The sequence below is a fragment of the Pholis gunnellus genome (assembly GCF_910591455.1).
Source record: "Pholis gunnellus genome assembly, chromosome: 12".
Classification (NCBI taxonomy): Eukaryota; Metazoa; Chordata; class Actinopteri; order Perciformes; family Pholidae; genus Pholis; species Pholis gunnellus.
Window position 1 is genome coordinate 1124865 of NC_136539.1, and position 72089 is coordinate 1196953.

The 72089-nt window shown below is 43.0% G+C and overlaps 2 protein-coding genes across 2 annotated transcripts in view; both read left to right on the forward strand.

Annotated features, from left to right (window-relative positions):
* Positions 1-6698, forward strand: part of arglu1a (arginine and glutamate rich 1a) — a 10120-nt gene extending 3422 nt beyond the window's left edge. The window contains exons 2-4 of the mRNA XM_079170056.1: positions 1296-1521; positions 4333-4416; positions 5101-6698. Coding sequence (XP_079026182.1) covers positions 1296-1521; positions 4333-4416; positions 5101-5265 — 475 coding nt within the window. The 3' untranslated portion in view covers positions 5266-6698. The remainder of the gene's footprint in view (positions 1-1295; positions 1522-4332; positions 4417-5100) is intronic.
* A 6648-nt stretch (positions 6699-13346) lies between these two features.
* efnb2a (ephrin-B2a) lies at positions 13347-40671 on the forward strand. Its single transcript, XM_079169570.1, has 5 exons — positions 13347-14152; positions 24085-24368; positions 33627-33719; positions 34729-34842; positions 36763-40671. Exons 1-5 carry the CDS (start codon positions 14040-14042, stop codon positions 37167-37169), a joined length of 1011 nt encoding a protein of 336 aa, XP_079025696.1. The 5' UTR covers positions 13347-14039; the 3' UTR covers positions 37170-40671.
* The last annotated feature ends 31418 nt before the right edge of the window (positions 40672-72089 follow it).

Below are 72089 nucleotides of genomic sequence, written 5' to 3' on the forward strand. Positions count from 1 at the left end.
GGAGGTTGGTGACTGTTGAGCCTACATGTTCACAGAGACCTGGCTCCATCGTTGCGTACCGCTGGACAGAGCGCAGGTCTCTGCGTATACATCAATGATGCTCGGGCCTCAAACAAAGTTAATGTTGATGGACAATGTGTCCCCTATTTCACTACAGTTGCATTTAGTTGCGTAGCACTGTGTTGCACAATGCCACTTCATTCATTCCTGCAGGGGAGTTGGGTGGTATTGTAAGTCAATTTTCCACACATTGTGAATACCTGGACGTAGCTGTTCTGTATGTAGTCGATCTGTGATTTGACCCTAACATTGGTGGTTTTACATACAACGTAAAAGGTGCTGTGTACTTATGACATGCTTTTCCCAATATGCAATAAGCACCTCTTCATTTCATATCCAGTTCGCTGGCTGCATCTTCTTATACCATATCTCCTTTTTAACATTTATACTCAGAACAAATTCCAATTCCTTTAATGTATACTATGTATTATTAGCTTATTAATTCTTTTCACATAGGGTTTTCCAGGAACAATATCATCTTGCACTAATGAGTATCAATAGTAATTACTATTTGTTTTTGGAGCTCACCACCATTTACTATTTATTTTATTGTACAATAATCAACAGCAGAATCAAAGCATCCAGACTTTTCCAGTTGAACACTATACACTCTAAACCTGCCTCGGGTTAGAGTTTTTCACAACTTTTTTTTCCACAACTGCTGCTGTGGTAGTCAACCTTTTCCACCCAGAATAGTCAGGTTGCTGTTTGCCACCTCCCAGTTGGGTTTAGTTAGAACAGGAAGCACATCGGCATTGGCGAACGTGCTCCAGGCTCTGTGGAGACAAATCTGGCCCGGGCCCTTCTCCTGCATCTTAACCTTGAGCTCTTGCATTCAATGAGTGACCACAGTAAGCCGCAATGTTACTGTGGTCGTCCCTGCTGTGACAGCACAGTGGAAAAGCAGAAGACAACACTGTTTCAGCATGCTATACCCAGCCAGTGGAAAGACTGCACTAGACTCACTGTAAACCGTGTGTGACTGTGACAGAGGTCACTGATGGAGCTACATCAGGAAGACATAATGCTGCAGATAAAGTTTTACTGTATTGTCTATTTGTGGTGTTAACTCATCTACCTGTTGAGTTCCTTGACTAGTGTTGTGCAGTATGTGGCTTTGGCATGAGAATAGATCAGCTTTATGAGAAATCGGTTTCATTTCCTATAAACCGTCCATCTCTATGTCGCCTCTCATTGCTCCTCCCATTCATTTTTCTTTTTTTCCTGTCCTCAAGCCGGCAGCAAGAGATCGAGGAGAAGCTGATCGAGGAGGAGACGGCACGGCGAGTGGAGGAGCTGGTGGCCAAGAGGGTGGAGGAGGAGCTGGAGAAGCGGAAGGACGAGATCGAGCGGGAGGTGCTGCGGCGCGTCGAGGAGGCAAAGCGCATCATGGAGCGGCAGCTGCTGGAGGAGCTGGAGAGACAACGGCAGGCAGAGTTGGCAACGCAGAAGGCCAGAGAGGTAACGCTCGGTCGTTTGGAACGCAACCCCTCCTTGTCCTACAGCCTCCCAAACCCTTTAACCCCTGACCCCACCTGCTCTCAGTGGTGCCTCTCAAAGGGACACATGGGGACAATGGAGGTGGAGGCACATTCCACCCCTCCCAATTTACTTTTTACAACGTAATCTGGCCATGGTACAGTTTTCACAGCAGGGAGGGTATATACAGAGCCTGGAAGTGGCTGTCCTGCAGGGGAATAAAGTACTTAATGGTAACAAAGCATTACCATGTATTCAATTCAGTGTAAGGGTTTATATGGTAATGTCTTACTATTTGAAATATGTGAGATGAGAAACTCTGTGCATGAACTGTAGTGCATGTTACTCACTGGGGATCAATGCTACAAATTCATCAAAAAAATGGGACTTTGTACAACATGTGCACAGTCACATCTCCTACTTCTGAAATCATGGCTCCACAATATCTGTCCTTTATTTTCATGCAGGCTCCAAACAGGTTTTGCACTAAGGGAATTTGGGTTTCTTACAGCAGGAATCATGCTGGAACTGAAGTGGCAGTTTAGGCTTTAAGGATGACCGTTGCCTGTTACACACTTAAAGGTGGAATGTGAATACCGCCACAATTCATTTTGCCGTCCCAGGGGGATTTTCTAACTTGCCAGTGAGAGTTTTGCCATGGCAGAGTTACATAAATTGACTGACGTCATTGTTTTTCATAATTTCTTTCCCTGGTTCAGCTTGATCATTTACTTTTCATATTTGCTAGCATCTTTGTTAATATGTAATAAACAGCTCTTTTTTTAAGCACTTCTGTTTTACAGTCACTCTGTACATCAATGGCCTTTTTCCCAACTTGCCAAATGGCTAAAACTGAGAACTATCTTTCTAAAGCTAACTTTTGGTCAGCCAGGCTTTAGTTTAAGTTAGAATAAGAAGCTCAGTCCTGTCAGTCTTTCTGCACTTCTTAAAGGACCCTTCCCAGGCTTCTTTAAGTTAGTACAAGGCCCTTTGTTTCTTTGTCTCCTTTTGTTTTAGAGCGTAAAGGTAGACAACTGTCTGACAAACCCTGTGCCCCCCCAAGCTTCATATTGAAGAGGGGGTTTGTTTATACTCCAGTAATAATGTATTGTGTGCGAGAGGACCCTGTCCTGCACAGAGACCAGCCAGTGGCTTGGTACTAATAGGGTGAGCAATGCCCCCTTTACCGTTGTGGACTTATTGGGCCACCCCTCTCCAGCCAAAGGCTCTGTCTGTACTACTCCTCTCTTTCCAAGTCTCCTACTCTCAGTCCGACGGGTCTGACGGAACCGGTAGAATAGCCAGGCCCATCTCTAAGTATCCAGCTAGAAGCCTAGAATCTCAGAACTCTTATATGGGCTTTTGAAACATGAGTGGAGCTTTCTTGTCTCCGTTGCTCTGACATTTTAAATCGATTTTGATGTGTAGAAATGTTTGACATATTTTTTAATTGACAGACAGTTTGTCCTGTACAGGTTTTCTTTACCTTTTTAACAATCCTTGTTTTGACAATCTTCTGTTAGACGGCATCTGCTGTTGGATACATAATGACGGACCACTACATTTCCTGTTTCCTGTTTGACAAGGTTAACTATCTCTGGTCTAACCTTTTTATCTCTTAATATCTATTTTTTCTAGTATTCCTTATTTTACACCGTTAAAGAGACCTTTTCTCCATAGAAAATAAATGTTCTGTGTTTTGTACTCATGACTTGCTTCTCCCATAGGGTTGCTGCTAAGTTTGATATTGTTATTAGTAAATACATTTTTGTGTTTTTATTTTTTTGGAAACACAACTCACCAACTTCCTAACTATCACTTGACCTGAGCTGGCCTGCAGCCTTTCGGCTCACCGTGACTTGTGTCCTGTACTGTAAGTGTTCCGTGGGCCGGCCCTCCTCGAGCACACAGATGCCACTTTGTACTGTATTCGCCTTCACCCTGCTATCGTCTCAGTGGGGACTGAGCCACTGTAAAGAAAGGAAAGAAACCCGATAAAAAAAAGAGTGTGAGCTGTGGCTGCAGGCGCAGGCTAAGCAGTACAGAGATCAGTTATAAAGAGGAATGCTGCAGGCGCGGTATGGCAGAACCCCCCCACCCCAGGAGCGCTTCTGTCTCTGCAGGGGCCACACAGTCCGGACGAGACAGTAAATATTCAACCGTTTAATGCCGAATGCTTTCACCAGTTGTGTAGGTACACAGGCAAGGAAAATGCGTAGGTATACATGCATTGGTGAGCCAAAACTATTCCCTCCTTTATTTGTATCCTTTTTTTCTCTTGCTTATGATATTATAAAAATCAGCAATTGTATTTTCTTCTAGATTGAATTCTGTCATCTATATCTGTCTTCTATTTATGAGTGTGATGAGTGGGTTTCCCCCTTTTTTGAATACTTATGTTTAAATTTGAATGTCTTTTACATTCATTCAGTGAGTGCCCTAGAAGTGGCTTAACTTTAAATAGTTTCTAGGAGGGTATTAACAGCAGTAAAGGGAGGGAAACATATGAGTGGGTCCATTTTCCCCCACAGTTTCCTTATGCTTTGTTTATTCTTTTTGCCCCCGTTTGTCTTTTTAAAACTATTCAGCATGACTGCAAAGAATGCCACACAGTGGGTCATGTGCGAGAGGCTGAACAAACTCCTCTGTGGTGTAATGCGTTAGGTGTGTGTGTGTGCTGGTGGCGAGTGTTAGTGTGACAATTAGAGGGCAAGTGTGTGTACGTATGTACATAAAGTGCTTTGTGGCTGTAGCCTGTTCGTGCGCTAACATGGAACCGTGTCATCCGTCTAGGAAGAAGAAAAATCGAAGCGGGAGGAGCTGGAGAAAATCCTAGAGGAGAATAACCGCAAGATCGCCGACGCTCAGGCCAAGCTGGTACGAACTTTGCTGCTTTCTGCCCGTTTTTGTGATGCATTTCCCCCTCTCTTATGTCAAATTCATACGCCTCTATTTCATTGTTTTTACACACTGCCTTCATCACATACAACTAATTCGCACTATTTATCCTCTTGTAATGCTTCAGCACTTAAATGTTGTCAAAGACCCTGAAAACCAGTTCAGTTTGTATAACACCACAAATATGGGTTTGTTCTTCCTAGAGTCACTTAACTGTTACATCATATTGACATCCACAAATATGTTTTAGTTGAAACATAAGGGTTCTGATCACATCCACTGATAAGATCATTTCACTTCTAAGTGCAGTAAGAGAAGCCAACACGCGTCATGTCTGGTTTATGTGCTTTTAATGTCGCATAGATTCCACTGATTGAGGCTTTCACCACAACATGACTGAATAACTTAATAGTCCTTTGGCAACAACCACTTCTATTGAGTGGCTTTGAATTGATGCTTATCAATCCAGTGGCTTTTCTTTCCTGTTGGCTGTATAAGTTAAAGTCTGACTAATTTGTAGAGCAGTGTTTATTTGATTCAGGGGCCTGTAGTAAACAGCTGCACACACAAGAGACACTGATGCTGGATCTTACCGGGTGTAAACACGTTGAGAGATGTTCTGACCTTATTGTTTCTGCTGCATGTTGGCTTTGCTTTTGACAGGCTGAGGAGCAGTTGCGTATTGTAGAGGAGCAGAGAAAGATTCACGAGGAGCGCATGAAGCTGGAGCAGGACCGTCAAAAGCAGCAGAAAGAGGAGCAGAAAATCATCCTCGGCAAGGGCAAGTCCAGGCCCAAGCTGTCCTTCTCCCTGAAGGCCACCGAATGAGACTGCTCCCCCTGGTCCACATGTCATCCCCCCAGCTCTCCTCCTCCATCAATCACCCCACTCCTCCTCTGAGGAACGCTCGCTTCGTTTTGGAAGTGCTGAAGGAAGGCCGGGGAACGGGGTGCAGACCGGTGTGTGAACTTGCTCCCCCCCCCCCCCCCCCCGGCCTTGAAGAGGAGGCAGCTCATCGCCCTTGAAGGACCCGACTCTCCTTCCATCCTCCCTCATCCGTTTGTGCTTCTTTTTTTTTCTCCTCATTTTAATTTTAATTTTTAGGGAACTCAAACTTTTGATGTAGAATGCTTTAACATGTCCCTTTCCTCGAAAGTCTTAACTCTGGTGTAACATTGAGCAACTGTGCGCCTGCGCTCTTCTTACATGTCTTCACAGCCAGCAGACTACAATAGAACACCAGTCCCTGATATAGAAGAGTATGTGTGACTTTGTCTAGTTCAGTCTACTGTAAAAGCTCATGTGTGGCTTGGGAGTTGGCCTGTGGTTTTCCTGTTGTCATTTTTTTTATTTTTAAAGGTTATTAAAGTGGCTGCCGCAGTGGTGACAAATCCCAGCACAGCCTATAAAAGCACAGTTAACTTCCCGTCCAGCTGACAGGTTTGTGTCTTCCACCTCCATTACTTTCTTTCACCGTGTAAATCCACAGCTACTTTTCTTTCTGCTTCAGCTCTGTCTGCCATGTATATATTTTTTTTTTCTAAATGACAGCAGCATGTCTAGCTGAGAGGAAATGTAAAGCTTGTGTTAGATTTGAAGTCGCTGCAGTGCAGGTGAACTCGGCCTGGACTCCCAAGCTGCCCATGACTGAACCACCAACCTACAACAGGATGTGTGTCTCGTCTACTATAAGGGGGCCTGTGGGGTGGTGGAGGAGAGAGAACATTTCCTGTATGATGTAATTTTATTAGCCTTGCTGTGATGTGCTGATTCCCACTCCTCCCCAAGTTAACAAAAAGTCACAGTAATGGTAAACACTTGAGTTTTGTTTTATCAGACTCTTTGGGAAAACAGTGAACTGTGGGAAAACACCCGGCCACACAGTCAGTGTTCTGTCCCAGTTTTGTTGTAGTAAATGAACTTGGCAAGGCGCCACACTTGGTAAGTCTTGATTCGTATAGGATGGACAAGTTCAGGTAAGCTAAGGTTTGAGGTCAGCGTGTGTGTGTGTGTGTGTGTGTGTGTGTGTGTGTGTGTGTGTGTGTGTGTGTGTGTGTGTGTGTGTGTGTGTGTGTGTGTGTGTGTGTGTGTGTGTGTGTGTGTGTGTGTGTGTGTGTGTGTGTGTGTGTGTGAGAGAGTGAGACAGGCTGACCTCAGGTGGGTATTATGACTTTTTGTTATGTTGTGGGATTTTGAATTTGTCATGTAATTTCCTCCCTATTGTCAAGGGATTGAACAGTTCAATAAATCCATTGAATGCCTCCACTTGTGTGTGTGTGAGAGAGAGAGAGAGTCAAGAGGAAACCCTCCTGAACTACTATGTTCACTAGGCTAGACTTAAAATGACACTAATAACTTCAAGTGCTACGTGCGTGGCGTTAATTCAAACGCTTCACACAATCATTGTAAATGAGTAGTCGTCAGACCTGGTCCATTTTCACTTTCATCATATGGTCAAGATCACAAAACTCCTGTTTTAACGATTTCCAGTTTGAGAGTTGTGCAGCTGCTGGTTTGTTTCAAGCAAGTGAAGTCTGGTGAGGAAAAGAGTTTGATAGATGCAAACTGACCGTGAGTTCAGCGGGCACAGCCTCGTTCTCCTTTTCACTGCATTAAAGTCACTCCGATGGAGACCATCCAGGTCATTTCATCACAATTTCATACTCTGAAGTCAAACTATTTTACCGTCTTGCCCCACTGACCAACTTTCATAGGAGCTAACGAGGCCCCGCCAGACAATATGTAATCAATCCATCCATGCCGTAAATAGTAGTGATAGCAAAATAATATAAACTATAAAAATTATTACATTAAAAGAATATCTTATTTTGGACCCAGTGCACACTGGGCCCATCGTAACATACCTTGAATCCAGTGTTTTAATCATTGCTCTGAATCTTTCTCGACTGTCTGTAGTGGGACCATGTCCTTGCAGAGGTGGATCGTTATTGCGTTCGTAATGTCGCTCTGCCGCTTGCTTTTCTTGTCATATGCGGTGCCTCGAGCAAATGCCTCTTCAAGCGATGTCTGACCCTTTGGTTTCAATATATTTCACTCGTGCTAACGTTACTGGTTGACGGCCTTCAATCCGACGGCCGTCATCACACTCTTTGTATTCAAACTCATGTTTTCTGCTGAGGTGATGAAGTAAGTTGCTTGTGTTACCACCAGCGGCAACAGCAGTAGCTCGAGAAACTCAAAACATCGGATTTCTTAAAACCAAAACACTTCCAAACAGCAGACACAACTCCTCTCTTGGGCACAGACTCTATCGGTGCATCTCCGGTCTGTCTTTGTTCATCCTGCATCGCTCTGTTCTGTTCTTTAATGTAACGTTACTGTAGCGACGGAGCCTCTCCCAGCTGTTAACAGACTGTTATGCTAGCGGGCTATCGAGCAAGCTGTACCCAGCATGCCGTTCGGCAGTGTGATTTTATAAATGTACAAATTGTTTATTTGTCACAAACGGTTGTTGTGGTGTTTTGCCCTGTTAAAGAGCGTTAGTTGTGGGTTATTAATTGTTGTGTTAATCTGCTACCGACCGAGGACCATTTGGTCCTCCAGCGAGACAGTTTAGCGAAGTGTCGTAGAATGCACTTTTCAGAAATGAATATAAAGAATGCTACACACATGCTATATAACAGATTAATCAGCAACATCTGGGCAACACTACCATGCAAGTCATTTTTTACACACTCCAAACACAATTATACACAACTAATACAAGCAACTAGAAGATGTACCACAATATCACGTATTTGTCGCCATGACTCGGCAAACTACCACTCCTGAGAAAGCTACCAACAAAAAAGCTAACTGCTACACGGCCGAGCAGCTAACTGCTACACGGCCGAGCAATACATCGCAGAGCATGAGAATTCGATACAGAATCCAGAGATTTCTTCATCATTTCTCTCCATAAAACCAGTACAGAGCTGTGAGCAAACAAACGGCAGAACAACAAACCGCTTCACCGGAAAATAATTCCAAGCAGGACCTTACCTTTACGTTGAATCGCGAAAAGACCGCCATAATTCCCTGTTTGCCGGCTAAACACTGTTCCTACGCACGTCCTGTGTCTCTCTCCTCTGTTTCCTGGTGAAAGAGGAGTCAACCTAACTTGTGGGACCCGGGGGGAAGGGGTCAGACTTTTGGCGAATGGTATTTTAGGCTCGGGGGTGCGCGGCGTTTTTCCAATTTGTATTGGCTAAAGACTGTCAATCAACACCAGGCTTTCACTACCGCATTCATAAGACTCTGACGCGTGTAAAATGGTGTCATTTTCTAAAATTGACCAATCATAAGGCTTGCTAAGGTTCCAACACACACATGAAGACTGGAGCTCAGACGAGAATCATCCATGGTTTACAGCCTTAGAGAGGATTCTGGCTCTCAAGATGATGCCAAACTGCTGTATTAGGTTAGATTGAACACTATTAGTGATAACACAAGTGAAATATATAGTTATACAGTATATAAAAGTACAATGGAACAGCTGCAACAGCTGGTTCCAAAATGAGAATTTGGCTTGACCTCGCGTGACCCTTCGTACTGAAAACCACATTTTTTTTGGAACGTGCGGTCAGGGGAGGCAGAGCCTCACCTGTCATCATAAAAAATAAAAAACAAATAATGATACAATAAAATAAATATTTATATACTGATCTGTGCTATAAATGTAATTTCTGTATGATTTTAAGCATTTTTATAATAGAAATCACTGAATTTGCACGTCTTCAAACAGAGAGGAGACACGCGAGGTGAGGCAGCGACGAGCTGTGCCTCATCTCAGATTGCGCAATCCCTAACAAACTGGGTTGAGCGCGTGCCTTTTGCTTTCTCATTGTTTGTCACCACTGTAATATTTGTTGACACTTGTATTATACGTCCTTTCTTTCCATAGAATAGGTCATGTATTTCACGTATGTGTAGAACATATTTAGTCTTGCTGATCTGACAGAAACCGCAGTGAAAAAGCACAGAGGGGAGGCACTTCTCTTCTTCTTCTTATATTTTGCTTTGACCGCAAACATTGAAGATTAAATATCTAAGCTTTAACAATTCTCAAAAAACAGGGAAATATGACCAAATCAACAGCAATCCAACGTCGGACAGGTAAAGTAACCTTTTATGTGATTGTTCTCTTTATAAATCCGTGGTTCTTACACAGATTATCGCGGGATCTCGCGATTTTCGCGGGAGGCGCCCACGAGCGCTCCGCTTCTGAAACGCTCCCGGTGGGGCAGGTCGCAGATGCGCCCGGTGGAATCAAATATGTACCTTACCTATGTGTGTGTAAAGAATGCTGATATGAAACAACAACCAGTAGTCAATGTGTAAGCTGCCAATTGAATGGTGATTTAAGCTACTCTATATTGGGTTCATATATTTGTAAATCAGTGCCTCACCAGCCACGAACCTCACCGCACGTCACTGTTTTGGAGACTACTGACATGACTACTGTTATGATTTGGGAGAGTTTTTAGGCTAGCCAGGCCCTCATTTCAAGAACAAAATATCAATAAAAGTGCTTTTTTTTCAGGCGAACCTGAACATTTTCAAATTTAGCTGTGTGCCATCTTCATTTAGTATTAACCAGTAACATATACACTGATATTTACACATCTGATCAAATCTCATAAGTATTTCTGTTATTAGAACATCAAAATTATTAGAACCTTGTAGTTACAGAACTAGTCTTTTTGGTATGGGTATGAAATTTTCGAGCAGAGGCCTAAAAAGAGGGCTAGCGTTTAAAAGGTTATAAAGTCATAACCATGACTAGGGGTCCCTGTCGATACACTTAAGGCAACTAGCTCTGACCGCGGCGCCCTTAACGGCGAACAATATATTTAGCTGCCTGTTGAAGAGTTCCAGCTTTTGTTTCGGCTATGCAACAGTATGACGGTGTGTGAAAAATTCATATCGTACAGGAAATTAAAACCGTTGAACCGGTATTCCGCCCTGGAACTAACAGCATGCACTGGGTCCATCGTAACTGCGCACACTGGGCCCATCTTAACAGCGCGCACTGGGTCCATCGTAAACTGCGCGCACTGGGTCCATCGTAAACTGCGCGCACTGGGTCCATCGTAACAGCACGCACTGGGTCCATCGTAACAGCACGCACTGGGTCCATCGTAACAGCGCGCATATAACCAACTTACAACACTGTCGATAACAGATGACCTCAGCAAATACACAGATTTCACTTTATTTGGAAACACTTTGATGTAAACTACTGAATCCAATTGTGACCGTAGACTAGCAGGTGCAAGTGAAGCCATGGTGGATGAATATTGTTTTTGGAATAATGTAATGAATTATTAAACTTGGGTCACAGACTAATGTGCACGACACTGGTCTCATTATTTTGGATTATTTTCTTCTCTCTCTTATCAAGTTATGACTCTGTCAACAGTGACCCGTCCGTGAAGCTGTCTGTAGTTGAGAGCGTGCATCGCCACAGTCCAACACCATACATAAGATCCCCCTCCTCTCCCGGACAGCCCAGCCGCTCTGCTCCGCTCCGCTATGCGGCTGAATACACAAGGTTTGCGGCCTGTGTAGGATACTGTGCCTCTGTCCCAGCGAGGACTATAACCTGAATGAGTAGTGCAAATTAAAAAGAACCGTTTACCTTTGCTTGATAAAACACAGACATAAAAGAAATAAAAATAAAGTATCAAATGGCTAATTTGATACTTTTTAAATCATTATTTTTGCTCAAGTTAATTTGAATTTATTTTCAATAAAAACGTTGAGCTTCGCAAACGTTTTGCGTTGATTTGGAATAAATTAGCAGGTTTAACAATAGTTAACGTGTATCCAAACTGCTTTCCTATATTTGCAAGTGTCGCTCAAAGATTCAGTTAAATGTGTGTGTGTGTGTGTGTGTGTGTGTGTGTGTGTGTGTGTGTGTGTGTGTGTGTGTGTGTGTGTGTGTGTGTGTGTGTTCGTGATTCCTTTGTCAGCCGGGCTGATCTTCAGGAAAGACGCTCTGCAGCTATTTTAGCCCGACGGGTTGAGTGACTTGTTTTAGAGGCAGGAAGGCAGAGATTTAAAAATAATAGAACTCCAAACTTCCTCTGCGCTGCCGTCGACATTTCTCACTCAAACTATATTCGAAGACGAAACAATTACAAGAAAATAAAAATAAATGGTGCGTAACACAACATATAGCTGAGTGACTGACTACAAGAACAGACATGTTTTAGAAATATTTTATGGTGAGAAAGAGACAATTAAAAATACATTGTGGGCTTTTTTCAGCCATTTTTAATTTATTGTTATCATTAGTTATTTTTTTTTACAAATGAACAAATGTGGAGAAAACACAAACTCAAGTTGTAACTTCGAACACCACAATAAACGACCTTTACACCTTTCTAGAAACACATATTCCAAGTCACTAGACATATTTTAATATTTTCTTTCCTTTCTCTCCAGCGTGAAAACAGGGAAATAATTAGAGAACAATCAGCAAAGAGCCGTGTGTCAATCCTGTTAATCTAATTCGCACATGAGTTGGCTTTTTCCTTTTTCCACGTCAAATGAATCGAATGGCGCTGCTGCAATACACATGCCGTCTGTGGTGAACGCCTGGGCTCCTATGTGTTTATTCCAGGGCAGGAAAGGAGAGAAGTGGGATCGGACTCCTTAATTATCTGCCCGATGTTCTATCAGCCTGATTATCAGCGAAGCAAACGGCCGCAATCCACTGCGGCCGCTTTCAAGATGAGAAAAAGCCGCCCTGATCGAATTAAGTCGTTAAAAAGTGTGAAACCTTCACACGTGATATTCGGGCCGCTGTAATCTACAGCTGCCAGAGGTGTGTGAGTGTTTACTTGTCAAATTAGAGGCAATTAACGAAAAACATTCAGTGTCTGCAGAAAGTGTGAATGTGAGCCATTTCAATTAGGCTTTGAATGAACTTTAACGTGTGTTGAAATAATGTTTTAATAGTTCAGGAAGCAATTACAGCACAACAATTTTAATAATAATAACAGAATAATTGTGTTGGTCAGAGACGGTGTCTAGTAAAAAAAAAAAATGCAAACTTCTTAAAAGTTCCAAAACATTTGAACAGTTTCCCTTTCAAACAACCTCTATGTTAGGAAACGATAGCTGTTTTTGAATATGACAATGTTCTATTTTATTTGTTATAAGTAAACACGCTCTGTTCTGTGATTTTTTTTGTAAAGTTCCGTTTAGATAGGATGAGACATAATTCGATTGTTTCTGACATTCTTCCGCTGGCTCTGGAGCGGATTTTCCGCTAGTGGGCGCTCTTGTCTTTCCAAAAACCTTGGGAGTGCAGCACATCAGCGCCGTGGCACAGTACAGCCGTGTGTATATGAGCCTTATGGGAGCCAATGTTTCTCGTTGTTTTTCATTATGGGGCTATCCACAGAAACTATAACACACGAGCAGTGCGCGCTATTCGTTGTTTGAGAGCTATAACAACACGATTCATTTACACGAAGTCTGCGCAGTAATTCTGCTTTCATCTTTTAGAGGTAGCAGGCTGGTGTTATCACCGATGTTTTAACTAGTGGCATTCACCTTTATTATCATTGGATGTAGTATTGAACTAATTAGATTGATCTATATCGTGTATGACACTTGTATTATGTCCGAATTAGACAAAGGACATTTACTCAGCTTCAGGTCTGATTCATCTACCTGCTGCCTTTCGACAAAAGCAGGATTCAACTGTAATTCTCCCCAGTTTGCTCACCACTAGTCACCGTGCTGAACCAGTTGCCCCCGTTGACTGACAGTAGAGCTCCCTGCCGAAGGACCAATCAGCAGCGGCGGGGGCGGGGACTGGGCAAAACCAGCTCTACCAAATTCCCAGTCGCGGTCCCTTGCAGTTACTTTCCATCCAGGTTTCGGAGCAGCACTGAGGCACCATCGCTACGCGGTCTGCGGGCGTTTCGGTACGGATCTGCAGCATACAGCCGCAGCACTTGTTGGGGACCTCTAGTATGAGAACTTCCATTCCAGCTCCTTTGATTTCGTTCATTCTCATATTTAATCATTTTCTTCATTTTGACCATCCGACCTCATTGTTTCGTGCGTCTCATTTCTCTGCTGCTGTTACCCACAGTTTGTTGCTCACCAGCAGCAGCAGCTCTGTCTGAAAGGAGACTATCTCACCATTCCACCACCAGCCATCACGGTCCTCTCTGCTGCTGCTCTGGATTTTGGCGTGCATTGCTGGACTATAACGCAGAGGGATTTATATTTGTGCGCGGCCCACAGCGGACACCGCCACTTTTGTTTCTCTCTGAGGGATGTATTAAAGCGAGGTGAAGTCTGCGCTCTGAACAGGGGAGAATACAAAGCCACTGTCCGCTGAATGAACTACTGTCGTGCGCCTTTGGTTTTTTGGAGCAGGTCTCTCTTCTGGAGATGCTCTAGTACGTCTGAACAGGGTTTGTGGTCCGTGCGCATCCCCACTGGATCGGGATATAAGGTGAAGAAATCGCCGCGGTCAGCCTTTTCTGGAGCGCTTGTCCTCTGATCTATTTTTTGTGAACATATTTAAGGTTATTTTGAGAAGGATTGTGCACTAACCGGAGGTGCGCAGGCTAACCATGGGGGACTCGATGTGGAGATATTATTTCGGAGTTTTGTTTATTGCCTTCAAAGTGGACTTGTGCCGGGCGCTCATCCTGGAGTCCATCTACTGGAACACAACAAATACCAAGTAAGTGGAACACAAGCCGCGCTGATAACCGGCCCGCGTATCAACGATTTCATGCCAAACTCCGTTAAAAAATCCGGTAATTTAATGTTGGTTTGCTTGCCGCCCGTGACTTTGGCTATGAGCGTAAAATAGCACAAGTTAACATTAGGTATTTCTGTAAAAAGAATCAACTTTTCATTTCAGAATATATTGAGTGGAACAAAGAGCACTCAGAACAGCGTGATTTAAAATTTGAATTCATATTCGTTGTCCTCACAGTCCTTTTCCACGACAACACAATGTTAGAATCGCGTCGCGAAAATAATGTTTTTTCAAAATATAAATAGGCTACAGTTTATAGTTGATCATCTGTATGCCAAGTTTCTCAGAAAACCTTAATGATCCGTAAACATCCTAAATAGATCTCTCCCCGCTCTGCAGCTTAACTGCCAACATTTCTGAACTGAGTTTGGGTTGATATTACTGAGAAGTATCGGGGTTAACCACAATAATAATGTGTCTAAAACGATAAAACCAGCATCCACAACACCTGTCTGTGTGGAAGAGGCTGTAGGCTATTTAGCTCCGCTCGTTGCTTTACTGCTTAACTGATTTACTGTTTGTGTGTTGTTGTCGCCGTTGGGGAATATTTACGCGCAGAGTGCAGCGAGGGCCCGTTCGGCCGTGCGTATGGTGGCGCTCAACAGCGCACAAACCCGCCTCAGTTTGTGTGCTTCATTTTAGGGTATGTGGCTCTGGCTTTGGTGGTTTGAAGTCAATTCAATTTCAATGTAACTTCACAGCTCCGGTTCCTCGGTCAGTAGGCGTATTTTAATTAATATCTGACTGTAACAGGTCCGAATCAATTAAGAAGGGCAGACCTTTGAAACTGCATTGAGTTTATTAGCAGGCCTGTTTATTCCCTCGCAATTTGTGTGTCCATAGAATGTATTATTGGACGTTATTTCTATCCGCCGTAATGAAGATACCATTTATAAGAGATTGGAGAGATCAGTCCTGTGCTCGACATGACGAGGCTTCATGGAGCTGTTGGAACCCACCACCGGGCCTCTGACGCTCGGGTGCGGGTTTCCAATACGTTGTGTGGAAATAATGAAATAATGAATCGAGCAACGAGCCAAATTCGAGGACGGATTATACTGGAAATATGGTTGATGAGACGAAAACTTTTAATAGAGCGTCGTGCGCCTCCAACCCGCCATTTGCTCCGGACAGAAGCCTGACTGTAGGAGCGGCACAGCGGAGGGTGCGTTCGGGTGTATGATTTCAGGATGCCCACACTTTACACTTGTGTGTACGTGTTGTTTTTTGAAATAGTGCATTATGACCACCGGTGGGTGATTATTAGGAAATGAGGTGGACACACACTGGCCTCAATACTCTATATATTCTCATTTACAATCTAAAAAAATCTAGACTGGTCATTTCCAAATATTCACATACAGACCAAGAAAGGCGGTTATTTTTCTGCAAGTAAAAAGGTGTCCTCCTCTCCACCCCTGGTCTCAGCCCTGCGGGGGGCGCCCTCTTTGTGGCCGTTTCGTCACGGCCAAACTCCCAAGTCGCTCGATAATGCAGCTTTTGGCTCCGCTGCAGCCACCCCCCCCCCCCCCCCCCCCCAACACACACACACACACATCCTGCTATACCTTAGCGAAATACACACAATGCAGACGTTATGGTTGTCTAACAGGTGTGTATTGTTGCATGGCAAAGAGCTGCTGGATACGAGGGTTAACTTGTGGTGAGCGCCGCGCACTCGGTTCTTATTTGTCCGTTGTGCCTCGTATGTCAGTGTATGAGGAGACACTCAAACCTGACGACGCACTCATTTGTACTTTTACCTCGTGCGAAGACTGAGGGGCAGAAAAAAACCCGGTTAATATCGGTTGAGGTTGCACTTTGCACATCTATATTCCAGCCCGAACCGCACTGTGCTGCTGTGTCCGATATAATGCCGCGATGTAATGTAATGACATGTTTTGTGTAGGCTATTGCGTGTGTAGTGCCATTTAATGACCGTGTGGCTTTATTAGAGCGATGGAGACGAAAAACACCACAAAATGATTTAAGCAGGTAACGCTTGGACCTCATGTGTAGAGAGATTTTAATGTGAAGCAAATGCAAAGTGGCAGATCACTGTGTGTGTGTATGTATATATATATATGTGTATAAAGAATTGTATGAAATAAAATATGCTAAATATAAACTTCAGTTTGCTGTCTCTGTATTGGGGTCACCCAACAAGTATTTTGTGCTTTCAAAATACCTTTGTCATTGAGAGAACATGGAACATTCTCCATCCTTGAGCTGAAGCTCTTGCAAGTTAGAATGCCATTTCACTTTTGATTTTTCGAAAGGAGGACAGAACCAAAAAAAGAAAAATGCGTCCCGCTTCAGAGCAAGTATAGGCCTTGCAGCGGGCATTCCGCAGAATTAGTGTGTGCATGTGCGCATTCTTTGCGTTCTGTCTGGGTGAAGAGTTCAGAGGTAAAAGGCCAGAGAGTGATATCATTGTGTGACCGGTCACCTCTGTCTTTTTTAGGGTTAATACCCCCTCTGTGAGGTGCCTCTTTTGTTTTAGAGCAGAGCAAGAACAAGAACTTTGGTTTGTGGTTCAAGTTCTCCGACCGAAACAAATCTCTTTCATACAAGCTGAACACGTTTGGGACGTTTCACATGAAGACTTCTTTCTTTCTTACTGATTCTCCTGATTATTCTGTACCAAGAACGAGCAGACAAGTCACAGTTTGAGATCAGGGTGGAAACCGTTCTTCTCCTTTTCCATACAGCCAACGTCTGATAAATAACTTTTCCGTGAGTGTGTTATTCCTTTTCACAGCTTGTTGAAGTCCTCATGCCTGTGTGTCACTTATTCCTCGTCGGTAACAGTGAAACCCCAAAGTGTGAATATCTTTATATTCAGCAGGTCAGCAATATGCTCAACAGCCCAAGTTGTCCCTGCCTCTGCGTCTCTCTTTCAGTTAGTGTTAGTCCTCCTCTTTGACTATTCAAGGAAGGATGAATGTTAGAAATGTGCAGGCTGTGGGCCAGTCTTTGTGTGTGTAGGCCGGGGGAGAGGATAAAGAAGCAGCTCGCCTCTCTCTCCCTCTGTCTCTCTGTCTGTGCTGTGTGTGTGTGTGTGTGTGTGTGTGTGCAGCTATAAAAAAAACAACAACCTTTCACAGGGCCCACGGTTGTGTCGATTAAACTTCATTGTTGTTTGCGCTCTACTACTTTACTGCCCTTATGCATGAACCTACGAAAAAAAACAACAAGAGAATGACCCCAGCACCTCCTCCCCCCTCCTGCCCCCCAATCTCCCCATCACATCACACACACCTCCTTCTTGTGGTAATCCATTTTGTAGTTGGGAGAGAGAAACAAAAGAGAGGCCTGCTTTACATGGTTTATGTAAAAGGAGCGCTCCCTCTCCTCCACTGCAGTTCATTAAGAGATTACATAGAAGCCCAAAGGCCCCTTGTGACCGGGCAGTGACGGGGGCACCTCTGTGGGTCCTCTTTTGTGAATGTAGGGGGGGTTCCATCATGAATGACTGACGAGGCCTTGTGCTGAATGTTGCGACGAAACCCTCCCTCTTCCTCCGACTAGCCCTCCTTCCATAACCCCCGCAGTGCCTCTAATTTTGTCCTTTCTCTCTGGAGCCGAGCGAGAGGAAGATCAGTTGCTTTAATTTCGCTACATCGATCGGCATGGACGGCGAGGGGAAAAAGAGGAGAAAGTTAAATCCTGCCGTGTTCGACACAGAGTTCACACTGCCGGGGTTATGGAGGTTGACGCAGCTTTTTAATGATTACTGCCAAGAGAAAAGTTGATGATTAAGATTTTGTAATAAAAGAACAGGGAGTGAAAGGAGTGAAATAGAGAGTGAGAAGATAGCGCCGGGGCCCCTCGGGGCGTGGAGGGTAATTATGTCTAGGCCTGCTCAGAACTCATAGGCCTGGATTACTGGATGAAAGGTAGGCCGAGGGCTCGGAGCAGAGACAGAACGATGAGGGGGTGGGGGGCAGGGTAACGGGCGGCGTAAAGACCCCTGTCCCCTCGGCCGACAGAGGGCGAAAGCCGGGGCGCCGTGAAGAGCTGCGGCTAGATTAACCCTCACTATGCCCCGGCTTGGCCTCTTTTGTCTGCCGCCTTAATGAATCCTTGCACCGCAGCTGCAGATTCAGAGTCAAACAGTTGCTCTTGATCGGCAGTAAATATTGACCTTCCCCTCCTTCCACTTTGTTTTCTCATAACTTGGGGACCACAGGAAGAGAACGGAGGCAAGGTTGAGACTGGGGTTCACACCCGGTGCTCCGTTGTGTCACACATTAAAACAGCAATCCAGTGGAAAACAGAGAGAGAGAGGAAAAGACAAGTTCACTGATGAGAGATCTAACTTTTGTTGTTTTAATGTTTTTCACTGGGGACAGATGCAGCAGTCATAACGTCTGAAAGTAGATCTACAGTCCTCCCCGTCCTCCTTTTTTTCCTTTTGCCCAATCCCCCCCCCCCCCCCCCCCCCCCCCCCCCCCACACACACACACACACACACACAGACATTAAAAAAGACACCAAACTTAAAGGTGGTTAGAAGATAATTGAGAAAACAGATGTCACACGGCAAATTTACTTTCAGGTCTCCAGGAATCACCAGAGCGTCTGCAGGCTTTGTCACACATGAGGAAGAGACCGACACTTGGTTTGAAAAGTGCCCAGAACCTAAAATGTCCAGCTCCATATCAATATGTTCATATTCATTTTTTCTAAAGATAATTGCATCGATGTGTTGTGTTTTTCATGTTCCAGCCATCACAAAGCACAAGTCATTGCTTTAAAACCTTTTCACAAGAAAAGCTACGAGGACTTTTTGTTATTCGAAAATGGCAGCTGTCTGATTTTCGCCGTTTCATTATGAATACCTTCACAGTTTTCATAAAAGCCTTTATTTCTAGCTCTGACAGAGACGTGGAGATTGTGAGGAGAGAGTTCAGGCACCTGTGGCTGTTATCACCTTCCCACCAAATGGCCTGACGGTTGGGTTAGAGATGAGAGAAAGGAGGCGGGCTGATAGAGCCGACAGCTTCTCTCCGGCTGGCTTTGTCAGAGCAGTGTGTGTGTTTGTAGGGGAAGTGGAGGAGGGCAGATCGTCAGATAAACACTGATGAAAGAAGGGAGAAGAAGAGTGCCACTGTACGTCTCTCCGTTGTTTCCTTTCCTTCTCTCTCCCTCCCTGTGATTATAAGTTCTGTGAGAGTGGACATATACATAGATTTAAAGGAACTGACTTGTTATTCATTCATTATTAAAAATATAAATCGTCACCAGCAACTTTGATGAGAAATCTTCAAAGTTGTACGAAGTTACAAGTCAACTGTAAACCTTTTCAATGCAGCGACAAATTGATCAAAACTTACAATAAAAATCCGGTATATAATATAATATATATTGTATATAAACATAGAACTGAATTGAAGAGACAGTTATTTCAGTCAACATCTGTCCGATATGGGTATCTGTTTTTTACCCCTTCATCATTGCTTTAAGTAATCGACTACTTGTTTGGTCTGTAAAATAGTAAAATAATTCCAAGTTGAAAATGGCCTCAAAGGCGTGCAGAAGCCATGGACAGGTCGAAACAAAATCAGCAAATCCTCACAACCAGCCATCTTTGTCATCTGCTTCACCTCTATGCTACAGGGCAACTAACAGAACATCTTCTTGCTCTGAAATATTATAACCATTTGTCATTGTTATGTTTTTATTATTTTGAGTTAGAAGGAATCAACTGTCGTTACTTTCTTTTGGTACATTTTGTGTTTTCTTCACGCACTAAATACTTTGTCTGTACGGTTACACACATTATGTAGAGGCGCTTCAGGTACCAACATTAGTCCAGTCTAGAAAACACAGCAGGTGTTTCTCTTTTAGTGATCTCTCCAGCAAAATGACCATTTTTGATTGTGATGAATTTAGACAAAGAATTGATGGGACTGCTGGACAGTGAGCTAAAGAGAAGAGTTATTCTATCAATATGTGCATTACAGTTTCATATTTATGTCACTTTTCCAGTTCTGCATACTGCTGGTGTCCCACAGGATGAACAGCGGCCATTAAAAGGTTAACTGTATTTAACGAACAACCAACTCAGCGAAGATGACTAAATCTAAAATGAGTAAATGAATGTCTTTACATTACATCACAATAGTTTACATTCTGATTTAACAGCCTTTGATGCGTCTCAGGCCTCATCTCTGTGATAAAGAGCTCTCAGCTCTATTAAACAGGAATATTTATGGTAGGGGGGGGGGGGGGGTGCCTTTAAGCAAGGTGGGGGTCAAATGCATTTACAATCATGAGATGATGGGACTAGCTTTTGTTTGCCCCCCCCCTGTATTCATCTTTGGTATCTATTCAGTAGCTGCATCAGGCTCCTCAGCCTGTCTGCGTGACCTTGTGTACCTGGTGTTTGGTTCTAATGGCTGCCATTGGTCCAGGTGTCTGGTATCAGACAAACACACACACACACTCGCTTATCTCAAAAAGCACGCGCGTCGGGGGGTTACGGAGCACAGGAGGAAGGCGTAGAACTGATGAATGAGTGTCCAACGAGACACTGTCCCCGTCTTCATCTCTTCTCTCTTTCCCTCCCTTTGTGTTTTCTCTGAAGAGTCGATCCAGACCAGCTCATGTTTGCCCTCAATCAGCCTCTTGGCAGCTTATCTTTAAACACACATCCAAACTGTTTTACTCTTCTTTGTCAGCATTTATTCAATGCTTTTATTATACTGCACTTTGCTGTGAATCAGCTGGCTAAAATACAAGAGGGTAATAGAGAGGATGGTGTGTGTTGGTCTGGTTTCTTTTTTGCCCCTGGCCGAGGCAGATCTCAATTTTGAATTGTAAAGGCAGTGAAAGAACAGGATACAGCCTTTGTGATAGCATATCTCATATTCAGTCAGGAAAAACACACAGTGTGTGTATGTGAGAGGAACAGGGACAGAAAGAGATATTTTCTTTAGCTCTTGCATGTGTGTGTGTGTGTCATGCAGCTCTCCCTGTTTGTTAGTTTCGTGTAGGTTTAGTCATGTTTGATCTCCTGCAAGTCGCCCAATTCCCGTGGTGATAGCATTCATGCCAGCAGAGCAGGAGGTCCCATACCCTGGTTGATAGTATTGTCAGAAAGGTGTTGGTGAAATTTCTCATCAGAAATGATTTACCTGTTCACCATGTATACATGTGTACAGTAGGCGTGGGCCTGTGACTGTATGTGTGTGTGAGTTTACAGTCTCTTGATGTCTCTTGATGTCTCATTTCACCATGAGCTGTTGGAATAAATTGTTTCAGGGGTGGGGGAGCTAAACCATGCAGTATCTTGTAAAGTATTGGTCATACACAAAAATAAATAAATTCAAAGCTCAACAAGTTGTATTTTTCGATGATATTGCAATAGTGGAATGAGTCTTTTATTGTCCAGTGCATTCTGAGCTTGTATATAGGCCTGACCAGGCCAAGCATCCTGCACAATGAAACATACAGACGTTACATACTGCATACTGCGTTCGTCAGTCGTATGTAGGAGACGGTTTTGAACACAGCCTCACTCTCACTCATATATCTGCGCAGAGGACTGTGGGTGAGCAAACTGCAAAATGTGATGTATGTGATGTGATGTATGTGATGTGATGTATTGGGACATTCTAAATATTTTCTGGCACACTGAATAGTATGGTAGTATGGGAATTGGAACACACAGTGTTAGTTGGCCTGCTCTCTCTATGGGCCCCCCACCTTATGGGCCCCCAGGCAGTCTATATTTACGCCCCTGACTGAAGCACTTCTAGATTAATCTCTGTAGTTAAATAAAGGCCACCACAAGCTAAGCTACACACACACACACACGCACGCACACACTAACCTGCGCATAACGCCGAAAGATAAAATAAGCACATGCATGCATGCTTTCATCCCTGTACCAACACACATGCCCGCTTGCATGCATGACTGAATGCTTGCAACCACGCACACAAAGTTAATGCATACACCTACAGCTCCACAGTGTTTGTGTAGAAGCCCCCCACTCATTTCTAAGGACCTTTCCTCCATTTCTCTCTCTCTCTCTCTCTGTGCCCCCCCCCCTCCAGACACACTCACAGATGATAATATGATGCCAGATGGCGCTGCGATGCACAGACATGCATACCCTTCCTCTCTCTCTCCCTGTGTCCATCACTGGGCACACTGTACCACTGCTGAGTGTGTCCCCAGGGGGCAGAAAAGATATTCGCTCGGCCTAGTTAGCCGCTGCGTGTGCATGTGTGAGCGTGTGCATGTGTGCATCCGAATGCCCAAGCTCATGCCGGAAGCGAAGAAGATGATGCATGCTGTCGGAGGAGGAAGGAGAAATAATGCATGTGTCTGTGTCCGTACGTTTGAGAGACAAAGAGTGAGTGTGTGACAGAGAGAGAGAGAGGAAGGAACATGTTTCTGTGAGAGCAAGCAGCATGTTCATATGTATATAAAACTGATATGCGTTGAATTTCCCCTCCGCTATTTCATTTAGTGCTCTTTGTTAATTATAAATGGACTGTGCTTTGCCACCCGTCCCCTGTGTGTTGGCTCCCCTGCCGCCCTGCGGTGGCTGTCTTTGTAGTCGGGGTAAAAGCCGTATACTCTGGTGCTCAGTCCTCACTGGGAGAGCAGAGGCGTGTGCTGGTTTCGCTCTTATTGCTTTTGTAATGAGCCGATCTGAGGCTCTCCTGTGCTTTCTTCCAAGAAAAGAAGTCAAAGTTCACGTGGAGACATGATGTCAGTAAATTGTTTACTTTTTAAGATGCCACAAAGTGCAGCAAATCCACACAAAGAAGGGAAACTAGGGAATGTTCGGTATTTGGGCTTGAAAAATAACTTTGAACAATTAGTCGATTATGGAAATAGATCCCATCTAATTTTCTGCTTAACTCACCTATTGTTCCAACACTAGACCATAGGGGCAAAGAAAGAAATGCCCTCCACTGTTTTTGCTCACCCACCAGAAACATGCACAGAACCACAAGTACATAATGATCTACATGTTAACCCTAAACGTTCCCACTAGATATTCCCCTCATTTTCAGTAGTCAGTATTTGCATCACATTCCTGTCTATTTACTTGCACCATATTATCAGTATGCCATTAAATGCCTCCAGGGAATCCATGGTTAACATTTCAAATTGTATCCAAGCGTGGGGCAAATTGGTTTAGCAGATAAATACAAGGTTTCACCTCCAACTCAAGCTCCAACTGTGAATGTGTGTGTGTGTGTAAAAGAGAGAGAACGTGTGCAATCACAGGAATGCTGCAGGGGCTCTCAGTACTCAGAGACTAAATGGCAACATTATTTTACTTTTGGGAAGAATTTAGGGAAATTTAACTGCACTCCCAGACAAACCCCTCCAGGCTCTCTGTCTGTCTGTGTGCGCGTTTCTGACGCAGCTCTGTTGTGATTTCGCCTCAACAAGCTGGGCTTTTATTGTTTTTTAATTTTCTGTTTTGTATGCCAACGCTGTTCTGCCATTTCCCTGGCACCAAGGAAGCACGTCGTCTTTTCCTCATTTATCCGGTTCATTATTCTTCTCTCACTGCCACAGTGCGGAGGAAAAGCTATGTGTTCATCTTCAGATAGAGGGTCACTTTGCACCACATGCACACACATGTAGACATATGTACACACATCACGCATTCGATTATCCTTCATCATCTAAAATGAATGGACTCAATCAGTAATTACCACATCAATAATTAAGCCGACTTGTCTCTTTTTGAAAGATATGGAGAGGCTCAATGGCAAACACTCCAATGCATAATGAATGACTTATCATCCGTTTTTTCTGCAGATAACTAATATCCTAATATCTTCTGTTCCCCACCTCCCTGCATCTCCTTTCAGATTTGTGCCAGGCCAAGGCGTGGTATTGTACCCCCAGATCGGGGATAAGTTGGACATTGTGTGCCCCCGCGTGGACGGAGGGATGAGCGATGCCGTGGAGTATTACAAGGTATACATGGTGCCTCGGGAGCAGCTGGAGAGCTGCACCATCACCAAAGCTGACACGCCGCTGCTCAACTGCGTCAAACCCGACCAGGACGTCAAGTTCACCCTCAAGTTTCAGGAGTTCAGCCCCAATCTATGGGGCCTGGAGTTCTTCAGGGGGAAAGACTACTACATCATCTGTAAGTACCCGTCCCTCCCTCAAGGGATCATAAATTAGGCCATACATTATTTAAGGAAACAGCCTCCTTATCAGTTCAGCAAGGAGAACCAGCTGTTGGTGACATACCTTCAATTGTTGTCTCATTCTCATTCTAGTCAATCACTGGTCAAACAGAGGTGGTGAATTGCTTTGCTGGTATTTGTTTTTCAATTTTGAGTAACATCCTTACAAGACTCACAATTTTGTATTGGCCAATTACAATTATTTCTTCCTCTCCACCTCAATGCAAGTTGATGTTGTTGATGGACATGTTGAGATATATAGGGAATACACTGAGGTGGAGGTTGAGGGAAGTCACAACACTTCATTGGCAGAATGAATGGAACATCACAGATTAACGCTATCCAAAGGATTAGGGATGCACTGGTACAGATATCGGGTCTGATACTGTGCTCATATACTTATAAAGCGACTCCGATGCAACGCGACGTTAACCTCTCGTCAGTGGAGCCTAATAAGCTGCTCAGCACAAACAGTTTATTTTTCAGTCCCCACTTCACTTGTCCGGGACAGTTAGCAGCCCGCAATGTTGCGTGCACTGTCGTGGACAGATGCAGTGATTCAGTCCCCACCGCATCAATTAGTATAGCTGTGGGGTTCTCTATCTGCCTGGGATGCTCTGTCAGGGTTTCCGCCAGTGCATTGCAAGACCGGCGTAACGTTAGCAAGTGTCCGGTCGAGAAAGAGAGAGAGAGAGCGCGTGTGTGATGATGAGTATGAAGTCAGCAGTAACATTACAGCTGACCTAGCAGTGCAGTGTGTGTACAGATTATTTATTGGTGAATAAATGAGACAAATCCTCAAGACCTGTGAAGACACCCAAGCTACGTTCCCGTGTCTTGCTTGTCAGCCAGCTGATGGATAAAGTAAAACATCATCATTGACGTTAGCGACAGCTCAGGCGCACTTAAGGTGAATTAACCTTTAAGGTGGACCAGATATTTCCCTGTATGTGACAAGCCACTCCTCTGGGTTTTGCTCAATTTGAGTTTCTTTTTCTTTTTATCATTTATTTTAACTGTTTAACTGATAGCACAGTTAAACAGGTAATTAGGCTATTAACATCTCTTCTGCAGTGTTGAAATGCCAGCAAAAGCATCACGTTGTTTGTTACACTCTGATGATGAAACATCTGATGAAAATTAAACAAGATTTCAAAGTAATTGTTAGAACTGTAATTGTATTTGTAATTGTATTAGTACACATAGTGGTACTCAATATCGGCAAGAGCTTAAATGTAAGTACTTGTACTTGGTCTGAGGATTATGCTACTTTTCTTCTTCAAAACATAAAGTAAATATTGAAGGTCCATTTGATGTTATGCTAAAAGTCCACTCAAGGGAATCTGTAGTGTATTCAAGTCTTATTGTGGTATTTGCTTATCTTTTATCATATACATATATATATATATATATATATATATATATGTATATGTATATAAATCAAGCCTTGCTTCTCAGATCATGAAACAGAATCTTAAACCCTATCATCCCACACCTCTCCGATGGATGCCTTTATGGACCAACACTGAACCCTCGAAGGTCCTTAGCTGTGAGGCCTTTGGCAGCCTGTGCTCTCCACAGTCACCCTTCAGTCTCATGGTGCAGATGCGGCCACTCCGTTTTGCTGATTGCCTGTGATGCACTAACGCCATCCTGGGAGGAAGTTCTGATGGGGATTAGCGACGGCCCCCTGGTTTGAAACATGGGAGGTGGACTGAACCATCTGTGTGGCGCTGATGGGGGGTGTGCCGCAGATAGGACCATCTGTGAGGCTCTGCCACAGCCATCTGTGAGCTGTCACAGTAGGGGAAGGCCATATTTCTGACTGAGTAGAAGGAAGGGGAAGAAAGGAGAGTGAAGAGAGGAGGAACACATTGCTTCTTATCCAAACAGTCTATTGTGGGAGAGGAAGTTGAATTTTGCAAAGCAAATGTGTAAGGTAAAAACTAATTGTACTGAACTGTATAAATCCTACGTTAAACCGCCTGCAGCAGGCAACTCCTGTGAATTTAAATGTTTTTCTGAGCTCCACAGTACCCGGAAGTCCCGCAGAGAGATCTGTCAAGCAGCTATTTCAGAAAAACAGGTTCTCCGAGACATTATGCTCAATCAGTTCTACTTACGTTAGTTTAAAACCAAACATGCAACAGTAGCTGCTCTGTCACTAATGTGTCATAGCTGCAGGATATTTACACGGCGGGGCATGTCTCGCTGTGTTAGACTCTAACAGCTGCTTTTGTGGTCTTCCAGGTGAGACATGTTGGAGCAAATATAGCAGGTTAATGGCTTAACACTGGCTCATAGGCCAAATGACAATACGGTTCGCTGGAAAGTATCTGGAGCTACACGACTGGTGGCCGGCTCCACACATAAATACACCTGCGCAGGGCGTGCATGAGCATCCAAACCCACAGGAGCTGATCAAACCATCAGATGTGGTTTGTGTGTGTGTGTGTGTGTGTGTGTGTGTGTGTGTGTGTGTGTGTGCTCAAAGACTACAAAGGCTTCTGACTGAAGAGGCGCAGACGCAATCGCCCTCCCCTCGTCTCCCTCCACCCAAACGGCGCAGTTAATTATTGACGAGCTGATGCTGGTGTTTATCCTGGTTCTCCTGGTGCTCTGCCTGCGCTCCTGCCGCTGAATGTGTGAATGTGATCACACTGTGGTGCATCAGAATCAGAATCAGAAGACGGGGATGAGTTCAAGGTTGATGCAGAACATGTAGGGGTACATGTGGTTTGGAGAGACAGGCTGATGTGAGGGCAAACACGCACACACGCTGATAATGCATACACACACACACACATACACACACAGTCCCTCGGGAAGCTGGGGCTGCAGCTTGAAGCATCTTCTCTGTGCACACACAGCTGTACCTGTACAGACGCCCTGTGACAACAACAGTCCTCTTCACTCTATCGAGACATCTAGATTACCTATTTCTCTCTGTGGTTTTCTAGCAGACAGGAATATTCAATTTCTTACCGCCTCACGTTAAAACCCCTCTTCTTCATCAGCTTGCCGAGTCGACAAGATTGAACAGAAAGAGCAGTGGGAAAGTTCAATTCAGAACTTTAAAAAGACAAGTTGGAAAATTCAATTTTGCAGTTCTTACAAATTCCCTTTCCACCAACATCCCCCCACCCCGACCGCCGCCATTCTGCCTCCCTTCACAGCTACCCAAAATGCTAATGTGTAGCCTAAAGAGGGGAGAGAGGGAGCTGTTTCTCCATTGGAGTGTGTCACGTTTTGCTGTTAATTGCCTCTTCTTGGCTAGCTCTGGCCCCACTCCTGCAGCTTTAACAGCCCACTGCAGTTGCATCACAGCTCTATGTTGTGTACTCTTGCTATTTTGTCGAATCGGACGCTTGGAGAAACTCCAGCTTTGCATGTGTAAACACCAGAAGTGAAGCACAAATGAAACACACACAAACAAAAGAGCCAGAATGAGAGAAGGTGGATTCAGACTCTTGGTTGTTTTTACCTTGCAGTGTTGGAGTGAGCCAGTGTGTCAGTCTTTGCCTGTGAGTGTAACTCTGTGTGTCTATGTGCTGGGTGAATGAGCTCTGGGAATTGATACATATATACTTGGTTTGACTTGCCCTGCGTAGCTCTACGTGGAAGCATCTCCATCTTGTTTACGCCTGTGTGTGTGTGTGTGTGTGTGTGTGTGTGTGTGTCCGGCCCCCGCCTTCCCCCCAGCAGTGCTGTCCAAGATCCATCGGAGTGTGACACCGCCTCAGAAAGTTCACCACGAGGATTTCATTAGTCTTTTGGAGTGAGCACTCGATACGTAATTAATTAACCAGCGTTTAATCCTCCATTTCTTCTCACAATTGCCAAGGCCCCCACATCAATGCTACGGAGTCTCGACCGATTGGATTAGTGCGGCCTTGTGTTGAGTATTGTGTGAGTAAGGCTAGACCTAGATTGGATGGGTATGTTCGACCCCCCCTCCCCAACTACAAAACCACCCATTCAAGCGACTGTGACATCAGGCCTCAGCATTGACTGTCTCATCCTGTACTATCCTGCAGTGAAGACAGGCGGCCAATGAAAAAAAAGGATGCACGCATTACACGGTCTGCTTGTGTGTGCGTGATTGTGAATTTGCAAACTGTGTGTTTGCTTGCATGCGTAGAGAAGGGCCGCTGTGTATCCACAGATTTCTGTCTCTGCGACTACACGTGGGCGTGTTTGTGTATTTTGTGCAAGCACATGTGTATGTGTGTGTACTTCTGTGTGCCTTCTTCTTTTTTGTTTTTAAGTGGCAGCACACAATGCTGAGAGCAGATGAGTTTGATGTGATCGTTTGCGGCAGCATGGCCTGCAGCCGAGAATGTAGTGAGCTGGATGATTACATGAGCTAAAGAGAGAGAGAGAGAGAGAGAGAGAGAGAGAGAGAGAGAGAGAGAGAGAGAGAGAGAGAGAGAGAGGGGAGAAATAGAGCAAAAGGGGAAAAGGGGTAGAACGAGAGGGATGATGAGCTAAAGAGGGCAGGAGAAGGACAAGGCTGAATTTACAGTCGGGGCAGACATGCACAGGGAAATTTCATCAAGACTTTAATCAACCTTTGCCTGAGTCACAACAGAAAATAGTCCCGTCACCTCCTTGCTACTCGGAGTGTCGTCTGGATCTAACGTGAGCTCTGAGGGGGAACATCCTTCTCATTCAATTTGATGTGAATTCAAAATGCACTTTCAGGTTTTTGTCTAATTGAAACGGTTCTTTGTTCACCCCAATACATCCAGGTTCATAGTATCAGATTGGTGGTGACGTTATTATTATCACATTATGATAATGGGAGACAGGTTTATTCAGTAACAGTCATTGCTACTTTGTGTCTGCGTAGCTAAAAACCTAAATTCTTTCCCACAACTCTGTCGAACTATGCTTATTTTCACCCCAAATTGCAATTAATCCACTTATCGCTGCTGTAATAATTGCGTGTTAACCTAAACTTAAGTGGATCTGAATCATTTATTTAAAATGTTTGTGTTTTGAGAGAGGGTAGTGGTGATTATTACACAGCTTTGAGTAGATTTGGGGTGACCCAGCTTTGCCCTGGCCTTGTTTCTGAGGGTCACCAGGGTCTCTAAACGCGGAGGCGCCCCTTGTCATGGGTGATTAGGGCACACGGTGATGACGGGTATTAACCAGCCCGTAACCCCAGCTCTGTGATGAGGGCTTCACGCTCCACGGCAACCCGACGGATGGCAATTTATGCTCGGCATTTAGATCATAGCTGCCTTTGTCTCACTTCTTCTCTTTCTGGAACACATCCTCACTGTGTCCATCCGTCCATTCTCTCATCTTCTTGCTGTGTGCAATGCCGTCTCTCTCCCTTCCTATCGGCCTTTCTGAGATGCCTCTTCAGGCTCCTGTTGCCATGCCTTTGCTCTGTTTCATTATGCGTGGCCAAGCATTGTCTATTTTGCAGCAGGGCATTGTGTATTAATTAAACCCACAGAATTTGACAACGTTGGCGAGGTTTCAAAGTGTTGTTTATCAAGCTTTACAGGGCTCTTGATACATACAGACATTTCTATATTTGAAACGATTTTTGTACATGCTATTTGTCCAAATGAAACTGAAACATATGTTTACAGCTAATCAAAATGATACAAATGCTATTAACCACTAACACCACTCTTTAAATGCGATCTTAGCTTAAATACCATATGCCACTCTGAAACTAGCTCTAAATGCTAGCACAGTTATCTGTTGGAGCTATTTCTTATTTGATAGTTACATTAGGATCAATTAAATGGAGCTCTTTCAGTCTTTATCTGGATTGTAGCACGCAATGGACTGTCTCATTGAGCACAAGGTGATTTTCCACTCTCTTGATTTGATAAACAGGGGGATGAAGTTAGGGAGGGTAAATGAGGCTGAGGGTGAGGACGTGTAGGGGCTGAGTGACTTGTGGTGTGTTTATGACGCAGGGGTGGGATTGTGGTTGGAGTGTGTGTTGTATGCTAATGTTAACACACACTCAGACAGACACTCAGAGTGAGGACACTTCTTTCACACAGTTCTACCATTGGTTTGAGACTACATGTGACCTATGCGTGGTTGAAGGCATGTGTGAGTGTGTGTGTGTGTGTGTGTGTGTGTGTGTGTGTGTGCGCGCGTGTGTGTGTGTGTGTGTGTGTGTGTGTGTGTGTGTGTGTGTGTGTGTGTGTGTGTGTGTGTGTGTGTGTGTGTGTGTGCGTGTTTCAGACACACTCAAGCTGTCACTTCGGTCTCAAGCGGTAGCCTACTTTGTCACAGCCGGTAAGGGATTTTTCCTGATGACATTTTTCCCCATTTGCGGAGCCTGTTTTTTTGCATGTGTGTGTGTATGTGACTGTGAATGCTAGTGTGTGTGTGTGGGACCAATCTTGCTCACTAGAACCCGATCTTAACCACATCGCCAGTGCAAATGGAGTGAGAAAATAGACTGTAATTCACAGTCAAGATGAACGGAGAAGGAAAATCCAATGTAGCCCTTCCTTTGTCCTTCTTGTCTCTCTCATTGTTTCTCTCTGGGTCCCTGCAGAATGTCACACACAAGCCCAAGTACTGGCTTAATCTCTCTCACTATTTCTTCTCCTTTTTTCTACTTGTACCCCCCCCTTCCATGTCTGTGAGTGTTATCTGGATGCTGTAATGCCATATAGTTGGTGACTAAATCCATTTGTAAGGCCCCCCCCCCCCCTCCTCCAACATGTTCCTTCAGACCCAGCATTATGGATTAGCGGGTTAACTCTAGCCAGCTAGTCTGTCAGCCCGTCCAGCCTGGCCTCGTCTGCCTGGGCTGAGGAGGGCCCAGTCATTCAGGAAGCCTTAGCTCATTCAACAATCACATTCTGTTTAAATCCAAGTCAGGCTTGCCGGCACTGCAGCCTTGGCATAGTGAGTGTGTGTTTTACTTGGCATTTAAAGGGGAAGAATAATTTAAAGTTTCAAATGACTTCAGTTTGAAGATTTTCTTTTTTTCCACGGCTTCTTTTAAACGTCAAGGAAACATTGTGAGGCAAGTTAACAAAAGGCCTGCTTTTGGAAGCTTGACAAAGAGATTCAGTTTTTTTTGTTTAGCTTCAGAGTAAATGGATGTTGATGTGTTAATAGGGCAAAGGGAAAGAAGAAGGGAGGACAGAACAAAGAAATAGGCAGTGATACAAGCGGCGATATGTGTGGCAGACCTAAATGCACCGTCTGTGCAGTCCACCGCCCTTCACACCCCGTGAACTCTGACCTCTCAGGCACAAGTGCTTCTGAGCATGCATGCACCTCGACATCCCACGTACCTCAGGCCTCAAACACCACTGCACAAACACACTACAAAGTCAACAGTGTTAAGATGGTTAATGACATCCTGCAGGATTGTTAAAATCAATGTGTGTTATGCTAATAGGTTTATGAAATGAACACACACACACACACACACACGGGCACAGGAGCACAAGCCTTTAAGAAGCTTTGTCTGTAATGTGCTTTTCGGTCTCCACTGGAAAAGCCATAGGTCAGCTGGAGAAGGAGACAGAGGGAGAGAGGAGGCGAGATGGAGGGTGGGAAGGAGGAAGGGGGGGAGGGAGTCCTTGTTAACATGCTCTTTGTGTCCGCTCCCATCACCGTCTCATTGAAGCAAGGGGATTCTGGGAGGGTGGAAAAGGAAGAGAAAAAAGACAGCTGGGAGGAGGAGAAAGAGAAAGCTGCAAACTATGCAAAGCTTCATTTTTCAAAGATGTTTCAATCGAGACCTCGGCACCTGCCTTTCACTTCCCCTGCAGTTGATGGAAAGGCTTCGAGTGCAGCAGGAATGGTGGCGGGGAGGTAGAGCCGAGTGTGTTCATGGGGTAATGGGTTTTAGGGCAGAGGGTAGCGGCTGCAAGGTGGCTGCCCTGGAGAGAAGGAAGCTGGGGATGATGGGGTGTTGTTCGAAGGAGGAGAATGAGGAGAAGCTGAGGGGGAGCAGAGGGGAGGGGATGGGGGTCAGTGTGGTGGGGACGGTCATAGTGAATGCGGGCCACCGCGCGCTGGCGGGAAGCCAAGCTGCTAAGCCCTGGCAGCTCGTTAGCCTCTGTGTTACTGACCTGATAGACCACAAGCTCTACTACCCCCACCTCCCTCCCTCCCTTCTTTCCTGTTCCCTGTCCGTCTCATGATCCACGCCAGCTGCAGTACTGCCCAGCTGCCTCAAGAGGCAGTGCAGATAAAAGCAGACAAGCAGAGAGGCGGAGTAGCAGCTAATGGGCTTGAAAGCATCCAGCTGATTGAGCTTTGGATGGGCAGCCTTTCCATGTTGTCAGTGTGTGTGGCCCACATCTTTTTGACACAAGCAGATATTCCTTCTTCAGCATCTGCTTACAGGGCCCGTTTTGTTCCTCCTGTCACATGTGGGACGTCTTGCTCCGCCCCTCCAGATTACTCTCCCAACATCTGCTGTTGTCCCTTAAACACAGTGTTTAGCGCTGCACTTCTGTGTTCTCCTGTGTTTAAATGTTATTTTCAGATCCTTTAAGAACGTTTCATCTAAGGGGATTTATCACCTCTCTCTGTTCTCTTAATTTCACTGCTTCTCTTGGAAAAGTGTTTTTTTAAAACCTTTCTCACCAAGGCCTGTTTACATCCCTGAATATGTGTTCTCATGTTGTCAGCCGGCCTCTCCATCTTCTTCAGCCTGGCAGCAAGTTTTTTTTTTTTAGATCTGAGCTTTTGAGGGCTTTTAAAATCCAAAAATGGTGTTCTTTAATAACTGGCCACCTCTCTCTGGAGTGTTGTTAGTGCTAATGCACAATAAGCCTCCGAATATCCTGCGGCTTGCCAAGATGGCCGCTGTCGTGGCAGTCATCGTTCTTTCCCTTTCTCAGTCTTTCCCCTCTTCTCACCTCCCTTAACTGCCTCCTTCATGAGGCCCATCAGCACAGTTAGAGGTATTACAGTCACAATTACTCAAGTTAATTGACTTTGGGGATGTGAAATATCCCTCTAGAGCGTAGCGTTTGAGGTGATGAACAGGTGAATTGTGATTTTATTAAGGGGGATATGACTCATATCCTTCCTCAGAGGAAGGCTCTCAGTATCTCTGTTGTTTTTGGGAACTGGCTGTTTTTCCGAGATAGGCTTAAGGCATATATGGCAACACAATTTCCCCAACACATCTTTTTTGTACCAGGTGCTCGCAGCGACAGCTAATTCTAACCTTGTCCCTCTCTCTCTGCCCGCTGTAGCTACATCTAACGGCACCATGGAGGGCATCGACAACCAGGAGGGGGGAGTGTGCAAGACCAAGTCCATGAAGATAATCATGAAAGTGGGACAAAGTGAGTATTGTATTATTGAATTACGGTGGTGAGTGCCTGCGGGCGTGAGCGGGCAGCTACAATGCAGCGCTAGTACATTGTGAAAAATTGTGTGAGACTCTGAAAATGCCCTAATAAGGTCATAGGAGGCTGTGCAGCATACTGCTCCATCGTCTCCATGACACCTGGGGCTGCGAGGGGGCAGGAGATGTAATCTAGTGGAAACACACTCACACACTATTGTGTATGCTTGCATGCACACGTGCACTGGAAGCATCTGCTGCCATACACCATTTCAACTAGAAGGATTTCTACACATGCAAATCTAGTTTAGAGGCACACAAACACATAATTCTCATGTGTGTGACACCCACGCACATACAGTACACTGTCCCACATGTAGTGTGCCCCATGCAATCACACCAGACAGACCGGACTCTATTCTTAATTACAGCGATAATTATTCATATATCAGTTGCCCGGCTGCAACCCAGAGAAGCCATTACCTGAGGTCGGCCCTCTCGTCAACACCAGCTCTAGCACTATTGAGAGGAGAAGGTCAGGGAATTAATCGAAGCTGCTGCACTCGGAGGAAGTAACAGGAAAGAACAGGTGCTGGAAATTGGCTCCAGTGTTAAGACTTGCTCACGAAAACAACCATTACATACTCTTTATGGTTGATTACAGTCATGTCTGGGTCATGAAGAGCTGTTTGTACAAAAACACTTTGCTTCATGTGAATGGAGTTGAAGATCATTTTGCTGCTGGTTGCACTGTTGAAGCATTTAGAGGTTCAAGATTTTTTGATAGTTTTTCCGTAGGGAAATTCCCTCTTTGTGTTTTCCTGGTAGTCACATGTAGGTTTGTTGCTGAGACAAAACCCAGCACAACAGGGACAAAGAAACCCACCTAATTGACACGAAGAACAATCTGAACCAGTCCCTTTACATGAGCATCAACAACATAGACATTCCCCACAGGAAAAAGTAATTCCTCATTAACTTTCATGCATCTTCTTCGCATTTTTCAGATCCCTCTGACCCTATTTCACCCAAAGACATTCCCACCAGAGTACCCTACTCTGTGCCCAAGCACTCAGATGGCAAGGAGACCTATAACCCCAACGATGTGCTGGAGAAACCAGGTGAGATCACCTACTTGCAGCTTAAATCCCAGGAAATTGGTAATTGCGTGGAGGATTTATCGACACAGTTTGGCATGTGGGCGGGAGATTGTTCGGTCAGCTATGAGCAGATAACACTAAGTAGGCGAATGTGTGTGTGTGTGTGTGTGTGTGTGTGTGTGTTTGCAAGAGTCACTGAGGTGTGCGTGTGAAAGTGAAGGAAAGAAAGATCAGCTATTCATCAGCCAGTAATTGAATGTTGCCCATAAAACTGATAGGCATCTCCGGCCTCTCAAGGACTTATAAGGTATCTCCACACTGGCCACATTCCAGCCTCAACCCGCCGCTTAAATGACATTTTCAGGAAAAGGATCTGATCGCTGTCTGCCATCTATTTAACGACCTGCTCTTAGTACAGACTTGTTTCTGCACCAAATCACAACTGTGGCTACGTGCAGACTGCTCTTATCTCAACTATTATATTGCAGTTAAAAATCTCTTAAGAATATCAGGCCGGCAATTTCCGCAGTGAGCTGTGCTTAGATAAAAAGAAACAGGAAGGGCCCAAGAACAAAAACAAGCTGACCTATAATAACAGTCCTCCGTTCCTTCCCTCCCGTGTCCTGGCTCATTGAGGGCGTGGCCTCACCTGACTCTTTATGTTTTCACTCACAAATCTGCCTTAACGTTGAGCATGCAGATTAGTCTGCCTGTTAAATCCATGATGGCACCTTTTTATCTGCAGGCATCAGCATCTTGCTCTCTCCATGTTCCTGTCTCCTGCTTTTTTATGCCCCAGTCGTCCATCCCGGAAGCTATCAGGAGCATATGGGCGTCAGAGTGCTATGGGCAAAGTGTCTGAGGCAGCATAATCCCCTTGTAAAACAACGGAAGGTTCCTTACTTTGGGCTGCCTGCCATCCTGTATCCACTCCCCCTACCACAGCAGAGACAGTTTCAGGTCCTCAGGAGAACAGCGGCAGGCAGGGACACACAGGAAACACGCTCCTGTCCGGGGGAGAACAGAACCACCCCCCACCCCCCCCCCCCCTTTAGGTGTTGGATGTTAACCAGAATGCCCATCACTGGGATTCAGAGCCCAGCTTGACTTTCATAATTGATGCCTAACGATGACATCAAATCCTTCTTTCTTATTTACTTCCCTTTGGGGCTGTTAGAAACTGAAGTTACTTTTTATGTCTTTCAAGATGCAATTTATTTAAGTGCCATTCGCCTGGATCTACCCCAGCCATTGTATCTCCTATCAGACTGCTTGCCCTATAGTTTCAAGGTTGCAGTCTTCACCGGCGGAATTTGAATAGCCACCGATCGAATGTGACCTTTATACAAAAGCCCTCTATAGGCAGGCTTCACGCTCAGCCGCTGTGCTGCTGGCCTGTTCCAGATACCTTTACTGTGACATGATGAAAAGATTGTGAAGAACGAAAGGGAAAGGCAGCAAAAGACGAAAACACGGCTTCCTTTTCTTTCCTTTAAAGGCGTCAGTAATAATCTTAACTGAAGTGTTTTTAGGATCCTCGAACAGCAACTGAGAACTCGTTCCTCTACACTCTACTGGTGTCAGAATTGTGCACCAGAATCACATTTTTGTAACTTTCCAAAGCTATGATATGGATATCATGGCCACTTCACGCAGCAATTGGCCAGAGGTTCTCTCTCTTGACACAATGACGTTGTGTGCACAACCATTGTGGAAAGATTGGCCGGGTGTGTATGTTGTTATCCCCATTTGGATGATTAGCGCTCCACACCTAGCCCCGACGGGGTCGGTAGGCATGTGATACAAAGCAGTTTGTTTTAAACACACCCAGACCCCTCAATTTTCTTTATTACCGCTGCTGGAACGTGTTTATATATATATATAGCATATATGATTTTAGCCATGATTTTAGCCTCACGTTTGCCTCCCTCTGTCTCCCAGGTGTAGCGCCCAGAGAAAGCAATGACAATGACAACAGTGGAAAGTCCTCCAGCATCATCGGCTCCGAGGTGGCCATCTTCGTTGGCATCACTTCAGGCAGCGTCATTTTCATCATCATCATCATCATGCTGGTCTTGCTGCTGCTCAAGTACCGGCGGCGGCACCGCAAGCACTCGCCACAGCACGCAGCCACGCTGTCTCTGAGTACGCTGGCCACGCCCAAACGGAGCGGAGGCGGTGGGAACAATAACGGCTCGGAGCCCAGCGACATCATCATCCCGCTCAGGACTGCTGACAGCGTCTTCTGCCCCCACTACGAGAAGGTCAGCGGCGACTACGGCCACCCGGTCTACATAGTTCAGGAGATGCCGCCTCAGAGCCCGGCCAACATCTATTACAAGGTCTGAGGTGGAACTTTTGAAAGCAAGAGACAAACTGGAACAATCCCGGGCAGAGCGGGTTTTTAGTTTTGGCTGGCGCCAATGGCACGCCCGCAATCACTCTCGCTCTTTCTCTCTTTCTCTCTTTGTCGACTCCTCCTCCTCGTCTCTGATGTTTTGTCACTACTTTTTTCTTTATCAAAGCTTTGCTGATACCTTGTCGCTCTGGTTTGGTCGGTGCGGACGGGATGGGTGGAGGGCCGGAGAGAAAGCTACCGCTGCCGCTGTCTGGGGCTCTTTGGAAATAGACGGGACGATCTCTTCTTCCCCTGATGCTGCTCCCCATTTTGTTTTTGAGGGAACTGAGTGTTTTGGGATCAGAGAGTTAGACGGATGCACAGCTTGTTTTTCTTTGTCTGGGATAGGATGGATGGACGGATGTATGAACGCGATGGTTTACTGGCAAGAGAGGATTGGAAGGAATTTGTGGCTTCACCATAAGAGAGACTATTGCTTGGAAAAAGAAAAACGAGTGAGGAGGAGATGTAAAGGAGAATACCGGCTGACCATGAACTCACAAAGTGGCTGCCCTCCCTTGATACTCACTAGCCAGAGAGACGCTGTGAATTCACCAGTTGGACGAGGAGGACGGAGAGAGATTCTCACACCGCTCCTCTCTGGGACTTTCCTGACTGACTCATGGAGATCACCATTCACCCTGCCACCCACATGCTCACCATCACATATACACACATTCACCCACACGCACAGACACACTGTCTCACCAGTCAATGTGAACTGTTTGGGTTTAAGTGTGGATTGCACCAATCCTCCCAGATATGTTTTCAGCAAATCACTTCTTTCAGATGATATTTGAAGGTCTCAAGGAAGAAAAATAGTTTTTTTGTACTTTCAACATTTACTAATCTTGTTTCTGGTCGTATCTGGTTTTCATATCCTGGTGTAGTTCAAATACAGATTGAAGTTTTCTTTTCCTTTAGTGACAAGTTAAATCGTATGTGACGTTCAAACACAAGTTACCCAACAGTGGCTAGGAGTGGCGAGAGCATAAGCAAGGATTTTACTTCAATTTGTGCACTCTCGCCAGGGAACAGGGCACGTGTCCGGTCTGCCCAGGAGGCTCCTGGGAAGAGTGGAGGACTTTCATATACATAGAGCAGCACTTTTAACCCCTTTTTGGTTCCTCCACACTTCGCAGCAGTCAGAGAGAGACACAGTGATAGCTTGAGATGGGAGAGCAGCTGTATCCCATCAGATTTAGTAGAAAGGGCTCGCCTCAACTTCTCTACAACCTGGGCTTTTCACACGGGAAAGTGTTAGGGGCAATAACAAATCCAATTCGCCTTACTGCCATTTTTCGCATCAGGTGAGGAAGAGGCCCGAGATCTAGTTGAGGTTAGCGTTGCTGGCTGAGACAGCTCTAGGTACTGTAATGTTTACCCCTGGGGGTCCAATGATGATTAAGGGTGCCCTCAGGGCCCAGAAGCAGCATGGCCGGTGCTCTCCTATTCTTGTTAAAAAAAGAAAAGCACAGGTACATCTTCTTACATTGTCACTGTTTCTTAATAGCCATTAGCATTTCCATATTGTGATTATTTGATTTACTTCTCTCTTTTTTTACATAATAGGACATTACAAAGGTGAAAAATGAAATAAAACACAGAATTTATTTATGATAAACACATAGAGCACAGGTGTTGTCAGGCCGTATGGAGAGGAAGAAGAAGAAGAAGGATTGTTAATATATCATGGTAGAAGTGCACATTATGCAATCCAGGATTTGATTAATTCATATCTCCCATATTTTCATGAGCTCTCGTCCACAGACACAGGGCCTGGGAAAGAGGACCAGGGGAGGGGAGCCTGGGCCCCGGCCCCAAGGGGGAGTAGACTTATCTGTCCCAAAATAGCTCACATTGGTGTACACAAGGGCAGAGTAGTTATGTCTCCCACACTCACTCAGTGTAGCATTTCCCAAAGGATAATTTCCACGAACACCCAGTGCCCCCGACTCTCCTCACACACACCTTTCATGTTCTCTTGTGCATGTGTGTGTGTGCGCGTGTTGAACAAGTCCATATTTCAGTGACTTCACATCCATTAATATCTTTGGCTTAGCATCATAATCATAACTTTAGCTGTTCCCAGAGCATGTATCAGCCCATCATCATCATTTGTCAACATCAAACTTTCACCGAAAAGCCAAGCCTTGTATGATCTGAGGTTTGTGCCTCTAAGAGGCTACAAAATCTGCAAATATGCAATTCTTATTTATTTTTTTAATCGATTCTGAGAAAAAAAACAACCTATGGAAAGTGTTCTTAACCACTGAAAGATGTAACAACAAACAAATGACACAAAACTAGCAAAGTACGTCACACAAGCCTGCTGTTAGTTTTTCTTTCCTGCATTATTTGTAGTATTATTTTAACCTTTTCTGTTTTAACTATGTGCCGTAGTACAAAGGTAAACTGTGAAAAATGAAACCATTAAAAAGCATATGTATATCACACCTGAACAGGTATTTAAGAAAAGATGAAAAGAAGACACACACACACACACACACACATACAAACAAAGAAATGGCTGTTTAGTTGCTCTGTTTGCGGCAGAATATGACAATCTTATTAGTTTATTTGAATCTGACGTCCTTTTCTTAGCTGCCACTCGACTAATGCTCTCCCAACATTGACCAGGTTCGATTCGACCTATTATGAAATGTTGTAGCGATGCTGTGAGAGTCTTAGCCCAAAGGCAAGGAGAAGCACCTCAGGCTACTGTAAAATGCCTTGCTCGTATGGTCAGCCCTTGGTCACTTGACTCAGTAATTTTGCACCGTACTTCTGTAGGTAAGAAACTGTAAATACATTAATGTTTGTATTGTATATGGATCCTGGGTTGTTACAATAGCCTTATTCACCTTTTTAGGAAAGTAAATGGAGAAAAAAAGTACAGAAAAATGGAATACCCGTCAGTAAAACAGAGCATACTACTTTTTTGGTAAATAGCTTATGTAAATATTGACCAGAACCCAATAAAAACATTTTTTTATAAACTCTTAAAGTAAGATGTTTTGTATAAAATTTGAATTTTTTGCTATGTATTTTAGCTAGCGCTCGATGGAAAGCCAGTGTCCTCCCCACTCCCTCCCCTTTTGCACTGTTTCCATGGTAATTTGGTTTTTAAAAAAATGAGAGAAAAGTTGCCAAACCGACTGCTGCATATTTGTGCCATAAGTGTGTACCATAAATATTTATTGAATTAGTTTCTTTTTCTTTCTTTTTTGTTCCGTTTATGATTTAACTTCAGTCCAGTTTGTAAGTAACACAGTATTATATTTGCATTATTTGTTCGTCTACCCCTGGTTTTCTTTAGTCACGTCATGGTTACCGGGTGGTTGTAGCCCTGTTCTCCCTTTCCTTGCAGTGTGAGATGGCCAGGCTGTGAAAAAATTGTTTTAACATTCAACGATTTAAAATAAGTTCAAAGTGAGGATAATGACACACATTCCACCAGTCTGTTACAAACTGAAAATGTTTTTCAATAAAATGTTTTTCCTATGGACGCGCTGTCTGCCTGTGTTGCTTTGTTGCTTTCATACCGCATGAATAAATAATGTCTATATTTTATTGTTTCACACAACTTGACAGTAAAAGAGTTGAAATGACTTATCTCAGTGTAGAATAACTCCAGAGGACACACTTCATACAATCCACTGCTTCAGTCTCCATGTGGCCATGTTGTCATTTACAGAAAATATTCGTCACATTTGTATTGGACATTTTATTTTTATAAGAACTAAAATAAGAAACCAGATTTTTTAAATTTTCTATTCAAGAAAATATACCACATGGTCAAACATATACGGACACCCAAATATTATTTAATTCCAAAGCTGTGAGTGTTGATCTGCTGCTATAACAGACTCTTCTGGTTTCAGTCTTCCAACCAGATGTTGAGACCTGGCTGCAGGGATTTGCTCCCAGTCAGCTACAAGAGAACTAGCAAGGTCCAACACTGTTGTTGGGTGATCAGGTCTGACTCATGGTCTAAGTTGCCATTCCAGTTTATCGTACATATGTTGGATGGGGTTGAAGGATGGGCTGTGTGCGGGCCAATGAAGCTCTTCCTCAAGAAGCTAAGAAAACCATTTCTTGAAGGAGCTGGCTTTGTGGTTCTCGAACTGTTACCACAATTTTGGAAGCACACCGTTGCCTAAAAAACATTGTATGCTGCAACAATTTAGCAATATATTTTGTAAAGTTGGGGTTTTGAGAAAGACAGATTTCAAAACTAATTGATGGAGCACAGATGAGATATCCTGACTTCTATTACCTAAAATGGGTCAGGCCTCCTACACTTTCATTTCACCCTGTCTGGTAAATACCCATCTCTTTCTAGCTCCATGCCCCAGGTTTGTAAGCGGGTTCTGCTACCAGACTTTAGGCTGAAATCACGTAAAGTCACGTGACTGAACATCATCAGTAAAAACACCAGTCCCCTGAGTAAAAGTCCTGTGTTTGTTTGACCGATCCACCTCTCCTCCACCATTAGTGGACGTCTTGCTCTAAATACTACGTCAGTTGCTCTGACCACCTAATAATGACGTGGATGGGTTTACATTGGAGTTTACACTGTGCGGCTCAGTCAGATGCTAAAGGAAGCCTCGGTTTGTCAGTATCAAGACGTCAAGGGTCACTGCCCACGCGTCCGTATTTGACGCCCTGGAAGTAAGACCAGGCTGCATATGTATAGAATGTCCTGTGGGAAGAGAGGATGAGGTAACATTCGGACAAAACAAAGCAAGGAATTTCTTTCTGTCTTTCTGTGTGTTTGATCACGTGTCTGGGGAACCGCTCATCTGATCTACTTCACATTTGGCAAGTGTACTGAAAGGAACCCAAGGGAGTGCTTTTTCGAATTTGGTGCAATTTGGACACACAACATATTCAATTTGAATAACTAAGCACACAGTGCTGTGCAGTTCAGCTTGTTGTCCATAATGGGCAGACAGCGGCTCACTGACTGCAGTTAGCTTTTGCTGCTGGATGCTGGATATAGCCGACCAACACGACATGAATGCTGGATAATGTTAAAATGGAACTTCTTTTCTCTACCATTGCAACTCAAATTGTGTTCATTTTTGCAATACTAATTTATAGTACTCATAATGTTGGGTTCAGCGAAACAACTCAGCTAAGCAGGGCCTGGCCACCTGTTCATGTCAGTCAAATCTGAAACTGTAACATAACCAATAATATTTCTCTGTCAGGTAAATGTAGTCATCAATGATTTTCTCAAGTAGTATACAGTTGAGTTGCATACTTCTTAAGTGATCTGTATGGTTTTTCTAAGTTGTTTTGGGGCGCAATGATTAAGAATAGTAACATAATTCAATATTATTCATATCTCAACATCATAATACATCTATAGCTGTTTCAGCACCTTGCAGTTTGGGGGACCCTGGCAGTTGCCTACCTGGCCTAAGGTAAATGGTAAATGGACTGTACTTTTCTTGTCTTTCCGACCACTCAAAGCTCTTTCACACTACATGTCATCATTCACCCATTCACACTCATTCATACACTGATGGAAGGGGCTACCATGCCACCTGCCCATGAGACTATCTACATTCACACACTGTAGGCACAGCTACGGGAGCAATGTTGCTCCTGTAGCTGTGCCTTGCTCAAGGACACATCGACATGCAACTAGCAGAGCTGGGGATCGAACGACCGATCCTCTGATTGAAGGACGACCCTGCTCTCCACTTAGCCACAGTCGCCAGGTCTGCCCCTGGTGTTTTTTCCTCAACTGGAGTGTGCTTCACTGGTGTTTCTGACCATACCTAGCCGAGACTTGGGTGTGTGCTGCTACTCTGTCATGACAGATGTATTGCTGAGGAAGGAAGAGCAAAGGGAGCGCAGTATTGAGTGTAAACTTGTTTGTTTGAGCGGAGATCTGCAAGCAGAAACACCACAGGCCAAGCATCCAGCCCATACCGAACAGACATGTTTTGACCGGCCACTGCATTAGTGGATGAAATGAAGCAAAACAGCAGCACCATTGAGGGTCATAGTGAAGCAGGTATGGGGCGCCCTCATAGCCAAAAGTTTACAGTGTTGACTTCTAACGGCAAGGTCCCCGTTTCAAGTCCGCCACAGAGTCTTTGAATGTTATTCTCCATTTCCTGTCAAGCCTATGATCAAAATGATAACACCCCTAAAATGTAGGGGTTGGGTCTTAGTCCATGCAGATAATGAGTTTGTACTACAGGCTTTCCATTGAAAATCTGTAGTCTCTAAGATAAACCCAATGACATCATCAAAACATTATGATGTTTTCACAGGCTGATTAGTACTCCCCATGTTGAGTACATTTAATTGATACGAAAAAAAATTTGTATCGTATTTTAAGATTTTTTGAATTGAAACTAAGTGCCCAAAGGGAAACCACATCAGTGATGGTTACTCTCTGAAACAGAACCAGCACAGGGCCAAACTGTCCCTAAGCCGATGAGTCAGCCAATATATCCAGGCAACTAGACTGTATAACCAGCAATGCTGCCGGTGAGTCAGAAGGACAACCTGCCAAATATAGCCAGGCAGAGACACAGCCATTACAGGCCAGACATTCCATCCACTATAACTATTAGTGCCAGTGAGCCAGCCACCAAATCAGCTCTTCTAGCCCATCAGCTCGCCACCATTACTCTGTTCAGCCAAAGAGTCTGCAGGCCAGGAAGTCAGCAGGCAACAGGCAAGATTTGAGCTGTCACAAGCATCCAGCCAGCGAGCATTCTTCACCAAGTCTAGATCCGGTCTTCCTTTCAGCATCAACACTAGATCAACACTGGGTCTGTGAACCATTGACCTTCAGATTAAACAAGATTGCGACAAGGTTGGAGGTATCAGAAGAGTTTCCTTAAACTGTGGCTACAAAGTCTTCTTTGGTTTATAACTCTGCCCATTGGTCACGCCATTGTTATTGTGGCTATAATTAGCGTTGGATGATTAGAACGGGAGCAGCGTACTTTCAACCCTGTTTTCTCGAGTGTCATAATTTCTGGAAAGAGACATTACTGTTGAGCTTTACAAATGTATGTTTGTGGCGCTTTGAGCACCACAAGCCAAGTGTCATACATAGAGAAGGCAGATATCTCCAAACTAGTAAACTCACTCTAAAACAATCTAGATTGATAAAAAGTACTACAGATCACTTTGGATTTTGGGATGAACTGTTTGCTGCCTCCTGGGTGAAAGTCCTAATAATTTTGATGCTCTTTACTACGCTTCTTGACTGCTCTGAGCATCTACTGATGTGGATGGATTTATACTAGGGATGGGTCAAATGCAGAGAACACATTTCCCCACTGCGGGACTATTAAGGGATTGTTTAATCTTTTAACTGTTTGCTGGCTAAAGTTTCATATGGCCTTTTCATCTTAATCTTGGTAAGAAATCAAATGAGCATTTCCCCAAATATTTAACTATTCCTGTGAGCCTTATGTGGTTTACTCAACACCTGCATTGTATTGTTGGATTATGGCATTGTCTTCCTGTTATTTTGGCAAACTCAGTGTTTTGACATTCAGCACATCCAAACTATGAGGCTATAACTGTAAAAAGCTCTGTTGTTAGTCCTGAGAGACGCATTATGACTAAAACCATGCAGTTAAACATTCTTAATGGAGAGCAAAACCGCAGAGTTGGAAAGCACTCACCATCTTTTTTCTTCTTTTTCATTATTATCTAATACACCGCTCTATTCTTTGCCACATCACCAGTATTAGAGATATTAAAGCCACTGGCTATATATTCATCACTTCTAACCACATTGTCTTCACAGCCCTCTGCTGCAGCTGAAAATGAAAATATCTCCACAACACTGTATCTCAGTTCTTGACTGTTTATCAGGAAAAAGAACTGCCTGAGAAGCCAAGATGAAAAAAATAAGAAAACAAAAAGAGAAAACAAATTGCGAGGCTCCCATCACTCGCTCTCTCATGGTGGTCCGTCATTTCTTCGCGTCTCGCTCACACACTTTGATGAGAAAGAGGAAAAGGAGGGGAGGGGGGGAGACTTTGTGATGTTTTTCCTATTTAACGTTTCCGTTTTATCTCCCTCGCTTTCATGCCTTGGACGGCAGAGTGCTGTTGGAGAGGCGCTGATGCGTTGCGGGAGTTTAATGGTTTTTTTGTCGTTTTGAGGAAGCTGAAGGGTTTATCATCGGGGAGTAGTTAGGTTTTTAGGCCCTTAACCTCTCTCCACATGTCTATAATTTAACATTGTGCTGAACTAGAGGGCCAGAGTCTTAAATGCCCAGGAGATTCCAGTGTCGACGTTGATTATGTTTAGGAAGACATCCACTGGGACTTTGGTTGGAGTTGCTTGAGTATGAAATCTCTCTGGAGGCTGCTTTGAATGCAGACCTCTGTGTGTTGAAATACTGTACATATCCTGTTTTTAGGGTGAGAAAAAACATTTTTTTTATCATACCAACATAACAACTTCAAGATATGATGCAGTCATGACGATCACTGAAGAAAATTCCTATGTGATTCGAGATGCAGACTGGATTTGATGTTCCTCTGCAGCATTCATGGGCAGACATCAGCACTGGACTTATCTGCACAGATAAGCTCCATTAAGTAAGTTAATAACCCAATTTTGCACAAGATTGTGTCCAACACGTTCTCATTCCCAACTTGTCAAGTTGTCTTAGGAAAAGATCATGGTTTGGCTTATTTGCTACGTAAGGGTATAAGGTAACGCCAAAGGGTGCCACTGACCAAGTGTTGGCATTTGACGAGCTGGGAGTGAAAAGGGGTTCTTGTGTCATGTGAATGTGGAATTCCATCCTAGTTTCTCATATGTGGAGGGAGTAAACAAATAGGTCATTTGGGCACACCAACCGCTTACAACAGGAAGATAATCCACACAGAAACTTGACTCCTGCTGAGTGACTCATCCAGGAGTATGGATTCCGCTCGTGGGTGTGCTCTCACGGGAGATCTTCGTCATATCAATGCTGATTTTTTATGAAGAGTAAACTGTTTGTGGTCCTCATATTACACATATACGCTATCAGTCACATTTTTGCTGCATTCAGCTATGTCTCTGTTTACCACCCTCTGTAACTAGGTAGCTTAAGAGAAGCCTCGTCAAACACATTCAACTAACACAATGGACTGTAGCTTTTAGGACTGAGGATAAGGTCTTGCATCTTTAAGTCAGCATTCATTGATTTTTGGATATTTGGGGTCAGCAGAACAAGCTGCTGAAAAATACAGAAACAATTGAGACATCCGGCAGATATAGACACAACATTAGCATTTATTTGCAGTGGTGTGCCCCTGATGAATAAGAAGAATAAAAGATATAATTGGGAGTGAGAAATGTATCTCAGCAGCATTGAATACGTTTTGAAGTATTTAAAACAGTAGATCTTATATTTCTCAAAGTGTCCCAGCGATGTCTACGAAACTCTAGCAAACAGAAGGTTTCAGGTTCAGTATTAAGATGCTGGGCCATAACAAACCCCGCTGTTCTTACTCATGAACTTTTGGATGGTGGCGAACTTCTTGAGATGCCACAGAGGTATGCAAACACAGCCAACACCTTCAGCTAATCGACACACAAAAATGTGTTTCCATTCCCTACATGGAGAGCCTCCCTCACCTGTTGCTCTGCTCTTGTCTTGTACAGACAGCCAGCTCCACCCCTCTCCTTTGTGTAGATGAATGGAAGGTGTTAGCGTTTGTGGCTTGTAGTGTTACGTGTAGAAAAAGGAACAAAACAAGAAGCTTTGAAATCGCTTAATCCTCTCACCATGCCTCTTCTACTGGCTTTACCTACACCCAGCCTGTAATTACATTTTCATCATCCTCCCAAGTTTCTACTACTGCATGTGTGATAATCTCTTACCAGTGTACTATGTATCAACTCCTAGCCTCAGTTATAATAACGCAGCTATCATGCATGCATGTCTTTTATTGTTGTTTTGCTGTGTCAGTCTGACCTATATATTTTACATTCTCTGCATGCTTTTATATTTTGTGCTTCTGACATGTATGTTTTTAGTGTAACAATGTCAAACATAATCATGTCTCTAGTCCCTGTTTCTATTTAACATAATTATCCCTCATTTATTTGCTTCGTATGTGTTGTTTTATGAGCCTCTGTGTTGCATGTCTTCATTTTACCTGACAATGTAGTACAAGGGTGTCCTGAATGTATTAATATTCTCTCTAATTTTATTGTTTCTGCATGCTTTGCAAAGGGTAAATAATGCATAACTTTGACATTTTAAACTTATATTCTGATTTTAGGGTGACTTTGTAACATCTGTCCAGGGACGACAGATTAAAAATAGCCTTTTGGCTAACTCTGGAGCATTTATAAATAAAGAATACATTACACCTCCATATCAAGTTCCTAACTTTTTACTCGTGTTTTAAGATTGACTTTTTATTCACATTTGGGTAAATTGATTCAAATAAATGGTATTTAAAAAGGTTGTACGTCCAGAGAGGTCCACCGTTGTTTCTGAGAAACAGCAGTCATTATTTTTCCAGCAGCTCGTTTCAGTTGTTCTTGTGGTGACAACAGCCTTGAAAAGATACAGTTTAACCTGATTTGATGGCTCTACCAACTGAGACTGGGACTTTAAAATGAACTGAGCTGAAGCCACCTCACCATCATGTCAATCAACTCACTGACAACAAATCAAGGGGTGCATCTGAGTCCCTCGCTCCCGCTGTCCATGACGACCCGGGAGCTGTCAGTCATCCTGTTGTCATGGGGCTCTCCTCGCCTTGAACTGCTCAGCTACCTTTGTTGCCAGAGTCACAGCAGCATCATTAGAACCATGTCAGTCCCACCATAATGGACCCCGAGGAGCCACTACACTGTTTGAAGTTTGCTGTGCTCTGCGGCTGTCCCAGTGGTGAAACACAGACAAACACAGAAGACTTTCACATTGCTGTTGCAGTTTTGGGGATTTTGTGTTTTTATTATACCGGTGATATTTTCATTGTTTTACGCTGAGAAAACTCTCAAAAAACTCTCATTATAAAATTGCAGAGTTATCATAAAGAAAACATGACTGTTTTCTGACTTCCTGTAAGGGTTTCACATAATATTGTGCACCCCAAACCCTAATATTAATTGAAAAACAGGCCCATATATATGTTTCCATTTTCATCAGATTCCCTAAAACAGCTGGACACTATTTTCTAACCATAACATTATAACCACGTCCTCTTAAGAGGGTATTACGTGGTGGCATCTAATGTGTTAAAGTTACATGCCGGCACCAGGAAGTGGTGGAAACACACAGTCAGCTCGTAATGTACTTTTGACAAGAAACGTATGTGCACAGTGGTAGTTTAACTATGTCAAGCAACAGTGAAGTACCTGCAAGTTGATTTTCACATTGTTTCCAACATGAATGGAAAACCTATCGCTGTTTTCAAGTAGTAAATGATCTGTAGTAGGGTTGCCACAATATCGGATTTTCACTACATAATTATCGTGGCCAAAATAATTCAAAATGACAGTATTATCACAATATTAATTGAAAATGTAAATAATACCATTTTATAATGCTAACATTTAAATTGATTTAAATTGATCTCATTTAAATTGAGCTTTGTTTATTGTGTGTTTTGTCTTTTTTTTGGCAAATGAATTACACTGAACAAAATATCAGTTTAGGGAGGTGGAGAGAGAGTCTGTAAACATAACTGTATCCGTATGATTTACACATGTGTATTATTATCAGGTTAACACATTTTCATTTGTAAATATCATGGTTATCATCAACATCAGTATATATTATGTACAATACAAACTTCATACTTCCTACCTCACATGTGCAATAATGTGTATTATTTTGTATTTTTGCTGTTGGACTATTTATTGCACTTGTTTTAATGTTATTTTCTTGTTTTGTTTTTTACTGATGTCTGTTGCACTGTCCGCTTTGCTGCTGTAATCCTGCAAATTTACCCACTGTGGGACTAATAAAGGATTTTTTTATTTTATCTTATCGTGACACCCCAAGTCTGCAGTAATGGCACGTGCATGATTTCAATGAAAAAAAAAGGCTGCATATAAAGACTTTTACACACTTCTGTCAAAATTTCGCAATTATGTATTTCGCAACACACAATTGCTAAATACTTTCCTGTAAATATTATTAGTCTAAAGCTTTTATTGTGAAAGGTCAGAACGGAAGAAGTGGATCTGGTATGCACTACCTTTGTCAAGGTTAAAAGGAGTAATATAGTTTGCCGTGTTGCCTCGGAATACGAAGCCTCTGAGTTAATACAAGTTGATATAACTCAATCCCGTTTAATCGACCTTGTTCCAAAAAAAGAACTAATATAATTGTTGTGTTCTGTGTGAAAGTATTTATGAAAAAAAAGAACAGCTGGAAAAAATATACTGACTGCAAATTACTCGCACAAAGAAAAGAAAAACACCCGTAGTGTGTAGGCCTTCTAGGTGATGACTTTCATGGAACCATTGTACCATCCATGTGACCATTTCATATCAGAGGGAGAGGAGGAAAATCTGAAAGTTGATGGCAGTGTACATGTGGATGGCATTATTTAAAGACTCTGTAAGCTGCTGGTTGGGCACCTGTGTTTTTAAATTGAATGTGACCAGTGTTATGGAAGGACAAGAAATTGTATTGGATCGTAAAGTGTCTGAAATACCTCCTCGTCCCATCACCATTCCAAAACTAATCTCCATCACCTCAGAGAGGAGCAGAGAGGATAATCTCACAGCATGGAAAAGAAGGAATGCTATTCAAGTCTCAGCCCAACTACTTAGCTTTCACTCTGCTGCTTCTCCCGATCGCTTCTCCCCCTCATTTCCAAAAGTGGATTGACCTTCTTACTCCAGTCTGCCCAGCAGAGCCACTCCCCATTCTTTCATCCAAGGCTCAAAACTCATCTCTTCAAAAAGTACCTCATGCTACCCTTTTCACATATAGTCATATCCCTTCAGCTACATCTTCCTCTCCTACTACTGCTAATGTGAACGTGACAGGAGAAAAAATCCCTCCCACTTCTTCCTTCTTTCTTACCACCTACCTTCTCTAATTCTTTCTCATCACCTGTCTCTGAAATCATCGGTTGAGTTTGGCAGTTTGTTATTACTTTGAAAGTCCGGTTTCTATTAAAACTTACTATGATATCTTCACGCAGACACACATTTTCTCCATTCAGATGTCTAAAAGGTCAAATGGAAGCTAAAGTTTCCTGACTGTGGAGTGAAGGCTTTAAAACAGAACATTTTATAAACAATAAGATGAACATGGGGCGAAAAGTTGAGTCTTTCTCTTCAGCTGTGGTCAAAGAAAAACTGATCTGTAGTACTGTTTCCTTTATGATCACTGCATTTTGCTAGTCTTCCAACCACTCAAAGTTTACACTACATGTCATCATTCACACCCATTCATACACTGATGGCAGGGGCTACCATGCAAGGTGCCACCTGCCCATCAGGACTCTCTAACATTCATACCCATTGACACACCACAGCCTGAGGACCGCCGACCCGCTAATTGAAGGATGAATCTGCTCTACCACAGTCGCCCCTACGTATATAAGTGGGTTCAATGCTGAATCATCCCTTGATAACACCAAAACATCTTTTTACACCAGTGACTGTAAGGGTATAGACTACATTATCAATGACATTATGATAGGAATGACGGCTATGGCTATACGCTTATCTAGATGTTTGTTCAAAACCATAGTTGATAGACTATTGATAAACGTGTAGTTAAATGCAAGTAAATCAAGGCTCTACTCTGCTAAATAAACACATTAAAGTACATCATTAAAAAGTTAGTTGGAGCAATACAAGGAAAAATCAAGATGCCTATTTTTTGTCAGCCCACCTATTTCCGGCTACAGCAGTGATTTCTATGACTAAGATCATGGACCGCTTTTGTCAGTCTTATCAGCTCACAGTGGTTTTGTTATGTTCACTGGTGCATGACTGCAGCACAAAGGTTCTGATCAACTATCTGAGGGTTTTAGGGATATAGAAAAAAAAAAGAAATTAACACAGACACTAAATTCCATTTGCATTGTTTTAATGGCAGAGTTGAAGGGGTTTTGCATACATACATATAAATGAATGAATTAGCACTTTTGGCTCAAAGAATGAAAGCATCAATGACAGGTTTGGTCCATTGTGGTGGAGATAGAAAACGCAGAAACCAGTCCAAAAACAATAGCTGGCTTTTCGTTCCTCACGCTCCAGTCGGATCATCGGCACTGATCCGTATGATTGGCTGATGATGAGCACACACGCGACGAGCTGGGATGCAGCTCTAATCACACAGGGTGACAGACGATTGGATATTATGGTGGAATAACGCAAGGACTTGTGGTGGGCAACGAAGATGGGAGATGAGGTGGATTTGGAAACAAAATCAGAATAAATATGAGATGGACAACGGATATCTTGTAATATAATTTTTTTTTAATAAGACAGCATGGCTGGAGCCACCTAATAGTGAGCCCCTGGGCAATGCCTTCTTGTCGGGCCCCTTCCACCCTCTCTCACTGTTTGTATTTTGCGTATGTACCCTGGCTAGTGGCAGAGTGGAAATGGGGATGATTGGTAGAAAATAGAGGCTTTTGTACTGAAAGTTCGGCCGAGATCAGGCCAAATTCGCATTTTGGATGCAGCTGCTTCAGGTCTCCCATGCTAATTTTATATACTATATAACTATATATTTCACTTGTTTTATCACTAAAACAATAGTTCAATAGTTCAATCTATCTAATACAGCAGTTTGGCATCATTTTGAGAGCCTGGGCCATCTATAAACCTGTAAAACATGGGTCACCCTCGTCTGAGTTCCAGTTTTACAGACTACAATTGAACCTTACAGAGCCTGTGATTGGCCGATTTGCGCATACAACACAGATTTGAATCCGGAAGAGTCTGACGCGTCTAATGGTACGTCTTTGAGTTGATTGACAGACTTTTAAGCCTATAAAAATACAAAAACATGAGGCTCGCCCCCATGGGTCAAACCCATTGGCCAAAACTGAAAAGAGACTCTTTTTTCACAGAATGGAGGAGAGAGACCGGGAGCACATGGCTGCAAGGATTCATTTTTTTTTTTGGCGATGTTCATCCAGAAAACCATCTTAAGGTGCGAAGCGTTTGTCTTGCTGTTTGGCTGTGTTAGATGAATTGTAACTTTTTAATGGTTTGAAGGAGAAGAATTTGGAAGATATTGTTGGATTCAGTGTGGAGTCCTCGTGCTCTTTGATATGCAGTTTGTCTGTGAAAGTGCCGTAGTTTTTGGCTGGTATCGGTAACGGAGAACATAGCTCGCCGTCTCCTGGCAAAAAATAGGTGAGTAGTACTTGTAGTATGTTATAGTACTTTGTGTATATATATGTTTTTGAGTGATTAAAATAGCTTACATGGTCCATTTTATCAGAATTTCTTCGTTACGTGGGTATATGATATGTGATAAAAAACACTTTTATGCGTTTATACTTTTATAAGTACTTTGTACTACATGTGTACACTCTGTTGCCCCCCCCCCTCTAGGACCAAATTGGGTCCCGTTAGGGGTTAGAGGGTTGTGCTTGCATCACAAAGAGATCAAAGTTTCATCACCTGGGTCATCACAGTAATCGTCCCGAAACAAATAATTGTTGATTTTAGAAACAAGGAGGCGAAGGCACACACCCCAGCAGTGGCTCTGCAGTGAGTGATTAATTAATGATGTTCTGAGCAGTCTTAAGGGGAGTAAATGATGGTCCCTAAGTGGTAAAGACTTACCTTGAACTGTATTGTCGACAGTGTGGACATGTATGGCAGTATGCCACACAATTTGACGAAGATCGAGAGAACAAAAAGGAAGAAAACGTTGACACTGAGAACATACTGACTAAAAAGGAAAACAGACAAATAAACACCTAACGAGCCATCCAGTATCACTCCTAACTCAGATAGCTCCGCTTGGTCAGGGCCCTACGCTTCAAACTATGACGCCCTAGGTACCCCTCTAGCGTCAGATTTGAACGTGTCACCAACGGCGTGTCAGTTTTCTCGCTCACAGGAACCTTTTGTGTTCAGAGGAAACATACAGTTTCCACTCGTTACATGTACACAGCAGTGGTGGGCTGTCAGGGCCAGCAAGGCCTTCTCTGCTGGCCTAAACAGAATCACAAAGTTATAGCTATCTTATAATTTAATAATTTTTCATAAATACACTACATGTATTTTAATTTTTTCCCATTAGCTTATTATCTCATTGCACAGCTACTGTCTTCCTCAGTTGCTCTGCTTCCAGTGCAGCTTGTTTTAAGTAGAGCTTTTATCCAATCAGATTTCACCTCAGTGTGTCTAGGTAAGAAGAGAGGCCCCAGGCCTGCAGACTCACCAGTGAACCCCTTTGCAGTTTAAGTAAATGGGGACAATATTGTTGATTGTCATAGTCTTCAACCAATCAGATCAAATGGGTTTAGCATCCTCCTATTCTGAAAAAAGAAGGCAATTCAGAAGTGCCTTCAACTTGCATGCCTGCATTGTATAAATGGGTATGAATGGTAGAATAGTTCTAATGAGCAGTGGCACCTTGCATGGTACCCCTATCATCAGTGTATGAATGGGTGTGAATGGGTGAATGATGACATGTAGTGTTAAAGAGCTTTGAGTGTCAGAAGACTAGAAAAGAGAAATACAAGTACAGTCCATCTACCAATTAAATGAGTTTATGGTCTCAATCTCTTCTTTCAAGTCTTCTTCAATACAGCATGATGTTCATTTTGTAAATTATGGTCCATTTAGAGTCAAATTGACCATAAAGGTCAAAGGGTATGCTTTAGGACGGGGCTACACAGTGATTGACAGGTGACTCCCATGGCGTTGTCCAGTCTGGGAGTTGTCTATGTTTTAGAACTTTAACCTTTTCACAGTTTACAGTTCATGAAAGTTCATTGTAATATTTTGGTTGCCCTAAATATGTCTTGTTCACAGTTTGGTTGTAGTTAGCTTCATCGTCTCGTGTCACTTCTGGTTGCAAAAACAAAAAGATGGCGACAGCCAAAACCCACGGAGAACTCTCAGTTTAGCAATCCCGTTAGCTTTGTCAGTAAAAGGGCAATTATTTCATACAGTTTAATCTAAAACCGTGTTACCATCGACTCCTGTGTCATAACTATCTGCAGTTCTCTTTTGTGGGGCAGCTCATCCTCTAAGGTCAAAGTGGATGTTGCAACATAGCAAATAAGCTACAATATCTTTCTATATATTTCAGTCTCTCCAGCTCTCTGTCCCCTTAAACATGACTATAAAGATGGTTGACTATTGGTCAGCAGGAACAAATTTGTGGATCAATGTTCACCAAAGTTGAATATTTGAAAATATTTTCTTGACCAGCAAATCCAATAAAAACGAATTCATTTTTCCATATTTTCTTTGTCCATTTAAGTGCTGGTGTGACCGGGCCTTTAAGCAGTGACGTCTTAATTGTCACAAGTATGTTAGGGTTTTCCTTAAATAAAGCCAATTTTCATTTTTATCATTATCTAGATCAGAGGTAGCCAACACGGTGCACCTGGTCGCCCGCATGGACCACGTGAGTTGCCAGCAAGGCATATTCTCAAAATAGCACTTGTCACCATGGAGCTCCGTCTAAAAATGTTACTTAATGTTCTTTTTTAATAAATAGTCTGAATGGCCGGCGCTTCCCGTTGGAGCTGGACGTATGGCCCCAGCCACCGCGAGCGCACCCCTTCGTCAGGTCCGTCAGTCCTCGGAACAGGCCACGGGGCAACAACTCGTGGGTGGCGGGGGTAGAGGCGAGGCAACGCAATCCGACCGAAAAGGCTCAGACTAGAGGTTTGAACGCGGGCGCCCGAAGACGCTCGCGCACCTCGGATCCCCCCCTCGACTATAGACAAGACTTTTTACTAGTTTCTTCGTGGAGAAAAAGGTTCCATTAGAAAAGCTGGTGTCGGTGACAACAGACGGGGCTCCCGCCATGACGGGTCGGCATGCAGGCTTTATTGCGCAATGCAAAGGTGACCCAGACTTCCCAAAAGTTGGTGATTAGTACTAATGTAATAGGATTCATTTAAAAATGTGAGTTGATTTTTTTTATTTTACATAACTGATAATTTGTGTAAACATGGGACAGAGTTCATGATTTGTTCAAAAATGTTACAACGGTAGTGGTTAGTAAACGAGACATGATTTGAAGATATGACAGTTAATGATTTCCTAAAAAAATGTTAGAAGTAATGGTAGAAAGGTTATGGAGACCATCTGACTTACTGCAACAACTTGTGTTAAATAGCCAATTGTCTGTTAGTCAAGATTACCGACTTCCAAGTCCAATTACAAGTTATATATATTTTTTAGGAACTTTCAGTTGATTTGAAATTTAATATTTTGTGTTGGTCTCATGTGAGGTCCAATGCAGTGTTGTTTAGTTGTTGGATATTATATACACTTTAATTGTGCAAATTCCTAAACTAATTTGCAATTAATAAAAAATACGTTCAACTAATTTCTACTGAGTAAATCTGGGGCTTTTGTGGTCCTTGCAGTTTCCTTTTCCTGGTTAGTAATCCAGCCTTGACAGACAGAAAGAAAAGAAGAAATACAGACATCCAGCATGCGTAACAAACAAAGGACACAACAGAATGCTACAACAAGACAAATAAAAGACTACAAAGGACAAAGAAGAAGAGGGAATGAAGAGGGAGGGGATGGGGGTTTATGTCTTTATCTCATTGTGTGCATTCATTACGTATGAATACGTTTACACACAGCTCAGTCCCCAGTGGTGGAGGGTGCATCTTCTCCAATGTGTGCTTGAGAGGGAACATAAAAATATATTGTCATGTAGCTCACTATAAATATCATCCGTAGTGTTCAACAGCCTTGGTCTTAGTCTATGTAATCCTACAAAGTAATATGTTTAATATGTCAGAATCCCTAGAGCCTATGCAACAAGAAACCCTTCTCCGTGACTATGCTATATTAAAGGGAAAATAATCCAGGCTCAAACTGGGTTCTCTGTTGAGCTCAGTCTGCTTTATAAACAACTCCCCTTTGCTCAGGCTGCATACCACAGGACCCAAAGATTATTTGTGATGTCACTCATGAGATGGAACGTGGACAATAATTTGGAGGCAGACTAGAAAGTCATGGCACGCTTGCACAAAGGATGTTGTGTTTTTATCAAACTCCAAAGCTCCTTTAGATAACCACACCCAGAGCGCTGCAAATGTGGGTTTTCAACCCGGTCTCAAATACCGATGGCTGCCCCTCTGTATCTGATACTGATGCACCAGGCTTTCAATAACTCCATTGTAAACCCACCGCAATCCTTATTAGATGACCAGAGCAACTGATGTAGTATAAAGAATGGGATAGACCACATCAGTCGAGAGGGAAACACAAAGCGACTACTGTTTGAGCCGCCTGCAAAACTAAAAGTAAACACCGACAGTTTGTCGTGACGCGTTAGCCACATGAGTCATTAGGGTCTTTAATCATGTTAGTGAAATAAATCGCTAGTCACATGACTCGTCTGTCACTCGCTAGTGAGTGTAGTAGTGAGTCGGTATTGACGTGAATGGTTAGTCAGTCAATTGAACGTCAACCACATTCTTTTACTAAACCTAACTAAGTGGCTTTGTTGGCCAAACTGAATTTGCTTCAAAGACGGAAGTTTATTTCGAAAAGGCAGTATGCGTGTAACAAGTGGGAACTGAGAGGCCGTCCATGCCACGTCTAAAACTGATGCTAGAGGATAGAGCGTCTTACCTTGAAGCTTAGGACCACTGGCCGTCAGTATTTGACAAGCTGGGAGTAGAATGTGTTTGGGTTTTCTGTCGTCTGCCACTCTTCATCTGAGAGTTTTATCCAAGCCAGTCAAGCCAATCAATGGCAGAACAAATAAGGACTGAAGGTAAAAGGAGACAGATGATGGTTAGATCAAAGATTACCCAAAATCTCTCATAAACAAAATCTGAATTGTGTTTATATGAATCTGGGCACACTTCCACACTCAAAACGTTGTTTACCTCTAATTAGATTGCATTTGTATTACAGATCTAACATGTTCTGCCTGGATTAACAATAACGTCTCCCTAGGCAATGCCACAGCAACCACAAAGTCTCACTCACTGTGAGTGGAGCAGTTTGAGAATTTCTCCTGTGATGGCACCTGCCAGAAACACTTAAAGGGAAACTATGGTATATTATTGTAACCCTGTAGAGAATTGGGTTCTGTCAAATCATTTCATTTTTTATATTTTTCCAATGTTGTTTTCTGTTTGCTTAACATGTGTCAGCTAGAGTAATTTAGCTCAGACTTGGTACTGGTGAGTTAGCTGATCTGGGCTTGCGGTGAGAGTGAACCAAATTAGTGCATTAATTAAACTGTTCAGTGGTTCTCAAAGACAAAACATGTCCAAACTGTCCCTATTAAATTCTCTAAGACAACATGCTGCTAATACTGGAATATTGGTGTCTTTATCAATAAACAGACTTATTCCATGATCATGAACAATGTAACCAACCATCCCAATGCTCCCTCACAATGGCAATAATTGAAATTAATCTTATGCATGTTTGATCATATTTTCAGTGTGATTCAGTAGCATCAGTGATAAGTGTACCTCTGTGTACTGTGGGTAGATATGCATACAAATTGGATTGGACAACAACAACTCTATATGGTCTATTATATTTTTCATAAAATGATATACACTTAGCACTAAGACCCCCAGACTGGTTCTGCGTCCAGGTGCTGCTATTAATTATGCGTCTGTTCCTCTTTCTGCTGCAGCAAAGGCACATCTGTTTCTTACAGCAATGCAATGTCAATTTGAGTTAATCCTTGCTTTTAGTTCATGCGCACATTGAAAAACAAGACAACAAAATAAGGATAAAAATATACACAGACAGAAGTGTAGAAAAAGAACAAATTGGCCCAGGTGAGATTAAATACTCCAGGGGATAATGAAGACTTTTCCAAATAAACAAACAGCACAACAAAACGAGAGCTAATATTAAAATGAAGGTGACAAATGTAGACACAAGACAACCCATTTGTTTAATGAGGAAAGGTTTCTTAAGTTAATGCGCAAAAACCTTTTGGTTATATTGGGTTCTGAAAAAAGATGTAAAACTAAAAAGCTCCAAAGAAACTGTGTGTGCGTGTGTGTTTGTGTGAGTGTGTAGTGGACCCTTCACCACCTACTGATTCACCAATGTATCCATTGAGTGTCTAAGAGGTGGGTGTCTGACAGTCTGCGGCCATGGCTGACTGAGCTCCGCCATTGATCCTCACTCTACTCCTGACCAGCCCTGGCACATTCTAATCTATTCTAGACACACACACACACACACACACACACACACACACACACACACACACCTACACACACACACACACACACTGGGATGGACAAGTAGTGCATGTGAGTGTATTTTCTGTGCGTGTGTGAGACAGAGAGCTGAGGAACCAGCCGTTTGTCTGGGCTCACAGACAGCCTGGCACGATTACAGGACCTCTTCACCTCTAATGACTTGACTTTGACTTTCTTCTTGAGGAATTGGATCAGACACCTGTCAATCATCCTGCAGGAGGTAAAACCCACCAGCCCTCCCACACAAGCTGTTCACCGTGTTCACAGGCAGGACCTGAGAAAAGGTTATGGCTCGAAAAGATCCAACTTCTATAAATATGGTGTGACGTTCTTGTTGAAATCGGAGCGACTCAGGGGAAAAAACTAACTTGGAAGGGATCAGTATTCTGTGGTGGGATGTGGTATGCTGATTTTCACTTTTCAATTGAACTTTATATGACAATATAATACTGCTGCCTCAAAAGATTTGGCTCGCTTGAAGTTGGAGCTCTGACACAAAATGGACAGCTCAGCGCTCAGCAGCAGGTCCTCCTCTGGTCAGAAGTGGAGCTTCGCCACGCTGCTGCGGCCCACTTCTAGCCATCACAGACACCATGCTGTTGGAGGTCCAGAACAGTTTGCTGAGTCTGCTAGAGGGAAGGGAGGCACAGGAGAACCAGAACCAGGACTAAGTGGGGCAGACCGTCAGAGTCTGCTGCAGTAAAATCAGAGGTTGCTTCCGATCCTTTTTAGCCGTAACACTGAGAAAAGAGCAAGCAAAGCAAAGTGTTCAGGTCACATTACACTTCATTCCTGCAAATATGCACTTTGCTCATATCACCCTTGTTCAATTTTGCCCTGGGAGTTTGAACGGTCTTGTACAATATTACACTACCAGACAGTTTCTGATGTCAATATTACCCCCATTGAAACAGCGACATCAAATCCTATTTTGGTGCTGAGTATATGTTAATGCACCTTTTTGACCAAATGGTCACAGGTACATTTCCACCGCTAACTGGAGGACATTGCTCTTCATACTCACGGCAAAACAACAACACAGGGTGAATTATTGCTGGTGATGTTACTTTGATTTAATGTAACTAGGGCGGTGCCCGTTTGGGTGTGCCTGGAGTGGGCAGCAATGTTGTGAACTGCTCATCGCTCGTGGACTCCTGGGAAAGGAAGAAGAGTTTGGTTGTAACAATAGAATATCCAGCAACCAGCACCAAAAGTGAACTGCAGTCAATGAGTCAATGAGCCTGTAAAAGGGCTGCTACAGATAGACGGACAGACAAACAGACATAAAAAGATTCCTTGTTTTATAGTTAGATGAACGGATGCAATGGATACATTCAGATGTGTCAATGAAAACATCAGAATTCTTGTCTCCAAGGTAGCGACAATCTGCTGAGTGTTTTATGGTCTATTTTTGCCTTAGTGCACTGAAAGACAACTTGGCCCTTATAGTTCTGAATGGGAAGTACAGAGAGTACTACCCACTTTGTTGGGGCCTATTCTCATATCCTACATCACTCTGTATTTGCTATTTAGTGCACTTCGTTTATGTTCCAACCTTTCATTTCACTGTCTGAATCTCCAGTGTAATATATAGTGCTAAAGAGTTTCTACAGTCAAACACTACAAAATAGTGTACCTGGCATGTACAATACTATCTGCTAAAATCCCATGGTGCAATGCTTTACCTTGATACATGTGAAAATTGCAGTCTTTATTGTATAGAAAATAGTGAAGGAGTGAACAAGGGAGTGAGTATGGATACCATATAAATGTGGTCCTGTGATATCTGCGCTCCTGGAAAAGTTCCTGATGTGTAATACCCACCGAACATTTTGCATGCATAAATCTGCTGATACTTTGTTTTTGGATCTCTTTCTTTTTTTTAAGTTGGGACCTAAATATGAACTGACAGTGATGTTGACAGGATGTGGATGGACAGAACAATCTCAAAAGACCTTCTTTATGGTTCCTAATCTGGTTCTGGTGTATGTCTCTGGTATTCTGGTATGTGGTGAAGTCTTGTTCTCAATGCTAATGCTGGTTCAGCTGCTGTCAATGCAAAGGTTATAATGGATAATGTGACCGTGAATGTAACATTTCTGAATGTATGAATGTTGTATGATGAGAATGTGCTGTTGTTAGCATTAACATTTGTAATAATCAAGCTTAAGCACACAAACACATGTTTCCATTTATACCAAACATGAATGAAAGTAGAGTTATAGAATAAACAAATCAAGCACATGGAATGAGACTAAAGCATGTTTAACAATGTGTATTATGTACACATTGTTAAACATGTACCTGGCTGATATATTATGTATATCATCCAGGTATACTATGAGTGTCTGTAAAGGTGTGTTCTAAGAAGTGATTTAAGAGATTACAGTGATATCTATTGCTTATCTTGGCATTGAACTCCCACTTCCCATTCAGATCTTGTCCCAGAGGAGATCAATCATTTCATGAGCTGTAATGCAGTCCAACAATAACATCTGCCTCATGTTATTACTTGCAAGGAGAATGAGACTAATTTCGATACACATGAGTGTAGAAAGCTGGAGAAAACATATACACACAATTTTTTTTAATAGATCCCGGGTGAGGTATAACAAGTAAGATCATTTCTCATGGTGACAGGTGTTGCAGACATTAGCCCAGCATAACCCAGTTTAAATATGAATTTCAATAGGCTCTCTGGGAGGTGCAACGTGACCCGCTTGTGTACACTCATACATATACATAGTATGCATCAAAGAGGAGTCGGGAGAGAGACACTGAGGCACAGGGAGAGAGAGATGATCCTAACCTTACAGGGCTCATAACTCAAATCACAACAGCTACTTATAGGCCCAAACTTTGTGTTTGATAGTAATGTATGCAGGCGGGGACAGGAGGAGTGGAGACTAATCCACCGGCTGATTTATGTGTCAGGCACTCTCGCAACGCCGCTGTTAAAGGGGCACTCCACCAATTTTACAGGTCAAAGTCAATTTGCTCGTTACTCCCAGCCTGCAGTGGAATAATTGTGGCTCTATCTCTCATGTCTGAGAAAATAACCGTGATGTCATCACGATTATTTTTTTGACAGCTAATTTATAACAGAGAGCTTCACTACAAAGTGGGTGCAGTTTGAAAGATCGCTAGGCATTTCACAGGGAGGGGCTAAAAAACACTGTGGTTGCATTGTGGGAAATGTAGGATCCAAAATGAACATATCTCAGTCTGGGCTGCTTCCACTCTATTTTTTAGAGTGCAATACTAAATTGCAGCTCTGCCTTGTTATACAGTGGCAATACAGGTTCGAAGCGTTTGTGAACTCCATTGACTAAAACTGTGGCGAAGTGGAGAGCAGGGCCGTCCTTTAGTAATCAGAGGATTAGTGGTTCGATCCCCGGCTCAGGCTTCACTAGTCTCATGTTGATGTGTCCTTGCACAAGACACTTAACCCCAAATTTGCTCCTGTAGCTGTGCCTACTGTGTAGAAATGTGATAGAATCTGAATTGTAAGTCGCTTTGGATAAAAGCGTCTGCTAAATGACTGTAATGTAAAACATATCAAGTGCACTACTTTTGAAAGAAGAGCACAGGATGGATGTGAAGGATACGTATTCAATAGCAGGGCCATCCTTCAATCAGAGGATCGGCGGTTCGATCCCCGGCTCCGGCTCTGCTAGTCTCATGTTGATGTGTCCTTGAGCAAGACACTTAACCCCAAAATTGCTCCTGTAGCTGTGCCTACTGTGTAGAAATGTGATAGAATCTGAATTGTAAGTCGCTTTGGATAAAAGCGTCTGCTAAATGACTGTAATGTAATTCAATATGTTCTATATTATTTTTTATTGCCATTTGTGATGACGATGATGAAAAGACCCAAAGTCAGATATAATTTCTGCCTCTGTGCTAAAGAGATCTCGTTGTCCAAAAACTATTAAAACAGTGGACCACACTGTTGCCCAGGGTGACATGTTCCTTCATTAACACACACACACACACACACACACACACACACACACACACACACACACACACACACACACACACACACACACACACACACACACACACACACACACACACACACACACTACAAACTACACACTGTAGTTCATTTTGACTCAATCCCACCAACACATTCTCATCCCAACTCGTTGCATACTGACGCTTTGTCAGACTCCGCTCAGCGCACATCAGCAATGTTTGGGGCACTTGGACTCTAGTGTTTACTCTTGAAGTGCAGTTTGTTGTGTACTGAAATAACTGAAACAAAGTCTACAGTAAGGAAGATATGGTATGGTTTGTTTGAAATGACGGCATAAATAGAGGGCAAAAATCTGGGAGTGGGAGTCTTCCCACTGTGGCCCCTGACACAACTTTCCAGAACTAAGTGACGTCAGCATGCATTCTGCTCTACAAAACCAGTCCTTTGTAAATCTTCTTTATATTCCTAGACTGCCATTGAGAGTTTCTGAAAACTGCAGATTTTCTGTCTTGATTTACACCTCTCATTATTCCATGTTTTAGAAATTCCATGAGCAACGGGAAACCTGGCGAAGTGAGTGCAGCGTAAGCGGAGGAGAGAGGAGGAGGAAAAAAACAAAGCCAGGCCTGTGCAGCAAGCAGTGATAGCATCAACGCCCCAGTCAAAGAACCGTTGTGTCTCCCTCGACTCTCAGAAGCCCAGCCAGCGAGAGAGAGAGATAGAGAGAGAGTGATGGAGCAGAGAAGGGACAGAGAGAGAGAGAGATGGACCAAACAAAACACAGAGCGCAGAGAGATGAGACAGAGTGAGTCCAGACTCTGTGCACTCTGACATGGTTGTGATGACATATAGACCCCATCAATTATCATTTCATTTGAATGTGATCTCAGCTGTTTGGCGCCCAAATTGACGAGCAGTCTACATCTCTGCTATGGAGAATACAGCAGCTACGTAGCTTATAAGCTAATGTTAGCCATGAAACATTTATCAAACAGCCATTGGTGGAATAAGTATAAATAGTAATGGTATCATGTAAAAATACTTCATTACAAGTAAAAGTCCTCTGGTCCTCCGGGCCAGACAGTTAAACAAGGAACCAAAAGTCATTATGACGCTCTCTAAAGTGGAGGGGAGCTGCAGATTCAGGTGATTCTCTCGAGGTTCATCTTTAGAAGAGACTTCTTTTACATTGCTTTTTTCCATTTTGGCATTTGATACATTGTTCTTCTAAAAATAATTAGCCAGGTATACTTAAACCTGCATTCATTTATTTTTTGGGCCACCTCGAGAAGGCAGAACATAATCCCCCAACATTCACTCTCTTTTTAGCTCTGTTTTGGTCTCCACCGACCCCTGAGGGAAATATGGCTCTTTGCTGCTAAATGCTCCACTCTGTTCACCAGCTAGTCTCTAACGTTGCTGTTTGCTGCCATTTTTTTTTTATCTGAAAAATGTCTGCCTGGAGTTTGTGGGCTATAAAACCAAAACAATAGCTCTGTAGAGCTGAGTGGAAATGCAGAGCCAGATGCATATTCTCTGTTGGTTTGTCACCATGGCTAACTCCATTCACATTACACATTGCCATTTGATGACAGTCCTGGCTATCTATTGTAGCTGTATGTTGTTTGTGACTTATTCCCTGGAGATTTTAGCCAATGGGATAAGCAAATCAGACAATGGAGATTCTGAGGATTTACAGAATTGATTTTGAGATGGGAGAAATAAAATTGCAATTCAGTGGACTATTGATCCCTTTGCTTTCTGCTTCACTTCCTTATAGTTTGACAGAATTGTTTTGTCAAACAAAACATAGAAAGACAAAAGAAAATATGAATGATTTACTATTTGCCCATCGTAGTTTATTTGGTATATGGGCATACAGGCTAAAACTAGGTGGGTGGTTAAAAACATTACGGTGTAAGGCCTGGCACTCTCTGAAATGTCCACACAGTTGCCAAGAAAATTCTGCGAGTATTTTCTATCCTCCTGCAGACAGAACAATCCTTTTTGAAGCAGGAATTAGCCATCAGTATCTTAATTGTTTTGCCTCAGCTTGAGTCACTGTGCTGGCGAACAAAAGGAGCTCCAGTTGAGTATCTGTCATCTTTGACGCTGGCAGACAAAGAAACCTGTTTATCCCCATCAAAATGTGTGCTCTGTGCAAAACCAATTAAATGTCCATTTACTCAATTGCACCAACAATGTATACCCACACATAATGCATGCACACACACACAGGACAATTTGCTTACATTTCCTGTCCAGTCACATTGGGAAAGCATTTAATAATTCATACTTAAAGGGGAATCCCATACTTATCCCATACCATCCTCTCTCAAGGGCCTTCTTTCAGCCATTTGCTGCCACTTCAACCTGACTTGGTAGGAAATGAAATATTTAGCCTCACAAACAGTAAACAAGATGTTATCAAATCATTTACAAATCAATTTAGTAAAACAGGATATCATTTGATGACTTTGGGTATTCAGCACTCAAATGTCGCTCAAATTCCTGCAACCAAATCTTGAAAATCCCGTCTTTGTCGACCAGACAAAGTTATTGGCACATTTTTCCCAACGAGACAGTGCCTGATCCATTTTGGCCACAGTGTTAACCCTGATATAACGTCTGTATTCTTACCTGGCTCCACAGGGCTCAGAGGGACAATAAGGAGAAGAGTAATCCTTGTAATTAACTTTAAGCTGAGAGGAACTCCAGTAAAGAGGTCTACATCTCTGGGCTCTGTCATTCCATCAAACACAGTATCACATATTTTTGTGAGCCGAGGCGAAAGCGTGCATGCACCCAAGTGGGATTGTCGTGGTCTCCCACATATGTCCTCTCATATATCAAGGTTTTACGGCATATAACCCCATCCTTATGTGCTGTATGTGTGTGTGTGTGTGTGTGGGGGGGGGGGGATTCCCACCATATCCAAAAAGATATTGATCATGCCAATTTAAATTTCTGCCTTCTACAATATTTGTGCATGGCACCTCTATGGTTAAGCAGCTATAATTGATATTTGTACAATACAATGTGACAATGTGAAACGGGTCTCTCCTGGTGATTAACGTAGAGATAGTTTTCTTCCATTTGTGCATTTACAGACAAGGTGGCAACTATATATATATATATATATATATATATATATATATATATATATATACACATACACATTAAAAGCCAGTGAAAACAAACAAAGCGACCCACATACCTAAACCAGAACTGCTGGATGTGTAAATACACAATTGTTTGCTATTTATTTCGACATATCAACTTATGCTTATGCTTACTAGCCAGTTTAACCAAGGTTTTTTTTAGCCACAGCGTATCAGTTTACGCTATCCTAACACACACACAAAAAGGAAGTTTATAGTAAAACAGTTTCTTAACACTTAACACTCAAAAGTTTACTTTCTCCATTGTTCTTCAATGTCAGGTCTACGACAAACTGGTTTCTGGCAGGGATTAACCTGATTTCCCCACCTTAATCTTGTATCTAGAAAGCAGATTTCTTGATAAAAGTATGTTTTCTAATAAAAAATAAAAAGACTTCAGGCAGGGACAGTTTGTCTGGAACAGCAGAGTGGCGTGATGAGACATAGCACACATAGAGATATATTATGTTATTCAGGTTTTAGACGTCTAGACATGCAAAGACACAAAAGAAAAACAGTAAGCAGAATCTTGCTAAATGAATCAAGCCATGGTTTCAGAAAACACCATTTCTTGTGTAAGTGAGGATTTAGTTTCCCATAGAGAGGGATTTCAGAGGTGAAAACCTTTATTAACTGGCTGGAGTCGAAATCTCAGTAAACAATAAAGATCATCAAAATGACATGTATTTATTTGAGAACAGATTGCAGATTGGTACTTGGACTCCCAGAACATGAATAGATAACTTTCTCTAGGTTGTGTTGGTGCAATGTCGACTAGAACAAAGAAACAAAGCATAACAATAAGGAGGGAAATAATGCCTATGCACAACCATCAGTGCAGACGTGAATTGCTCGGAGATGATATACATTCATCTGAAGAGGTAAGGGTGTGTGGGTGTATGTAAATGTCTGCAGGCAGATGAACCCTGGAGAGAATTTATTGTTTGCACAGTATGACCATATGCTTTCCCTCATTTAATGGGCTTTTCTGTGTAGCTGCATCCGTATTTATACATCTCTACTAATAATATGCACCTTATGTATGCATAGAGACACTCCCACAGAGATAAAGGCACGCACATGCAAAATCCACACCTGCAAATAACATACAGAATTGATCCGATACACACATATGCTGTCTGTGTGTGTGTTGATGTCTTAGTACGTCAGCCTTACTGAGCGTGTGTGCGGTTTCCTGGCCCGTGTTTACGTGTGTGCGGTTGAAGTGTAAAGTGGGGGTTTATACGAGTGGTTCTGTGCCGTAGGAGTAAGTTGATGCTGGTGGACAGATAAGGGTCTCTTTAGACAAAGACCCCCTTTGTGTGCTAGGACCGCTCTCAGCCGCTGCAAGACGATCTGCCGCAGCCCCCTGGAGCATGAAAAGCCTGCCGTGTCCCAAACCGAGCGAAACAAAGTGGCTCCAGACCCTCTAACAAGATCCAGGAGTCACTTTGGTCCGCTTGGGGCCAGGGATGGGCTGGGAGGACAGGACGTGTGAAGGACTTCCCTACAGTAGGAGGGCAGAGGACAAAGAAAGGTTGGCGCTTTTTGGTTGGTTGGTCAGCCGGTTCTGTCACTGTGGTCTAAAACATATCTCAATATCTTATTGGATGGCTGATCATAACATTTTGTTGAGATGGCCCCCAGAGGAAGAATCCTAAGGACCTTGGTGATGCCCTGGTCTTACCTGTAGAAACACCAACAGGTTGAAATGTTTGGCTTTTAAAACACTGTTCTGTAAGATCTGATGGTAATGCATCTCCCGTTTTCCTGAACATCTCTATTCTGATGGCATTGCCGTGTTCAGTAAGTGCTGTCGGTATGGTCCCCTTAAAGGGGCCCTCTGATCTTCCATTATGCTTTGTTCATTTGCGGAACTTGGTAGATCAAAAAAATAAATATAAATAAAACACTGAATTGTGCGGGTTTTTGCAGCCGCGTGGCATTCACTCTCCCTGTATGCTGAAGTGATGTTGGTGTTGTGGATTACTGCCTTGCATGACCTGTAGTTGGTGCTCAGTGGTAAACTAGTAGAATCGGTCGGTAACCCCGAGCTGGGAGTAATGATCCTGAAGTGGATGTTTTATGAACATTCGGCTATTCTGTTCAAAAAGAGATCTGACGGTAGACCAGAGAACCTAGAGTGGATTTAGAGTGGGCAAGTACAATTAAAATATCTCTTGTAAAATTATCATACAGTTGTATTGACCAAATAGACAGCGTACATAATGAATTGAATTTACATGATGCTTTGCTCTCTTTGAACTTACTTTGCTGCTCTTCTTCGTTACAGAGCACAGGTCCTCTACAATGCTCTTCCATCTATCTCATGTGGGCTGGTATGTTGCCTGTGCTTTGTTATAGGTCACTTAATGCAAAAAATGGAGGAAGTTATGAAACGTTATTAATAAATACTACGAAAATATGTCTGTTTTACAAGAAATCTCTTCATGCAAATTACTTTTTATTTGTTAGATTGGGAACTCAAGATAATGAACTTTAACAGTAAATTTAAACTGAAAAGAAACGTGTCCCAAACATCCTAAACTGAACAAACTAGACCAGGTGAATCTCGTCGAGATGGATGGAGTCTGCAGGGAACTCATCAAACTACAACTTCAACCTCAAATGAGGCTGTGCATGTCTATATCAGTGATGCTTTTATGCAGTTACCAGTCATTATCCAGTACCGTCATATTGCCATACTTTGGATCATGGTCCTGTCAATGGCTGCTCAGCTATCTTCTTAGTGACTTTAAAGTGTAAGGTTAACAAAAAATGTAACTAAGAAAGGTTCCCACCATTAAAGTCACAGTGAAATGGCAGTCAGAACGTCTTTAGCTTCTGTAATGTATAGGATTTTGTTACAAGAGGGAATTGAGTAAATAAACAGATCCAACCACAATTGATTGGATGAATGTATGAATGTATGATTTTAAAGTTAGAAAAAAACAATATTTAACAAGAGATTGATGAAAAGGGACACAGGATTAGGATGGAAAACATAGCTTTCATTTGACTTTGTTATTAAAGTCAATACAAACCATTTCAAATCATGAAGACATACTTTTAATTATTATAAACTGTGTTTTACTATAACATTATTCCTTTTCTGCATATACATCGGCCTCACTTATGGGTCTTTACAAAATTCATTTCAAAGCCGACTGACAGCTGATCCAGCTGTGATCAGCTGATCCTCCATCATCAGAAACAGACGTCGCTTCACGTGACGCTTCAGAGGAAAGGATGTCTCATGTCTCTTAAAACATATTTCCTCATTTCCTCTCTCCTCGCATGGTTTCCTCCATGCATCCCTGGTGGGAGGGACTAAGACGCAAGGAAAGGACCCAAGTGAGGGACACGGGGATGCAATTAAGAGACTTGGGATGTACCCTCAATCTTCCTTTATCGACTGACAGCAACTTTGAAACGCCCGGAATGATTTTAGTGACACACAGGACGTAGCTGTTACGTATTTCAATGTGGATTTACCGGGAAAATAAATATATCGATGAAAAACAGCAAAGGTAAGACAAATTTTGCAACTATTGTTTGATGAAGCGATTTCTGTTGTTGGTGTTCTTTGGCTCATATCTTGCTGCTGCTTTGTTGTAGCTGGATTTGATGTATATGTTCGGAATCTGTGGAGTGTCTGCTTTCTTTTGAGATATCGTGTGTGCGTATTGCATAAAATAACATAGCGGTAGAGCCAGAAATGTGGCGAGGTGGTTGCCTAGGTGGCGCTATATGGATTTTGATATTTGGTAATTCATTAGTTGGTTGTATAAGTTGTGTTTGGAGCATGTAAAAACTGCTTAAATATTCTTGTAGCCCAGGTTCTGATGTTGCACATCATTATATTCGTTTGTGATAAGTGCATTGTTAGACACGCTGTATGCTAAACTTTCTCCCCAGCCCCCGAAAAAGGGGGCGCTCGGGCTTAATACCATCACAAGGGCCCAAGAATAATCATTTGGGACCTTATACTCTCTGAGCCTTAGGCATGTTTTATTTTTATCTGACTTTCCTGAAAGGATTTAATCTGGACCGATGGATGGGAATGTGGACTTCGGGTCTCTGCTTTTTTTGGTACAAGATTTTGTAGCAAAGCCGGAAAATACATTAAAGCAAGTTAAGTGTACTGACTTATGGTGTAGTCACCTGCTTTCAATGGAATTGTCATGAGGCTCATACAGCAAAAGCCCTTATTGAAGCCTGCAAATGCAGGGAAGCATTAAGCCTCGCATAAACACTCTCACGTGCACACAAAAAGACAACACATACACACATGCCCCCTCGCTGATATTTCGATGGACTTGAATAAAAGCATGGAATCAGATGCACATGTGGACCCACACACATGTGTTGTAACCACACATGTGGTGATACATTCAGACACAAAAGGAATACATGTGTATAAATACACATGCAAGCATTAATAAGACACTTGGACAAATGAGTGCTCTTTCAGCTATGCTGAAACAAATAAATAGTGTCCATGCAATGGGTCAAGGTCTGGATCAAAGTCTCTGGTATGTGTGTGTGTGTGTGTGTGTGTGTGTGTGTGTGTGTGTGTGTGTGTGTGTGTGTGTGCACAACCAATGAAGCGTGGTGGCTGTGGAAAGCTATGCTGCTAGGGGTGTTCTGCTACCGCCCACTGCCCTGATCTCTCTTCAAACTTTGCCGTCAAACAGCCTCTCAGCAGCAAAACACAGCAGTGTGACTTTGTTCTTGAGAGAGAGAGAGAGAGAGTTGGAGAAAGACAAAGACAAAGTGAGACAAAGAAAGTAAAAAAGAGAGGTCGGGGAGGGAGAAGGAGAGAGGAAGGAAATAAACCAGCTTGCAGGTTTTCAGAGGCACTGACTGTCACCATCTGTGTGTGTGTGTATTATTGCTTGCTGGCAGTATGTGTGTGTATGTGGCTGCGTGGGAATGTGTGGGCCATCGACCAATAAAAGTTATTAAGTTGATTGAATATATAAATTAAAATAAAGAATGATTTCTCTGCAATGAGATGGTGCAGGGTGAATATGAAGGCAGACACGCAGGAAACAGAAAGGACACCAGTAAAGACATAAATCCATCAAAGATGATGTCAGTACAGATGTACATGATTGGCTAATTATCCTAATTATTCTCTTTAAGAAGCTTCAATGCTGCTATAATATTTGCTAAAACATTTGCTAAAATAATGCTCTGAATCCAGTATGTTGCACCTTTAAAGAAGCAGTGTGTAGAATACAGGGGGTTATTGGCAGAAACGGAATAGAATACCAATTACTGTTTCATTAGTATATAATTACCAGAAAATATGAATTTTTGTGTTTTCGTTAGCTTAGAGTGAGCCCTTCATATCTACATAGGGGGTTGGTTCTTTTCATGAGGTCCGCCATGTTGCACCCCTATGTTCCTACAGTAGCCCAGAACGGACAAACCAAACACTGCCTCTACAGAGGACCTTTTGTGTTTTTACGTTACCTGAAGGTCACCTTGGATCTCCTACGCGTTTGGATAGGGAAGGGTGAGCGGGCAATCTGCAGCCTCACCACTAGATAGGGCTGCACAATTAATCGAATTTTAATCGCGATCATGATTTTGGCTGCCACAATTAAATGAGCATGATCGTCGCGATATTGACGTTTAAAATGCTCTGCTACATATCAAATCAAGCGCTTCCTCAACTAACAGTCAGCCAACCACCAGGGGGCGAACGAGATGGGAGGAGTCATGCGCGCACCCTGCAGCGGCAGCCTCAAAAAAAGTTCTGCCTGCAGTGACTCCGGTGTTAGTAGAAGAGGAGAGAGACAACAGAACAGAGAGCAGACGGTCACGGGTGTCGTGCGAAAGGTAAATCGTAAATAGCTGGAATGTAGCACAACATGGAAGTGAAAGCAGTGCTCTGTTGATCTAATTTTGGGTAGAAAGTGTTGATACTATTTTATTTATATTTTCCTTCTACGAGATGCACTGTGATAAGGACCAGTCTGATGCAAAGATTTCTGCATTAGCCAGAATGTAGCACAACAATGGAAGTGGAAGCAGTGTTCTTGTTCATTTAAACGTGAAAGTGCAATAAAAAGATGTTGTCCCTAAAATTAATAAATAATCGTGATTATGATTTTGGCCATAATCGTGCAGCCCTACCACTAGATGCTACTAAATCTGATGAGACGGTATTTTCTCTGTGTCTCTGTCTTCTTTATCTTATGTCAATTGTCTTTGATATTGTCTTTTATCTTTCTGATCTTTCTGATCGAACCAGAAATGCTGATTCAAGATACTACCATATTCAGTCTCTCTCTGGCTAGCTACGTAGTAACTTACTGTAGAAGAAAGTATCT

What these genes read in the sequence shown, in the direction of transcription:
- efnb2a (XM_079169570.1), top strand. Translation starts at nt 14,040, where the DNA reads ATGGGGGACTCGATGTGGAGATATTATTTCGGAGTTTTGTTTATTGCC. An exon ending in TGGAACACAACAAATACCAA is followed by an intron (nt 14,153 to 24,084) that starts GTAAGTGGAACA and finishes ATCTCCTTTCAG; the next exon opens with ATTTGTGCCAGGCCAAGGCG. An exon ending in CGATGTGCTGGAGAAACCAG is followed by an intron (nt 34,843 to 36,762) that starts GTGAGATCACCT and finishes TCTGTCTCCCAG; the next exon opens with GTGTAGCGCCCAGAGAAAGC.